We start from the raw sequence: 60,948 nt of genomic DNA, 5'->3' as shown, positions 1-60,948 counted from the left end.
TATTTTTTGCCCATTTTTTGTATATTTTGAAATATATTTAAAAATCGGCCTTCATTTGAAAATATATTTTTTTGCTGCATGGGTATGTGCACGGCCATCAGCCAACAAGGGGTACTCCACCGGGGACCACAAGCAACATAACTTATTACCGGTTTTTGTAGCATTGTTTTGAATTTATCTCATCCGTGTGTAAGACTGTGTTGTAGTGTGTGTGTTTTTGAGGGTTTGTGTGACATGTCTGAGAGCAAAGTTTGGTTTTTCAGCAAGAGTGAATTGTTTTGAGTGCAACGCTTCATTTTGACCTGAATATAGGACGTTTGGGAAATTGAGTTAGAAGTTATGGATTTGTCCAAAAAAAGAGGCATGATTTCAAGAAATGTGTTTAAGCAATCGAGAAAAAAAAAAAAGAAAAAAGAAAGTGATTTGATGTATTGAACACTAATTTAAATATATGACCAAGGCAACATTATCTAGCTGGCTATTTTATATTTTGTCAGAATTGCAAGAAGTTTAATGAAGACAGTTAAGACAGATTTAATAAGCATCAACAAACAAGTTGTACTTTTGACTGTATGCAACTGTTTAGCTACAAAATTATGAATTTATAGTTTAATGACAAATTATAGTATTTGGACTTATATTAAAACAGTAGAATTTATAATTACTATTACTATTATAATTACTATAGCAATTATTTTATAAATGTAATATAATTATATTATTTATTTATTTTATTATTATTATTTTATTTATTTTCTTTGCATTTTGGACAGAAACTATGTTGCTAAAAATAAAATGTATAATTTGAAAATAATAGATTTTTCAGTTGTAATTCACAGCCTGACACCGTCTAAAGAGGCTTTAGATGAACATGTAATAGCAAGATAGCAAAACAATGTGTTGCAAAGGTGTAGTCCTATCTGCAGAGACACCAAGAAAAAAATCAAGTTTTGGTGAGGAAATAAAACTACTGTTTTGTTTAAAGTACCAAACCATACAGGCCACACAAACATACACATTATGAAGAATGCATGGGCACAAAATGTACTGCAACTATAACTCTGAAACATAAAGTTGTCATATAATTAATCTCTGAATTCTGTACTGTTTTTTATACAAAACGAGTGCATAGTTTTTTAATGGCTTTTAGAATGTAATTTTAACAGCATTATTATTATGACTGATTTACAGCTTTAGCATGCTGAAATGCACGTTGATGATAATTCAGAATGCTTTTTTTTGTGAGATATTATGTTGCAAGAAATTGAAATAAACTTCAGGCTTAACAAAAAAATATCTAAAGTGAAAGGAGATAAATTAAAGGCATCACCCAACAATGAAAATTTGTCAACATTACTCATGATTATGTTGTTCCAAACCTTATTCTAAACCTAAGGAGATGCTAAGCAGAATATTCACACTAGAATAAAATGAGGACATGAATGGGGACAGAGTACTTCGAGTCAAAAAAGCACTATGAATATGTCATAAACTAAACCATATGACTTGTGTTCTGTAAGTCTTCAGAAGCAATACAATAGCTTTGTATAAGAAAACATACTGATGTTTAAGTTGTCATTTGCTGAAAATCTTCTCCACTGCAGCTCCCTATTTGCATTTATGTAATTATGAAGTGTGAAGACAAGTCACACCAACTTTGATATTAATGATGCCAAACTGCATAGGTTGTTGTGTATGTTATGATTGATCGTGATGAACCAGTTTTAATATGCAAAAGTGTGAATGACATTTGACAGCTACGGCAGCTATGACTTACATTCCAATGTGTTCCACACTATATTTGCCTTCAAATGAGTTAGAGTATAGCACAGTAAGTTGTATAAATGACTTTACTTTCTTGGTTTACTGTATTTTTTTAGGTTCAAAAGCATCCACCCCCACTTTCAGTGTAAGGGAAAGAGCAGTGTGAACATTTTGCATATGGCCTAACATTTTCTTTTGTGTGATACGTCAGAAAAGCATTATGGGTTTGGAACAACATAAAGGTAAGTATATGATTACAGAATTTGTCATTTTTGAGTACACTATTCATTTAAAGGAAAAACTGAAACAAATATATCTCGTGTTCTCCTTGCTTTGTCTTTCTTTGCCTGACAATAACCTCTCAAACATAAATAAACATACAAAAAAATCACATGATTGTTGACACACAACCGAACTTGTGCTCCAAACAAAATGTGAGCCCTCCAAAAACTGTGGCCAAATCATCTCCAGCTGTACAGTTTGATCCAAACGATCTCACACCTCAGGAATAGAATGGTCCATTAGTGACTTTACAATACTGCTGGACATCCTGCAGCGAGAAAAATAATGTTAAGAATACATTTGTGAGACACAACAAAAGAAGGAAAAATAGGATACTTTCAGTAAAGTTTCATGAATAGACTGCTGATTGGCATTGGGTTTTGTCCACCTGCGGTTTATTTTCCATACCTTTTCATCATGTGTTCAAAGATGACCACTGGCATCACAGTTACCGTGACAACTCCTCCACTGGAATTAAGGATGTCTGTGATTTGGGAGTCCTAATCAAAGAGATGAAAAGAGAAGAAAGTAGCTTAAATTGAAATCAAGTGCTTTAGAGGGCCATGTTGTTTTTTAAGAGAGACAGAGCAAAAGAGGAAGAAGGAAAACCACCAAATGCAAAACACTGATGTCATTTACCTTCAGTCCGATTATATTCTGACCATTGATCTCACAGATCTGATGATCAGTAAGGAGGCCGTTACGTGCAGCTGAGCTGTCTTTTACTATTGAGGTGATTCGACCCTTTTTAAAAAGAAAGCCGAGCTGCCCGTTCATGTCCTTGTGTAGAGTAACAGTTTGCTCCAATGGCCTGCAAACAGTAATAGTATTTTCAGTGCAGATTTATAATTGCATAATGGTCATACATGTGATTGTATAGAAGGCAACTTTTTTTGCTTTTTTTTGTTTTGTAAAATGAAAAAATAAATGTTGCTGGGGAGTCCTTTGCAGGCTTTCCTTTGTATTTTCTTGTATTGAATCTTTGCATCCTTTCCCATATATGCATTGATATTTCAAAAAAAACTGTCAAAGAGAGATGGACACAGACAGAATGAACTCAACAGGGTTTATTGGCAGATGACATTATACAAACACAAGTGTTGTAGGGAAGTCGTGGCCTAATGGTTAGAGAGTCGGACTCGTAATCCAAAGGTTGTGGGTTTGAGTCTTGGGCCGGCAGGGATTGTAGGTGGGGGGAGTGAATGTACAGCGCTTTCTCCACCCTCAATACCACGACTGAGGTGCCCTTGAGCAAGGCACCGAACCCCCAACTGCTCCCCGGGCGCCGCAGCATAAATGGCTGCCCACTGCTCCGGGTGTGTGTTCACGGTGTGTGTGTGTGCTCACTGCTGTGTGTGTGCACGTTGGATGGGTTAAATGCAGAGCACGAATTCCGAGTATGGGTCACTATACTTGGCAGTATGGCACTTCACTTGACTTGTAGCTCCTTGATAGAGGATGGAACTGGCCAGGACTGGTTGGTGGAGACCTTCCCCGGAACATCTGCACTCCAGTGATGGGTTTTTTATAAAACCTGGCCTGAAGACCTATGGAACTCACACTTCCTCAACCCTACGAACAGACGTGTTTGCAGAGTTTTTCCATTACAAGAGTTACATGGTAGCACTTTTCGAAGCCTCATTCTTGGAGTAGCAAAGATATCATCGATATAGATGATGATGCTGAAGTATCGAAGACACTCCTGGAATACCTCATTCATGAAGCCTTGGAACATGGAGATATAGTTGGCCAAGCCATACGTCATTATAGGTTACTGTAGGGCTGGCAAGTTGGTGACTGCCTTGCAATGGGAAGCACAGATGAAACAGTTAAAAGAATTTCCCCAGCCCATAATATCATTGTGGGTGGTGAGATAAAGCCAGAGAGAGGGCTCCAGGGCCAGTGGTAGGTGATTTGCTTGCTGCCACAAAGGTTCAGCAGTGCAGAGCATAGTCAGTTATAAAGGAATTTCCTTGACAGATGGTACAGTTATTCAGATTCCCTGGCTGGGTGTGTGATTGGGTGACCAGGTCGTTCTGGTTTTAGATGGTTCAACTTCAGTGCATTTCCAGAGAGCAGGGAGATGACAAACACATTTTTGGCTCAAACCGTGGGAAAGCACTGTGACTGCATCTCTAACTGGAGCAAACGGTGAAGGAGAAAGTTACTGCAATACTCTGTCACTCCTGAGTAGGGCACTGGAGTGACCTGACATAGAACTGTGGTTAAGGCAAGGGAGATGGAGGTGAGGTAGATGAGAAAGTGGTCACATTTTGGCTTTAGAATGCATTGGAGTGGCGAGAGTTTGACAAAGCTGCTGTAGTGAAAGACGTTGCATGCATAGTGATGTTTGTGTGGTCTTCTATCATGGAGAGAGGATACTTTCACAAGTTTTTGAAAAGGGGCTTTTCATGGTTTCTATAATTATTGCCAGAAGTACCAGCTTTTTGGCATGCTCCAATTTACAAAACAGCCTTTTTTCACTTTAGAAATGTTGCTAAATGTTGTATTTTTTGTGAAAGTGTCAAAGTTTTGGCTGCATGACCTTTGAATGGAGGGACAGAAATATCTCAAGTTTCATTAAAAATAACTTATTCTGTGTTTTGAAGATGAATGAAAGCCTTATGGTTTTGGAGAGACATGAGCGTGAGTACTGATAAGTGAATCTTCATTTTTGAGTATCCCTTTAACGAAAGAGGCTTGTTGCAACTGCCTGATAAGCCAAACAGTACTGTCACTGAAGTACAAATCTACTTCAGTGAAATACTAGCAATAAAAGTTCTATTTTGTCAGAATATGAAGTTAATTCTAAAACAAACAAACAAATAAAATCATACTGCATACAATATATCGGTGTATTTTCTATAATTTTCTATTTGGATAAAAAGCCAAATTTTATTTATGTTCGCCCGAATCATTCGTGATCCACCTTTATCTAATAATGTGCTAGTTAGCCAGTTTTGCGGCTTAAGTTTAGTATGCTGCAATGTATATACCTAGATGCCTCATTATCGACTGTTTCTATGGGCCACGATACATAAGCCATCCGCCATTTTTGGAACGGTCTGTGAATCTTTGAGCTCACTGACTGTGTGCGTCTACAACAGCAAGTTATACGCATGTATATCTTTGAATATTCATTGATTATTATGGTGAATGCGGGATGGCTGATGTGTCAACGTATCAGGAGAGGTTGAATAGGGAATCTACACATATCTATGATCTGCTCGTCACTCCACGGAAGAGAGGGGCGGAGTCAGCAGAGCTCACTAGCATTTAAAGCAGCATGGACTAGATCAGTGTGCTGAAAACAGAGCTGATTTTGACAGGGTAAAGAAGGTGTTTTTTACACTACCGTTGAGAAATTTTAATCAAAGTATGTTATTGATTTTTCGTTAAGACCCTAAAGAATCATATCAACTTGTGTAAAATGGGCATCCGATGACCCCTTTAAGTCAAAGTTAAAAATCACTAGATAAAAAATAAATAAATTAATTAAAAAAATTTGATTTTCAAAACACTTCCATTCTGTATGAATTATAAGCTTGTTTCCCTAATAAATGTCCCCACAAGGTCAAAATATACTGTTATTACTATACTTATGGAGGTATTTAGGCCCTATAATTTTGGGCACCGGTCCTTAATTCCGAGTATGGGTCACCATACTTGGCTGAATGTCACTTCACTTCACTTAATCCTGGTCCTAGTCACCCCCTGCTCTGCACATTTTGTATGTTTCTTTTACCGCTTCAGAGGTTTTTTGTTCAATTCGACTGTAAGTGCCATGTGAAGTGGACAGGTGTGAATTCACAGGATATTCCGCCATGATTCCAGTTCGAAAGGAGTGTATATGTTCCACTAAAGTGCACAAGATGTGTCTTACTATGCAAAACTCATGATTACGGTTAAATAACCCTTGAAAGTTCTGTAGTAAGTTTTGTCTCTGTATGAAGATGTTGCAGGCACTGATGTAGCACAAATTCGTGTTCTTAAGTAAAGTAAACTTCAGCCAATTTTCTGTGTGCAGGGAGTAGAGAGTAGTGAACACTGTGTAGGGACCATGTAAATCGGAACACAGTTCATTCATGGAGCTCTCTTTTCAAGAGCTGGTGATTTGGAATCAGGTGTGTTAAACATGAAAGAAAGGCAAAATTTGCAAAGCGGGGAGTAGCAAGGACAAGGATAAAGAACCACTGAAGTAGGGAATACCCGTCCACACACACACACACACACACACACACACACACAATGTTAACTGGTAAGAGGAACACACATTCACTCATCTGAGCATAGTAATTATAGCGTACATTCGATTTACCCCATTACCAGGGGCATAGCAGCTATTTTAAATGTGGGGAAGACACAACTGTCAGGGCAACATGACCCTCATGAGCCAAACAAATTCATTATGTATATTTATTTCCTGTGGTAAGGGACATTGAGGGCTTAATTTTCTCTCACTGAACATTTTAATGAAATGCAGTTTATCTAACAGTAGTATTTAGGTAAAAATGTAAAACAGAACACTATAGTCTTTACTGTATGAATTAAATATACATTAATCCTTATTAAAGCTAAAAAAGTCATTCAGTCAAGAGCAGTGATTGACTTTCTCTTTTTCTTTTTTATATGATTAACAAGTCAAGTCACCTTTATTTATATAGCGCTTTTAACAATGTAAATTGTGTCAAAGCAACTGCACAGTACCAAAAAAGGAAACTAGTGTGTCAATAATGTAAAATGAAAAGATAAAAAAAAAACATTTACATTAAGGACACAGGACATAAGGACATAATAAACCTGCTGCTGTCACTTTAAGACCTTTCAGTGCATGTACTGATCCAAGATATTGATACTGAATCACAACTGTTTACGTTTACTTAAGACATAACCGACTGAATACCTGAATACTCACCCAGACTGACATTTTTTAATTGATAGTGTGTTTGACCATTAAAGCACAATAAGCCATGAAAAATACAACTCAGATCGGCAATCCAAAGCTTTGGGAAGCTTTCAGTGCATATGCTTCGGGTGTGTGTGTGTGTGTGTGTCAGCCAGCAGAAGTACCATACTGAGTTTTTTTTTTTTTACATTTTTATTGCCTATCTTGCTTAATACCTTTTATTTTCTCATTCATGCGCTTTAAATGCTGCTCTGCCTGGATATAGTTTTACATATCTAAGCGACCAACACCAGAGAACATGGTGGTGACTGGCGAAAGTGCGGGGGACAGAATCACTTAAATCGGTCGCATCCTGGAGTGTTTCCATAGCATCAGCTTAGTGGTGTGCGATATAACGATTTTTGATCATGGATGATAAAAATGTCTCCACAATCTGCTTTTGAAGAAATATCATAGTATCACGCGACACACATTCTATCAGTTGCAGTTCTGGCATCTCTGTCTCAATAAGCTGTACAACGCCACATACATTCACATCAGTGTTAGCTCAGCATTAGAGTTACTCTCACAGGACAGTGCATGTATTCGCAGTCACAAAAGTATATTATTTGCTTCTGCTTTAAAGCCTTGCCGGTTAAGCATTTCATTCACGTGCTGTTCTGACGTGCACTTTTCTGAGCGTGTACACCCGAAGCGAGCACACTAAAAAGCCTGTCAAACAGCGCATAATTACTGAACTAAGTTATATTTTGCTCTAATACTGTCAAAACACAAAAGGTTTACATATAGACTCAGTTGGTTGTCTAAAATTAAAGTAAACAGTTGAGAGAAAAATTTATACTTTCCTGTATTATTAGATGAGTGCAGGACTGCAGGTCTTAAAGGAATGGTACTAAACATGCTAACGATAGTCATTAAAGAGATAGCTTGCCCTAAAATGTAATTTCTGTCATTATTTACTTACTCACATGTTGTACCAAACCTGTTTCTATCTTGTGCTGGACACAAAAGAAGATATTTTGAAAAATGTGGCTATCCAAACAGTTGCTGGCCCGCATTGACTTTGATACCAGGAAAATACTATGGAAGTCACTGAGGACCAGCAACTGTTTGATTACCCAGACAGCAAAATAGTGTTGGCCCAGATCCAGCCCACATCTAGCCCGCATGGATTTCACATGGGTACCCACGTTCTTCAAAATAACATTTATGCTCAGAAGAAGAAAGAAACACATTCAGGTTTAAAACAATTTTCGAGAGTTAATGGTATAACAATAAAAAAGCATTGACAGACAGATGAACTATTCTTTTAAAGGGGTCATCGGATGCCCATTTTCCACAAGTTGATATGATTCTTTAAGGCCCCAATATATTTCACACGAAATCGAAGAACAAACTAATATGACGTCATTTCGAAAAAAATCAGGCCGAAATTAAGTTCGTTTTGAGTTCGTTTCGGCAGTTTGAAACAGCTCACCAAAGCGAACTTTCTGGGGAGTTCGTTTTGGCTCCTAAACACCTTTGAGCTACCATTGATCCGTGGTGATTACACAGTCGGTGGGTGTGTTCTGTATCTCCGCCTTCGTTGACGTGCAATTTTTTTTTTCCCCCGGTTCGTTTCTCATTCAACACAGGTCAGGCAGGAGAACAACATCTCCAAGTCACTAGTAACATAAAGACACTGTGTCGAATAGCTGAGCTACCACTAAAATATCCGCACCTGTACAATCGCTCACAGGGAGACTTCAAAGAGTCAGAGAAAGCATTTAATTCCTAGAAAGAAATTACAACAAAGCTTGGTGTCGACGACCCAGAGTTATGCAAAAAGCAACGTAGAGAAACATCAGATGCAAGTTTTCCAAAGCCATGAAAAGAATGAAAGGAAATAGTAAAGATAAGGTAGCAAGTACCAAATACATGTGCTTCAAATAAATGTTACCCCATACCAAAGAGTAAAGACGACCAACAGGCGAAACTCTGTAGAACGTTACATTGCAACAGCGGGACCCAGCAGCAGCCCAGCGCTTCCGCCATTTTGGGGTAAAAGCCACTCAGTAGTCCACTAGATTCTAGCTGTCACTATGGCAAATATCAGCTGCTTTGTTTAAAAAGAAACGTGCCTGAACGATGACAACAATAATGTACAATCACTAGACTAGTGATCATCAAATCCTTTTAACAGTTTATTTTACAGACGTCATTTTAAAGTCTTCCCTCTTTTTTTTTTTTTTACAAAACCTTTTGCTCTCTAGAAACCATGTCAGTTTCGGTTGAAAATAGTTTAAGTTCAAGAGTTAGCTGTTATGGAAGGAGACTCACACAGAGGGTTAGAAACAATAATTGAAGTTTATTAACGGCAATAGAGGAAGAGTTCGTGGAGTAACTGGTGGCTGAACGGATGACTGCACACACCTCACCAGAGAACACCATGGAGCCAATCACTCGGAAACAATGGAGGGGAGTGGATCACAGGAGGTAAGCACATGAGGAAGGTAAGAATATCAATCTCTCGCTGGAGTAACATGAAGAGTCCACTTCGTGCAAACGAGACGAAGTGGAGAGTGAAGTGAGCTGTGTGCTTTTGAAGGAGTACTGATGAGAGTGCAAATTCCCAACAGGTGTGTGCAATCAGAATTCAGGTGACTATGTGCGCTGTGATTGGGTGGTGAACGAGTCTGGCCGATCCGTGACAGTACCCCCTCTTTCACGGCCCGCTCCTAAGGGCCGAGGACCCCGACGTCGTGGTGGTCTACCTCTTCCTCGGGCAGCTGGACGATCGGGATGAGTGGATTGGAAGTCTTCCAGCAGACAAGGGTCGAGAATGTCATCCCCGGGGACCCAAGACGTTCCTCCGGTCTATAGCCTTCAGGTATTCTAACTGACCACCATGACGCCGGGAGTCCAAGATCTCGTTGACCTTGTAGATGGCTCCATCCTCCAGGATCAAAGGAAGAGGGGGTTCCTCTGTCGGGCCAGACTCTGGAGAAACAGAAACAGAAGGATGGTAAGGTTTGAGCAAAGACACATGGAATGAAGGGTGAATCTTGTATTGAGGAGGAAGTTGCAGTTGGTAAGTAACCGGATTAATCTGCTTGGTGATGGTGAAGGGACCAACATATCTGGGACTTAGCTTCTTCCAGGGCAGGCGCATCCTGATGTCCCGTGTTGACAGCCAGACCTTCTGACCAGGTTGGTATGATGGAGCTTCAGATCTTCGAAGGTCTGCTGTCATCTTCTGTCTGCGCACTGCCCGCTGAAGCTGATGGTGAGCTGCGTCCCAGACCCTTTCGCTCTCCCGGAACCAGTAGTCGACTGACGAAACATCGGACGGTTCTCCAGACCAAGGGAACAGGGGCGGCTAGTAACAGAGTACACACTGGAAGGGAGTGAGTACAGTGGAAGGCTGTAGGCAGGCCTTTGAGGGGAAGAAGGTGAGAAGATTTAGAAAATCGATCGATTACTTCAAGCACACATGTGTTACCATCAGAGACTGGGTGGCCAGTGCCCAAAGATGTGTGAGTGGAGTGAATCAAGGGAGTGCGTTGTGCTCTGGGAACATACTGTAGTCCTGGTGGGCAGCCCAACGGAGTGGCTGTGGAGGCATTGGAGGAGGTTACTGGGGAGGAAGTCCACTAGATGGGACTGACAATGAGTTCTTTAGAGATGATGGATTCTGGTTCTTCACGGTTTTCTTCTGGAGCATGGAGACGTGAGAGAGCATCGGCTTTTATATTTCTTGGACCTGGACAATAAGAGGTGATAAAATCAAGTGTAGAATAGTGCCCACCAAGCCTGGCGGGGATTAAGTCTCTTGGCCTCTCGCAGATATTGGAGGTTTTTGTGATCTGTGAGAACGGTGAAAGAAATGTTGTGCTCCCTCCAGCCAATGCCTCCATTCCTCCAATGCTAGCTTGATAGCGAGGAGTTCCCTGTTGCCGATGTCGTAATTATTTTCTGCCGGGCTGAGCTTGCGGGAGAAGGTGCATAGATAGAGTCTGGCTGGAGTCCCCTGCTGCTGAGATAACACCGCTCCTACTCCGGTGGTGGAGGCATCAATGAAGGGCTTGTCAGGGTCTGGGTGAATGAGGATCGGTGCGCTGATAAAAGCCTTCTTTAAAGATGTAAAAGCTTTGTCCGCGGCTGGTGACCAGTAATTGTGTACTGTAATTGTGGATAAACCGTCTATAGAAATAGGAAAATCCTAGGAAGCGTTGGAGTTCTTGGATGGTGGTGGGTACTGGCCAGTTATTAATGGCTGCCACCTTCCCCTCGTCAATCTGGATGCCACCGTTGTCGATGATGTATCCCAAGGTTGGTTGGTGGAAGGAACATTTCTCTGCTTTGAGGAAGAGATTGAACTCCCTCAAGCGTTTCAGGACCTCCGCAACGTGGTGGTGATGTTTGGCTATACTCCGGGAGTAGATGAAGATATTATCAATATAGACGAGGACAAATTGATGGAGAAACTCCCAGAGTACCTCATGCATGAAATCCTTGAATGAGGAGGCGTTGACTAGTCCATATGGCATAACCAGATATTCATAATGGCCAGTAGAGGTCATGAAGGCAGTCTTCCACTCGTCCCCCTCACGTATCCGGATGAGGTTGTAGGCGCTGCGGAGGTCCAATCTGGTAAAGACGGTGGCTCCACGGAGATGTTCCAAATAGGGATGGGCGATATGGCCTAAAAACTTTATCACGATAATTTCAGGTATTTATTGCGATAACGATACAAATGACGATAATATAGATTAAGTTTTAAAGATTAAGTTTATTTCATATAGTATTATTAATGCAATTAACTTGAAACGTTCTGTACACAGCCAACTTATGGCCATGCTAATTATGATCAACAGCTCATCTCCATTAATTGCTCTTATCAACCATAATAATGCGTTACGGACGCTTCATATTAAATCATATGCATAGGCTACTGGCACACGTTTACCACGTTGCTGATGACTGAAAGCCTGTGTATGGCTATACTGCTGTGATCTGTTTCAGGCTTTCCATATCATAACATTTTAGAAATTAATTCATTGCAATATCTCAGAAATGGCATATTTAACGAGAACATTGTGGATATTTATACTGCTTTGCTGTTTGGGTCAGAAATGCACAGGCGGACTGAAGGAAAAATCGCCAAAACTATTTTAAATGTCATATAATGTTCATTGTTAATATTATTATCTTATCTAAACTTTTTATGTGTTTCAAACAAACTTATGTCGCTATCTGCGTTGCATTCATGCAGAGAGCAAGATTTTGCGTGTTCACGCGCATGCTGTGTGAGACGCTCAAGAGATGTGGGCTACATCATTATTATTTGTCTACATTTTTTTTCTTCATTACAAATCTTGTTTGGTTTTATTTTGTATCATTGCAGGTTAAAAGTAATTTACTATGTTATGCAGATGCAAAACGCTAGACTGCGAATAAGATTAGCTACAGTTTCACATTTTATAAATATTTGAACAATATATTCAGCATATTTAACAACCTGTTTTGTATCTTTATTTAATGCATAAGCGATTTATTAAAACAAAATTATGAGGCTATGCTCTAGAGTCTAGACTATTATTCATATGCAAGTGTTTGTGCGGAAAAGAATGCGCATGCATGACAGTGAGGTGCTCGCGCGGATCACTTGCATTTTTTCCTTATAATGAAACAACTTAATAATAATTTAAAAAAGAAAACTTAAAATTGGGGCTCGTCACATACATGAGAAATATTTCTCAGGGCTCTACGCTTTTCTTTTTAGGAGCGCTTGTGCTTCTAATTTAAAATATTTAGGAGCACGGTCAAAAATTTAGCAGCACCTTCAAATCAATAATCAAAAATTCTGATCAAAAATTAACCTTCCCATTACGAGGTGATATTTGACTCCTTAAAGTGATTTAGAGGGAATTTTGTTTTTACCTTTGTAATGGCATTTTTCTAACTTTATTAAAAGTTTGGCATCTTTTATGTCAAATTCAAATTGGACGTGTTTCCACTCTTTGTAACCACCATTTTTCTGTGCACTTTGCATATTATGGTAGTTTGCTCCACATCTGATTTTCTGTAACCAAACCAGTTGCAAATTGTGGAGGTAGCTCCTCGCTTAACAACAAGCTCCTCCTCATGGAGCGTTCCCACCAGACGCGAATGAAGCGTTAAGCGCGAGTGATTTACATGTTAAGTCAATGCAAAGACGCGAATAGACATGCTGCCACGCAATTCGCGCGAATGAGCGAAATTCTATACATATGCTCTCTGTGGCAGTCATACATGTGCGCCTGGCAGAAGCCCCGCCCATGACGCGAATTCGCGTCTGTTGTGCAGTGAATTTCACGCGCGAATGAAGCGAGTAAACCCAAAATGTTCACGCGTCCAACTACGCGCGAATAGTGCCATTTATTCGCACAAGTCGCGTCCGGTGTGAACGCGCTGTCAGCCTCACGTCCGCCTTCAGCCATGCTTGTTTTCACTCCGCACGTGAACAGTGAATCGGGCGCGCACAAAATTACGTCATCAACTAGACTTATTATTATCGTGTGGAGACAAATTTTTATCGTGAGGAGAATTTTCAACGGTATATCGCAAACGATAAGATATCGCCCATCCCTAGTTCCAAAGCCGCTGGGATGAGGGGAAGTGGATAACGAAATTTGACGGTAATTTTGTTAAGTGCCCGGTAGTCTATACAAGGCTGACAGAAAAAACTTGAAGCAGCAGGGGACGTATAAGGGTGGATGTAGCCTGGTTCTAAAGCCTCTTCTATGTACTCTTCCATGGCCTTCTGTTCAGGGAGTGATAATGGGTAAATGTTTCCACGGGGCACTGGCTCACCTGGAATCAGATCTATGGCACAATCCCATGGCCGATGTGATGGCAGCTGTGAGGCTTTCTTCAGGCAGAAGACGTCACTGAAAGGGGCATGGGGAAGGGATGGAAAAACTGTTTTTCCACTGGAGTTTCGATGGAGGTGAAGTTTATGGTTAGTGTCTCGGGAGGAAGTGTTGACGGTTGAGGAGTGTGAGGGAAACAGTCAGGGAAACACGTGCTGCCCCACTTCAGGATCTCGCCGGTTTTCCAAGAGATGGCAGGGTTGTGCTGCACAAACCACGGGCACCCAAGAATCACATCAGCGATGGATCTCTCCAGAACCAGGAGATGAATCATCTCTTCATGTAATTGACCAACTTGTAGATGGATGGGACCTGCACTGAAGCGAACGTGCTTACGGCTGAGGTTTTCCTGTTACCGACTGGACTTGGTAGATGGTCTTAGTTGCTGTGGTCGGGAGGCTGAGCTGGCGGCAGAGGCTTCATGAGATGAAATTACCGGCTGACCCAGAATCGAGGAGGGCACGTTCTAGAATGGAGACGTTGGAGACAGTAAGTATTACTACAGTGGTGAGTGGCTGCATATTTATAATAGTCGGCTTAATGACACACCATGGGTCGAGGAGGACGAATTTGGCATGAGGAGATTAAATGCCCACCAGCACCACAATACAGACACAGTCCCTGGGTTAACCGCCTCTGCTGCTCAGCAGATCAGAGTCGATTAGTATCAATTTGCATGGATTCATTGCCTGGTTCTGGAGTGCTGGTGATTTCTGGAGGAGTGGAGTGATTGAGGATGGAGGATGATCATCATAGCAGGACTGCATCCAATTAGCACATCTGATAGATAACTGATAGTATCATGAAGAGTCCACTTCGTGCAAACGAGACCGGACACTGAGTGAAGACTGAGTGAAGTGAGGTGTGTGCTTTTGAAGGAGTACTGATGAGAGTGCAAATTCCGAACAGGTGTGCGCAATTAGAATTCAGGTGACGGTGTGCGCTGTGATTGGGTGGTGAGCGAGTTTGGTCGATCCGTGACACTAGCATTATAAACACTGAATTAATACCAACATATGAAATTAAATTAATGACACAAAGAATGTTGGACAATAAATATATAACAGGAATAACATCTTGACAGTAAACTGATTTTGCAGTATTGTCTTATTAATATTTTGTCTTATCTTATTTGTAATATTAATGCCCGTTAAAGGAAGACTGTAAAAAAAAATTAAAACACATTAAAAAAAAAACCCACAAGTACAGCCACTTTCTCCAAAATTGTTTAATTATGACAGACACAGCAACGCATCATGTTCTAGAGATCATCATATTTGTACTGTGTTCCAGGGGATTAAAACGTACAATATATATTTCAGACCTATTGGGGTAATACTAAATAATAATATAGTAAGTTATTGTAAATGTGTGAAGTTGCATACGCTCATTATAACTAGTGTCATATCCTTATAATTCATCATTATGGTTTCTATGGCTATAGGACTTGCAGTTCCTAAAGGATTTAAGTTTACTACTAGACTAAAAACAGTTAAAGTTAGCAGGTGCATAAGACAGCGCTACGTCCCACTTAAAAACACAATATAAACTTTTGTGAATAATTACCTGGCAGGGTACTTGGAAAAACGATAAAAGGCAAGATTTTTACTGTCACGCTGCATATTTTCGCAGTGGATTACCCAACATTGCGTTCTTTAATTCCACTTTGACTTCTCTTTCATTGTTATTCTGTCTATTTCTGTATATCTGTAACATTGTCCATTTGGATTTTTCACCACAAAATGGCAGCCGCGCTACCGAAGCGCCACTTAGTGGCTGTTACCCAAAAAGCATCAGAGTTTCGCCTCTTGGTCTTCTATACTCTTTGACCATACTACTGCTGCTGCTGTTGTTCTTTCAATAAGCGAATTTAAATGGAGCCTATACAATAAATAAAATGCCAAGAGAGCATACAATAATAAACCTTTGTTTTTATCAAATCATGTCACAACATAAAATATAAAGACGTGTAATAATTTATCCAGTTTAATAAAAGACCTAGATACACTTTCATTGCATCATTGTTGTGTTTAGGGCAGACGCGCGAGCGTCGCGACACGTTTTACATTAATCTATTCCCCACCTCCAGTAATGCGGAGTTCGAAACAGTATACCGTCGCTCAGCCTTTTTGAAGTTCTTTTTGCCCCCAAACGAAGAATGAAAACGAACTTCGTTTGAAGTATATCGGGCCTTTAATGAAAAGACTATACTTTGGTTAAAATTTCTCAATGGTAGTGTAAAACAACACCCTTTTTACCTTGTCAAAATTTTTTCTCACTTTTCACAGCAAGCCGTTTCAGTGCATTTCCCTTTAAATGATAATGAGCTCTGCTATCCCTGCCCCTCTCCCTCCGTGGGGTGATGCGCAGTTCTCTGAGAGACTGTAAACTTTAGCCATATTCAACGTGAAACTTGCTAACTAGCACGTTATTAGGAAAGGCGATCTGCAAAATTCATAAAAAAACGTATACTCACTTCTTCTGGAGGTGAAGCTGAATCACAAATTATTTGCACGAACATAAACGCATACAGGCAGATCGGGGGACGCATTCTCTTCAAAAACAAACGTACTCCACTGTGTCTTCAGCGCTTCAGGAGTAAATGACAACTGCTATATTCATTATTACAACCAACAACAAAACACCTCAATTGCTTAGGAAACATTCTTGTCTACAACCGCTCCGGCATCGAAACAATGGCAGACTGATGACAGCTCACTCAGGGCGGGTGAGGGTAAAACACTAGTGTCAATCAACAATCATGGGAGGGGCCTGTGTGATGTGACACAGCCAAGAATCTGAGAACAGCTTGATTTGAAAAAGGGGATGTTATTTATCTGGATTTAAAAAAAAAAACACCGGGTGGATTTTTATCATTATAGGGTGGTTGTGTACACACACTGCCAACACACATTTAAGTTCAAACAACATGTAAAAGTGCATTTTGCATCCAATGACCCCTTTAATGTCAATAAAACAACAAAACACAAAGAGAAAAATCACTCACTAGTCTCGACTGAAAAACTTTAACACAGTTGCTTTAATAGGAATCAATAGTGTTTTATTTTTATATTTGTTCATTAAATTTCTTGAATGCTCTGGCTAAATACACCTATTGTACCTGAAAATAAAACACTGTTTGTTTTATTTGTATATTATGTGTATTTGTAATGTGTTTCTTTGTTCTTATTTTTTAATAACAAAGATAAAATAATGACAAAGATTTTTATCTTCACCCACTTTGACCTAAATATCTGCCATTCTTTTTTATATTTTGTTACCTTGCAAGGCTTTATCTTTATAACAGATAAATTAGTTTGGCTGTACTGCTTAGACAGCTTGCAAAATAGTAAAACCAACATGATAAAGAATTGTGATAAAATCGTGAATCGTGATATAAAAAATAAACAAAATTGTGACATATTTTTGCCATATTGCCCAACCCTACATCAGCGATGCAGTGAGTCGTTCCCTATTCGGGGATCAGGGTTACATAACCAAGATCTCTTTCAGAAAACTCAATAAACACAGACAGAAAATATAGACTGTTTACCTAAAAATAGCATATGGATGCCTTTTGGATGATTCTATTTCTGCAGTAAAAAGTAGTTAGACTGGGTGATGCCTTGTGCCCTGACACATAACATGGTTGTGCTCCTGACGACCTTCAAGTCTTGTCTTTTCTGATTCGTTTCCATCTTCCACATTATTTTCTATACAATTTATACTTCACTCTGCCAAAAATAAAGTAGTTGGGCTGTCAGAGCCATAGCCTGCAGTACTTTCACGTATCATATAGCAGTGCTTGGTGTATACTCAGTGACCTGAGCTTGAATTCTGACTCAAGGTCTTTTTTCATTCCCCTCTCTCCTGATATTACTGCTAAAATTCAGGCCTTGGCCAAATTCTTTTGACAACTCTTTTCATAAGTTTCTCTAACCTACATACTTTTTAGTATCAACAATGGTTTACAACAATAGTTGCTGTAAGATTGTGAGGCTAAAACTACATACACACACCCTCCTGTGTCTGATCTCTTCATGAATAATTCATGGGAACCTGATCCTCATAAATTAAACATCATAGTGCAGAGTATTTGAAGCCTGCAAAAATGCTCTATATATGATGTCTCTGTGTGCGTGTGTGTACCTGTCTCGCACAGCCAAAGTGATCTTCTCTGGGTTGGCATTCTTAAGCTCCTTATGTGCATTATCACTACTCCAGCCAGCACATGATTTGCCACTGATCTGCAGAATCTGATCACCAAAGCGCAGTCCTGCCAGTGCTGCAGGAGTGTTAGCCTGCACTAATTGCACAAACACACCCTGAAACACACATTTGGAAATGTTAATCAGAGATTACCATTAAACTTTTGGGGTGTAATGCTATGATGTGAATGTGAATGTCATTAATTAAAACATAGAACACTTAGAAATTATTCACATATATAAACGTTTGACATATTTTTCAGCTAAAAGGTTCAGACTATTGACATGTTGCAATAGATTCTCTCGTTGGATTATTATATTAATAAATTATTATTAATTAAAGTGTAAAAGTTAAAGTATTTATAACATTAAATAAATACATTATCTATGACTTTGAGGCGGAGGCCAATCTTCCCATCCATGTCTTTGCACAGCACCACCTCCCGCACACCCTGTCGAATCTCTGCCCTCTTCACCCCCAGGTCACTTCCTGTTATGGGGGCTGCCGCCCAGCTCATTCCATGTGTGCAGACACTAAGAACCTAAAAAGCATTGGGGAATATATTATATTGCAAAAAATTATTTACCCAAATTAACCAAAATATACTTAATGCGGTAAAATCGCAATTATTTTTCAATAATTGAGAAAAACAATTAGTTTTATTCAAGTTAAATATATTACTTAAAGTGACTGTAATCAATATGACATTAAGTTATATCAATGAAAGTAATTTACAAAGATAAAGTAAGGTAAAAAATACAGTCCAAATTCTAAATATCAGAGATAGTCGTTTGTCCCACTTCCTCCTCTTCAGACTCAATGCTCACATGGGTTGGCAGATTAGGACATACAAATGGAATGAGCGCAACTGACAATGGAAGGCAACAAGTCTTCCATTGACCATCTGCTAGCCTCCTCACGTCACAGAAGTCAGTTAATTCTTAGCACATAGGAGAATCTTTCACCTAGATATCACACTATAGAGACTGTGACTGTTCCCCGAACTAGAAAATACAGAAAACATCCAAACCAAAGTAACAGTAACAATCTAATTGATGTTCAACAAATAAAAAATATTTACAATACAGAGAAACAATTGATAAAACTTGGCTTACTGAATATCAGGTCCCTTTCTTTCTACAAAAACACTTTTTGTAAATGATTTGATCAATGATCATAAACTAGTACTCTGTTTGACAGAAACCTGGCTAAAACCAGATGAATACATTACTTTAAATGAGTCTACCCCCCAAGATTACTACTATAAAAATGAGCCACGTCCAAAAGGTAAAGGGGGAGGTGTTGCTACAATTTATAGCAATATTCTCAGTATTTCTCAGAGGGCAGGCTTTAAGTATAACTCGTTTGAAGTTATGGTGCTGTGTATAACATTATCTAGAGAAACACGTGTTACTGATAAATCCCCTGTGATGTTTGTACTGGCTACTGTATACAGGCCACCAGGGCACCACACAGACTTTATTAAAGAATTTGAGCTAGTACTGGCTGCAGATAAAGTCTTAATTGATGGCGATTTTAATATCCATGTCGATAATGAAAAAAATGCATTAGGATCAGCATTCATAGACATTCTGAATGCTATTGGGGTTAGACAACACGTTTCAGGACCTACTCATTGTCGAAATCATACTCTAGATTTAATACTGTCACATGGAATTAATGTTAATTGTGTTGAAATTCTGCAGCAAAGCGATGATATCTCAGATCATTATCTAGTCTTGTGTAAACTCCATATAGCTAAAACTGTAAATTCTACTCCTTGTTACAAGTATGGTAGAACCATCACTTCTACCACAAAAGACTGCTTTTTAAGTAATCTTCCTGATTTATCTCAATTCCTCATCATATCCAACAGCGCAGAAAAACTTGATGATGTAACAAAAACTATGGACTCTCTCTTTTCTAGCACTTTAGATACAGTTGCTCCTTTACGCTTAAGCAAGATCCAAGAAAACAGTCCAACACCGTGGTATAATGAGCACACTCACACCCTAAAGAGAGCAGCCCGGAAAATGGAGCGCAGCTGGAGGAAAACAAAACTAGAGGTATTTCAAATAGCTTGGCAGGAAAATACCCGATCCTACAGAAAAGCATTAAAAACTGCTAGATCTGATTACTTTTCGTGTCTTCTAGAAGAAAACAAACATAACCCCCAGTATTTATTCATTATAGTGGCTAAATTAATGAAAAATAAAGCATCAACAGGTGTTGGCATTCCCAAAGAGCACAGCAGTAATGACTTTATGAACTACTTTACTTCCAAGATCGATACTATCAGAGACAAAATTGTAATCATGCAGCCGTCAGCTACAGTATCACATCAGATAGTGCACTATAGATCCCCTGAGGAACAATTCCACTCATTCTCTACTATAGGAGAGGAAGAATTGTATAAACTTGTTAAATCATCTAAACCAACAACATGTATGTTAGACCCTATTCCTCTGGAGCAACTAGGGGTTAAGTGTCTTGCTCAGGGACACATTGGTGTCTCACAGTGGATTCGAACCCGGGTCTCTCACACCAAAGACATGTGTCTTATCCACTGCGCCATCATCACCCTATACCATTTATCACATTATAGTCCTTCACGTCTGCTGCGTTCTCAAAACTCTGGCCATTTGATAATACCTTGAATATCAAAATCGACTGCGGGCGGCAGATCCTTTTCCTATTTAGCACCCAAACTCTGGAACAATCTACCTAAAACTGTTCGGGAGGCAGACACACTCTGTCAGTTTAAATCTAGATTAAAGACACATTTCTTTAACCTGGCTTACAGATAACACACTAATACACTTCTATTATTCAAATCCGTTAAAGGATTGTTAGGCTGCATTAATTAGATTAACCGGAACCCTCTGGAACACTCCCCATAACACACAATTTATTTTTGTAAATATTTGTCTGTTTCTTTCTTATTCTGTTTTTTAGTCCGTGTCCAGATCAGATGGTGGACCGGCGCCGGGAGATAATGTCTCCCTGATTGTCGGCGGAGGCCGGGACACCTGGATAAGCCCCGGGGACATATCCCCAGTGAAGAAAATAACTAAAAATGATGATAAAATACCTAACTACACAATACTATTATTTTTAGAAATTACAACAATATAAAATAGAAATATAATACATTTATACATTTAAAATTTGAATTAAAACAATAAGTAAACAATAAATAAACAATAATCTCCTGGCCAGAGGAGAACTGGCCCCCAACTGAGCCTGGTTTCGCCCAAGGTTTTTTTCTCCATTCTGTCACAGAGGGAGTTTTGTTTTGCCGCTGTCGCCTCTGGCTTGCTCAGTTGGGGACACTTAATTTCTAGTGATTATCGTCAATTTGATTTCGCAGATACTATTTGAACTAAACTGAGCTAGACAATGACATCTCTGAATTCAATAATGAAATGAATGTTTAATCTTATTTCTAAACATTACTGACACTCTATCCTCCTATTTGATACTGTTAAGTGCTTTGACACAATCTGTATTGTTAAAAGCACTATATAAATAAAGGTGACTTGACTTGACAATGTACGTTGTTGAGTTGATTTATTTGTGTTTTAATATTCCCCTGGTTATAGAGCTTTTTAGATGGAGGCCGAGGCTTTTTAGGTTGGTTAGAATCAGTAATCTCTGAGCCTGTAGCATTGTTTTCAGAGAAACAAGCATGTGAACTTTTTCTATGTTGTGCTATGCTTTTAAAACTGGATATAAGATTGTGTATTATACTGCCAATTTGGTGTGCTCCTCTCTTTCCATGGTCCTTTTGGTTTGTTACAGTATATTAGTTTACCATAAATGCTTGTCAGTACTTTCGGCAATAAGCATTAACATTTTTCACAGACCACGGAATTAATTATGAAATGACATATAAAATTGTACTTAAGTCCGAAGTGTGATGTGTCTTCTGTTTTCTAGGACTCTTAGTTTTTTTTTTTTTTTCCATTGTGGTACATTTACATTTTCTGTTGCTTTTTTCCTGTTTCCTTGATTACAGAATCATGTTCACCTGAATATAGTTTTGTTCCTTATTTTCTTTTGTGAATGGACACCCTCTGTCAATTCAGATTTTTGTCATTTCTTATCTTTACACTGCCTATAATTTATTAGTAAGTTAAGCTGTGACATTTTTTGTATTTTCCTGTGGATTTATGCCGCCTTCTTTTTGTTCATCTTTTAGTCATGGATTGTTTTCACTTGTAAATAAAAAGCAAAAAGTAAATCATCTCTGTAGTAAGTACTCTTTTTTTTTAAATACATGCAAAGTATACTTCTTTTTCACAAGAGAATGTCTTGTTTTGTGTGTTATTTTGAAAAAGGGAATAAGCTGATGAGCAGTTCTCAGACACAAACACACTCACCCCAATGGTCTGGTCAGGAACTGAAGAGGAAAGAGTTGGTTGAGCTTCTGCACTGAGATTCAGACCCATAAACTCATTCAGCTCAGGGTACAACCTGCTAGAAGTAGCTAAAGACAGACAGACAACATAAAAAAAATAAAAATGGGCTAAGCTAAGTGAGAAAAATCTGATAACTCAAATTTACGATTCTATGAGTTTTCCAGGCCTGAAAATATCCGTTTTTAAATTTCCATAATATTTCCTGATTGTTTAAGACTGTTAAAACTCTATATATTCAGTTTAGTTTAGAGACAGTTTTAACTATTTACTTATTAGCATGCATATTACTAGTATATTGGCTGTTTACTAGTACTTATACAGCACATATTAATGCCTTATTATGCATGACCATATTTAGATCCATTAATCCTACCCCATACTGATCTTAACAACAACCTTACTGTTCATAAGCAGCAAATTAGGCGTTTATTGAGGCAAAAGTCATAGTTAATAGCGAGAATTGGTTCCCAAACTAAAGTGTGATTGTATCGATTCTAAAGCCTCTTGTGAGGTACCCATGGCATTCTTATTTGAAGCTCAGCTTCAGAGTCTAAGCCCCTTTTCTGTCATAAATTATGTAATCATATAGGTACAGCACAGTATCTGATTCTTACCTATCTCTTCAGATTTTGAATCATAGTCAGGCTCAGGTTCTGGAAGAGGTAAAGCCTTTAATGGGCTCGCAGTAGGGGTGTTCTGTGCCTACATAAAATGGGGGTTAGCATTTTGGATAGGCAGATATATAATTTTAAATACACACATAAATAAATCAATGTCCAACCTTCATGAACTTATCCACCTTCATGTCTTCTAGAGATGGATACAGTGACATGGTTATTCTGTTTCAAGCACACTGGATGAATTTCCTGAAGAAATGTTAATGTTTAGTTATTGTAACAATAGAAATACAATTTACTATTTAAAAACATAAAACACGTCATAGAAACGTAGCCCAGACAATTATTATTATTCTTTATTTTTTTTAAACATCTCCTTATTTCCATGTGTTTGGGTGTATCGCAGACGCATTTTACTTCACAGTTTTGTCGAGGTCAAGCAGTAATTTTCGCTTTGTAAAGATAGGCTACTAAATTACAACAAATATAGGCTACTGGTCGTTCGCACAAGGAAGGTTTGTTTCTTGAATGTACAGGTTGCGCGTTGTTGGAATATGTAATAAAAGACAGCACAATTTCAGAGATTATCCTGCGATAATCCATATTTATACATAATAGCTGTGACTGTGCCAAGTCAACGTTAGCTCGTTTTCTGACGCTTTGTAAGAATGCAGCCAGGATGCTGCGCACTCACCTTGACGCTGCAGAAGTCTAGGCGCAACAATGAAGTATTATATGGCTTCAGTGCTCGTCGGTCCAGTTTATTCGATAGTAAACCTATGACAGCTGATTTAGTTCACTGGATCTCAGAGGTAATGAATGTAATGTCCTCGGGTGTGCTGGATGAGGGAAATACAGCCTATACTCGAGCGCAAGTCAGCACATCTCCCACGAGTGAGCGCCCTCGTTCGACTAAAATAGCTGCGCTTGCTCGCAGTACATGAAAACGCGAGGGGGAAAAAGCGTTGGACTGTTGGACTGTGCTTTTCTTCTGGACTGCAACAGTTTTAAATAATACAATTTTTGATGATGATGATGATGATGATAATGATAATAATAATAATAATAATAGGCAACGAGAAAGTGCTGCACACTACATCAAAACAGACAATACCAAATAAACAACATATACAGGATCTTATGAGCATGTTTCATGAGTCTTCCAAAGTACTGTTTTTTCTGGTTTTGAGAAGAAGAATTTACCTTTGTGACATAGGCTACTATGTAAAAGACATGCATAATACATAGCAACCTGATATATCACACACACACACACACACACACACACACACACACACACACACACACACACACACACACCTAAATGGGCACAGGTTACTCCAATAACCCTCTTAAAGCATTGGCTGTTAGTGGTCATTCATATAGTCATTTACCGTTTTATTTAAGCCTAAATATTACCAACATTTGATGATGGCACACTGTTAAAAATTTATTTAGTGTGAAATTACAGTATATTCCGAGTTACACTTTTCACAGTGGAATTTCTCTTGTATCTCACTGCACTCAGAAATTTCTTGTAAACAAACAGCATCATACTGTGTTTCTAGCTTGTCATTATTTTGACAAATGTTTTCATTTATCATACTTCTGACACGACTAGATCAGAGATTTGAATATGAATGTGCAGTGTCAAAGAGCCCAAACAAATGGGAGCATCAATCACCATTACAGTGACTTCAAAACAATTACAGTAATAAAGAAATCAATTTATCACAGTGGCACAGTTAAAGACAACTTTATAATATGAATTTACAGTAAAACAAGAACAGTAAATTACTGTGATGTTATCATCATCCTGCTGTCCATTCACAGTCATTTGATTTCACAGTAAATATCTGACTGCAGTAATTTATTTTAAAATAATTATCTTTTTGATCCTGTAATTTCCTGGCAATTTTTAGATTTTTTTTATTTTTGGCTTTATTTGACTTTATTATTATAGGCCAGTGTAGGGGAGACAGGAAGCAAAGTGGGAGAGTGGGAGAGATCGAGGGGGTGAGATCGGGAAAGGTCCTCGAGCCGGGATTTGAATTTGGGACGCCTGTAGCACAATGACACGATATGTCGGCACGTTGCCAACAAGTCTATTGGAGCCATCCTGGCTATTTTTTTTACAGTGCAGACAAACCAGGAAAAGTGACACTATGTTATAAATAATAGTAAGAGGTTCACTTACTTTTCTTACACTTTTTGTCTACAATCATGTCCACCTGATCTATCAAAGAATGCATTTTAATGTACGCTAATTAGAATCAAATATACAAATATTCATCATTGGCAGTTTACTATTGTGTCGCTGATTTATTAAGCCCATTTGTGCGAAATGTTACATTATCATTGATTTCAATCCATCTTACAAAGTCCAATAAGAACAAATCAAATCATCATTTAACATATAGAAACTAGAAAAACTGCCATTTCACTTGTCCTATGGCAAAGATCTGCATGTTCTTTCTTGCATCTTATACTTTCCATCTCCATTTCCTATCTCAATTGTTCTGCGGTGGTGTTGGTTTTCCTTCTGTATCTGAGAAGGACATCTCGTGATGGTGGCAGTATACCGAGGCCTGCACGAGTACTGTCTGGAACCAGAGTGGCATCAGGGTCACTGAGCTGTAGGTCATAATACCACAGTGTCAGTGCGAGGAACTGTTTAACCTCATGTACTGCAAAAAATCGGCCAGGGCACTCGCTAGCACCAGAACCAAACGGCAACAAGAAATGCTTTAGTCGTCGCTCATTTTTGAAGAAATTACTCTTTCGTTGACCGTTTTCATCCAGGAAGCGGTTATATTTAAACTCCTGGGAAACAGAGGAACATTTTATTTACTGTACATAGCTGTCTGTGTTTAAAAAGTCAATTTGATGCCTAAAATATTGCAGTATCAAAGTTACTACTGTATAATGTGCCTTTATAAGTACATTAAATGCATTGAGTGACATTTTATAACAATTACATGCTGTATCGGAACTGTGCAATAGGAACATTGCATTAGGAAAATCTGCAATCTTTGTAATCTTGTATACATTTAAGGTAAGTGCAAGCTACATACATGCTGCTTCCATACTTCTATACAATAACAATAAATAACATAATTCAATTCTAAATATTATAAATATCCTACAGATGGAAATGATCTAAAACCTGTCTAATTTGTATAAGCTTGTAGTTTAAGAGAGCTCATTGGTTAATAAAAAAATGATTGACATAATAAGTTTGAGCACATACTGTAGGGTTGGGGTAGATTTCAGGATCCAAGTGAATAAGTTGGGGGTAAAGAGCAATGTAATCTCCTTTTCTCACATCAGCTGTCTGACCTGAATCCAGTGTCAGTGTAAAGTCATCACTGGCAACACGTATCATCATGGAGGCACTAGACAGGCGAAGCGCTTCTTCAATAATACTTCCTGAAAACAAACAAACAAAAATAAGTATTTAACTTAGATACCACTTTAACATTTAATAAAAAATTATAAAAATATCACCTAAGCAGTCTCATACAAGAAAGAATGTTGTTGTTCCTTGTCATATGGAAAAATACAAACAAATACAAAATTCTTGATGCTGTTGGTCTGAATATCTGCATGGCTGGAGTCTTGCAATGTATCAGAAGTTGATTACTTCACCATTTTAATTGTACTATTTGAATTGAGTGATTACCTGTGTGTATTGGTATTGAAAAAAAAACACCATTTTTATTTTTATTTTAGCGTACTTGTTTATTTTAAATTTGTTTATTTATATATTTTGTATTTTTAATGGGGGCTAAAATGAGTGAGAAAGTGAAATTTTGTAAAATCCCTCTCTCTTTCAGGTAATAATCTTGTGGGGGACCAGATAGGAGCCTGAAATTTTCACAAATATAAGTCCTTTATGGTATCTACTGTAAAAATAAATAAATAAATACATGTATTAAAGCTGGTTACTGAGCTAGTAGAATTCTGGGAATAAGCCTACTGTATTCTTGGATTTGAGGAATTGCCATGAATGAACAATAATTATGTTTACAGTTGACATACAATAACTTATGCTTGCCAATGTTGTCTAAAACAGTGGTTCTGAACTGGTGCCATTTTGTAGGCCCTAGCAAACTTCCAAGGGGGAAGGGGGAACTTTTCCTTCTTTCTCTTGCAGAGATCAATCAATCAATAAATAAATAAATATGTTCACATGTGTTACAGTGCAATAATCCACCGAGCGGTACAGTTCAGTACAGTACAGTACGCAATTATTTCCGTTTCCATTGTCAGAAGTTGTGAATGGTACCAAAAAAGCAAACCGCACCGTACCACTTTTTTGGTACCCTTCCGTTGGTGTACCAAGCACAGCAAAATGTACCAAAAGGGTGGAGCTAGACGCACCGCAAAATGTTGATTGGTTGACTAGAATCGTCACTTGTGTGTGCTTAAGCATCTCCTTCACTCGTTCCACCATACTGTTCATGGGTGTTGGGCTTATTTACATCAAAGTGCGCAAACACACACACAAAAAAATGTAAGTGTATTTTAGAATTTTATATTTTTACACAGACAATAGCCATTTCTCAATATGCGTTCTTGTCTGTACTTGTGTTTTTGTGAAAAGTCATCAGTCATTGCATAAAACCTGCATAATTTTCAAAATATTACTGTTATTGTGTTATGAAATGTAGTTTTATGAGTTTTTCAGGTGATAATGTAGTTGTTTAAAATAACAATTTGTGGTTTATTTATAAAGAAAGCGCCTATTTGAAAATTTGCTATGTCGATTTCGGAGATGTGAGCTCCAGGTGATCACCGGGTGCTCAGTGCTCATGTATCCGGTTGAGAGCAGCCTTAACTCAGCTAGTCCTTCTGACATTTGCCGCTGGCTCTGATTTCTCTGTAGCGGTTAAACATGAGATATAATTTGTTTTGGTTATATAACAGGCAATCGTTGGTCTCAAGAATCTATTATTTGTTCCGGGTCATATCGTTTTGGCTGAGCACAAAGTTTCATAACTTTATATATTTATTTCATTTTACCATAGTACAGCACTGACTTTTTAGTGTACATTTGACTGAATTGTTTGCTTTTGTCTTTATTTCCTACTATATAAGCTTTTTATACTTTGTACTTATACTTTTATAATGGCTATTATTAGTGAAGCTGACATTTAACAAAAAGAGGCAGAGTTGTGCTTTACTGTATGTCATATTGAGAAACAGTTATTGTCACGCTTTCTTCTTCAAGCGAGAATGGCATCGATCGCTACTTTCTAGCATACACGACACTTAACAAGTAAGGTGTACTATTGGCAGCGGAAACGCAAGACGGATCAGGGTGTTCCATCCCGAATCGTACCGTACTGTACTGTACTGACCTGTACCGCTCAGTGGAAACGAACCATAAGAAATCACCTACCTAATACAGCCATAGAGTCCAGCTGCTCTCTAGAAAGGCAGATCGTTTGGTCCTGGTTGTTTATTTGACCTGACAAAACCCTATTGACCTCTGTGCAAGCAGCGGTGAAAGCATCAACAGACCTGAGGGTCAGAACACACAAACATACATGTACACACATTCACATGCCTCAATTTAAATAGGTGCTTACTTCATTCACTTTTACTGTGAATGTATTATCAAACAGGCCTATAGAAAGGTTAAAAAGTAAGAGACCACAATAAAAATCTAGTATTCTAATTTAATACATGTTTTCATTTCACATTATATCCTCCTGTGACCCAGGCATATATTTTGTCATCTGTAGAGGACATTATATTTTAGTTAATTTCTCAGAGACTCTAAATCTGGATGTCCTGTACAGAGCAGATTTAGGATTTTTCAGAGATACCAAATATTTGGAGGTTTGATCATGATAGCTCCTCTGGCTTGGTCTTTAAATATGACAGACATATGACTAAATTCAGCACTCTTATGGAAATATAATAATATTTTGTAATTATCATTATCAGTCTAATTTTCAAATTGTTTATCATAAATGAATATATCAGAACAACTTTGGTTGCCCTGGAGTTTCAAAGCAGAATATGTCTTTCTGTTGTGAGAAAGACATATTCAATATCATATATGTCCACTGTAGTGGGCACCAGGACATACTGCATGCTTATTAGGCATTTTAGGGAGACATAATAAGTGAATAGGGAAAGAAATTGCATATATGCCATGTGTTTCTTATGCTCCAAACAATGTAATGATGTTAAAAATGAAAATTTACAAAACCTTTTTTTTTTTCTATGGCTCTCAGGAGAATATATAAATAATTTGAATGCACAACATAATTTTACAATGTGTTAATATTTGGAATGGCCTGCTTTCGTTAGGAACTGGCATGAGCGTCACACATGCAGAACCTGATGATCCATGTTATATGGTATAACTTGAGAAGTTTTCAGAAGTACAAGTACAAAAGTTTGTACAAAGTCAGTGTCACTAGTTACTTATAAATATTGTGGAATTCTAGAAAATATTCCCCATTTAATATAATCACATTTCATATAATTTTTAATTATTCAAAATATTTTTTTTTGTTTATTTCCAAGTTTAAATTAGAAAATAGAAACACTGATCTCACACGGTTGAACTCTTCAGTATGACAACATCCCATAATGCTTAATTAAAGTTTAATCTGACAAACCATATGTTCCCTTTTACTTATTTAACACTACCAACATGGAATTAATGTTAACTTTTTTTTTTTTTGCTTACAGTCGTTGTCAGTTAGTGTTGTTGCATACTTGACCTATACATTTTAACATTGATTTTATCAGTGTCTACATTACCTATGTAATGTTCCAACTTACCTTAATGTGTAGTACAGGCTCCAGAAAGCTGCTGGCAAAGTATTAGCCTGTGATGCCCAAAGCATGCACACGTGTGTCCTTGCTTTTCCAGTTTCATCCAAATGCATGCGGTCAAATGCGTCCATTCTGCGCTGAATCAGATCTGAGATGCATTTCCGGTCATGAAGCTTATCATGTAACAGTTCCTCTGCTAAAGCTTCCCTTGCTCGCCATGCTTCTGCACACAGACCAATGGGAACCCCTGTAGCCAGTACAGGGAAAGCACGATCAAATATCAAAAAGTCTTGCATCGATTTCTGCATGCATATTCGGGTGTCTGATATGCCATCGGCCTGCAGAAACCCTGCATCCTTTCCAAACAGAGTGAGAAACCCTGCCTCAAACATGATGCGGTTTGTGAAGCTCTTAAGACCCTCTTCAAGCCAGTCATGCTCATATGGTAGACCACGTTCCAATACCATCTGCAGATTGCCTAGCATGGTCTCTGTTAGCTGCTGCAGGGACAGGCCTTGAAGTGTCTGTCGAAAAATGCAGTGAACTTCCCTATAACTCTCACTGAACAGTGAAGAGCTAAAGTCAGCATGACCAAAGACCTGTGTGTGTGAAAGAGAAAGATAAACAGACATATAAGAAACAGAGGCAGAGAATCAGGATCAAACCCAGTTATTAGCCAATGTTTTAGATTTACATTTATTCCATTATATTCAAAGTGATTGAAATGAGGAACATCACAACACTTTGTCATAAGATCCAACAATTTGTGAGTTCTCTTTCAAATATTCACTCATTATCCTCACTCCAAAGAGGTCTGTCATTGTTGGGAAATAATTACAGAGGTTGAGTCTCCTGACGACCAGAACCACCAGTTCAGCAGAAACACCTTGTGTTTTTATCGGAATGCTTTGAGAGAGTGTTCTGAGGAGCCTTGGATTTTCTAAAATATAACTTAGGGTTGCAAGCTTCAGGTTCCAGTGAAACCTGCGGTTTGAAACCTAGCTGCAAAGTGCCTGTTTTTGCCAACATATTGCATGCAAAGGGAGAAAATCACCGCATTTGAATGCACTTGGGCCCTCCAAATATTTTTTAAATATTATCCAGAGTCCATTAACATGCTCCTTATGTGATTTTAAGTGGCATGTTTGAGAACTCAGTCATCTCTACAGTGCTTCACACATCTGCCCTTCCCCACCAAACAGTGCATGATAAGGGAGACATCCAAAAGTGGTGGGGGGCCTCCAGTACTGGTTTGGGAAGCACTGTTCTAGAGAGCATTCATAAAGTATAAAAGCTCTTTCCTTGAAAACACTCTTACTCCTCGTTTTAGTACAGGCTAAGAGTGTGGGTAAGTTACATGACTTGTTCAGACATGCAGCTTCATCATGGATGTCTAAACTTTATCTTAGATGGTAACAAGTTTGCTGCATAACTTGGCTTTTGTTCTTGAGGGCCTTGATTTGTCTAATTCCTGTACTGACTTGAAATGACATGCATTTCAGTTGGAGGAGGAGAGGAAATTGCTATCTGTGTCCATGCTTAATGCACTTGTAGTGTATTAAAAACTTTAAAGTAAATTTAAAAAGAAGACAATAAGAAAAACTAAAAAGCAAATAATATAATGTTAATTAAGTAAAAGGCATTAAAAATACTTTTTAATGGCTATGTTTCTTAAGTACAAATTTGAAAAAATGACCTTTGTAGTACTGTCAAATTAAAAGTTTTAAGTATAAGTACATTATAAATCAATATATTTGAATAATCTTTAATTGTTCTCTCAAGAAGCACACTTACAGTATTTTGATGTGCTGACTAACATACTAAAGCACATGCAAATAACTTGGTTATAGTTTTAACTGTTGTCAGATATTACATTTAAACTTAATATATTTTTAATGTACTAAATTGCAACTTTTGCAACATTACTTTTTTTTGCTACATTACAAATATGTAATTGCAAATATTTTTAAACACATGACATACAAATTTCAATAAAAAATTATGTTAAAGTATTTTAGTGTACCACATGCATCACATCACCTGAGTTCTGATCACACACACCTGCATGTCGTTGAACCACTCATCACCCAAGCCATAAATACACATACCTCACAGTCCGGTCTCGTTTATACGAAGAGGACTGCTTATGATACCACAGCGAATTACCTGCTACTTACCTCCTTGTATACTTACATCCAGTGTTCTCTCCAGTGTGTGTTCTTCAGTGTTCCCCAGTCAGTCTGCTCCAGCATCCTGTCCCGGAAACCGCCTGTGTGAGGTCTGTGTTCAGCTCCTTGCTCCTAGAATTCCTGTCAAGACAAAGATACCCGTCTCATTGCTCTCTATCTGGTCAATTTAATTACTCACTCACTCACCTGATCCTGAATCCATAGCTCTGCTGTTCATCAATAAATACCTGTTTATTCACTAAATTCTCTGTTTGAGTCCTGCTTCCGTAACAGAAGACCGAACCAACACCGACGGATCAACAGCATGAGCACTCCTGATCCCTTCCAAGCACTCGTATAATGCACTCCATAGAGCTCTAAGACCAGCTCCACCACCTTCACCTCCCATCACTTCCGTCACCAGTTCCACCATAATTTCCAGTCCCATGGCCAAACCAGCGCCCTTCTCTGGCATGGCGGAGGAGTGCAATGGATTTTTGCTTCAGTGTTCCCTCGCTATTGAAATGCAACCGCAGCTGTATCCCAATGAAAAAGCCAAGATAGCCTTCATCATTTCGCTGCTGCAGGGATGAGCTTTACAATGGGCTGAGACTATCTGGGCTCAAGACAGTACTGTCACACAAACATTGAGTAGTTTTCTGAATCACTTCAGAGAAGTTTTTGGCAAACCTGCCTATGATATTTCAATCAGTGATAAATTATATCATTTGCGCCAGGGCACGATGTAATGAATATGCTCTCCAGTTCCGTACCCTTGCAGCAGCCAGCGGATGGAATGAAAGATCACTCTTAACGGCATATCGTCAAGGGTTGGAACCCAGACTGCGCTTGCAACTTGCTACTTATGACGACTCTCACGGTTTGGAAAATCTCATTCAGCTCTCCATAAGATGTGCCACTCGGATGTTGTCTTGTTTTGAGAAACAAGATCATCTCTCTCGTTGTCCTGCATTCCTCAGCCACCCAGAAAATAATAACCCTCCAGAACCAGTTAATGAACCCATGCAAATGGATAACGCTCGCCTCTCTTACAATGAGCGACAGCGAAGGTTTAACCTTGGCTTATGCATGTATTGTGGAGCTAAAGGACATCTACGAGCGCCCTGCCCAGTCCGCCCACCTCGACTCCTAGTGAGTGTGATTCAGCCGACAATTCAGAACCTGAAACCACTGTCAATTGTTGCTATGCTTACTGCTCCTAAATTCTCTCTTCCAATCTATGTCCTCTTCGACTCCGGTTCTGCCGGGAACTTTATTTCAGGAGGCCTCTGTTGCCAGCTCAACCTCCAGACAACCGCCACCAAAACCAGTTACCAGGTCCAGTCGGTAACCAGCAAAACTCTAAGCCGCAAGGATGTCTGATTCAGTGCCGGCCCTGTCCATCTAAAGATTGGACTTTTGCATGAGGAGGAGATACACCTACTGGTTCTGGAGGGATCCATGGCAGATATCATTCTCGGTCGACCCTGGTTTGCACAACATGAGCCACATATTTCCTGGCAAACTGGTGAGGTCCTGAAGTGGGGTAACCAATGTTTTCCTGGCTGCTTCCCTCATGTTCCTCAGCCCACCTCTCTCTGTGTCAAGACAGTAGCCCTTAATTCCACGTCCCTAGAAAGCCCTCTGGAGAAACAATCAGTGTCCATTCCCACCTGTTACTCCCACTTCAGTGACGTGTTTTGCCCGAAGAGGGCCTCCCAGTTACCTCCACACCGGCCATGGGACTGCGCAATAGATCTTGTACCGGGTGAGCCAGTGCCCCGTGGAAAGATTTATCCATTTATCCACAATATAACGGTAAAGTTCTGTTATCCCCTTCCTCTCGTCCCAGCGGCACTTGAACATCTTCGCGGAGCCACCGTGTTCACCAAGTTGGACCTCCGCAGCGCTTACAACCTCATCCAAATACATGAGGGGGACGAGTGGAAGACAGCCTTCTTGACCCCTACTGGCCACTATGAATATGTTGACATGCCATATGGCCTTGTCAACGCCCCCTCCGTATTTCATGCATGAGGTTCTCCGGGAGTATCTCCATAGATTCGTGCTGGTCTATATTGACGACATCCTCATCTACTCCCGGAGCATGGCCGAACATCGCCAACACATTGCGGAGGTCCTGAAATGCCTGAGAGACTACCAATGCAGTGGCATCCAGATGGACGAGGGGAAGGGAGAGACTACCAATTATTCCTCAAGGCAGAAAAATGCTCCTTCCACCAGTTCTCAGTGCAGTTCCTTGGATATTACATCGACAGCAGTGGCATCCAGATGGACGAGGGGAAGGTGGACGCCATCAGAAACTGGCCCACTCCTGCTACTATAAAAGAACTCCAACATTTCCTGGAATTCTCGATCTTTTATCGCAGGTTTATCCACAATTACAGCACCATCTCCAACCCTCTTACCAACCTGCTATGTAACAAACCCAAGTCCCTAGCCTGGACACCAGCCGCCTCTGAAGCCTTTGAGAAACTCAAGAAAGCATTCACTAACGCCCCAGTCGTTGTCCATCCAGATCCCAGCAAGCCGTTCATCGTTGAAGTTGATGCTTCCACCTCAGGAGTGGGTGCAGTATTGTCTCAGCAGCAGGGGACACCAGCAAAACTCCATCCATGTGCCTTTTCCCGTAAGCTCAGCCCGGCGGAGAAGAACTACGATATTGGTAACCGAGAACTCCTTGCCATCAAACTGGCCCTTGAAGAGTGGAGGCACTGTTTGGAGGGAGCGCATCATCAGTTTACAGTTCTCACTGATCACAAAAACGTGCAATATCTAAGAGAGGCCAAGAGACTCAATCCTCGCCAGGCCCGGTGGGCTCTCTTCTTCACGTGCTTTAATTTGACTATTTCCTATCGTCCAGGTGCCAAGAATGTGAAGGCCGACACCCTGTCTCGTCTCCATGCCTCTGAAGAAGTCAATGAGGAACCAGAATCCATCATCCCCGAAAAGCTCATCGTAAGCCTCATTCAATGGGATTCCAGTCCATTCACCTCCTCCAATGCTTCCACGGCCACTCCGCCGGGCTGTCCACCCGGCTTACAGTATGTCTCCAGGGCTCAACGCACATCTCTCATCCAATTAGCTCATTCATCTCTGGGCACTGGCCATCCAGGGGCCAACAACACCCTATCGCTGCTAAAAGACTGCTTCTGGTGGCCTAACATGGCTCAAGATAGTAGAAGGTTCGTCCAGGGTTGTGCCAACTGTGCCACGTCCAAGAGTCCACGCCACTTACCATCAGGCAAGCTTCTTCCACTGCCCGTTCCCAATCGTCCCGGGTCACACCTAGGAGTGGACTTCATTACTGACCACCCAGCCTCAGATGGTGACACTTGCATACTTGTGGTCATTGATCGATTTTCTAAGTCATGTCGCCTTCTCCCCCTCAAGGGTCTTCCCACGGCAATCCCTGAGGACATTGTTTCAGACTGAGGACCACAATTTGTATCCAGGGTTTCAAAATCCTTTTTCAAACTCCTAGGTGTGACCATCAGCCTGTCATCGGGATACCACCCCCAAACGAACGGGCAGACTGAAAGGAAGATCCAAGAGATTGGATGATTCCTGCAAACCTTCTGCCATGGCCACCAGGACTCTTGGAACCAGTTCATTGGCTGGGCCGAGTATGCCCAGAATTCTTTGCGCCAGCCCTCCACCGGAATGACTCCTTTCCAGTGTGAGCTCGGCTACCAGCCACCCCTGTTCCCCTGGTTAGGGGAAACCTCGGAAGTACCATCAGTGGACTACTAGTTCCGAGAGAGCGAGAGGGTCTGGGACGCTGCTCACCACCAACTTCAGCGTGCAGTGCGTAGGCTCAAGATGACAGCCGACCTTTGTAGATCCGAAGCCCCCAAGTACCAACCCGGACAGAAGGTCTGGCTGTCAACCAGGGACATCAGGATGCGCCTACCCTGTAGAAAGCTCAGTCCCAGATTTGTTGGCCCCTTCACCATCTCCAGACAAGTCAACCCGGTTACCTACCAGCTCCAGCTCCCTCCTCAGTACAAAATTCACCCCACATTACATATTTCCCTACTAAAACCTTACCTCTCACCTGTTTCTCCTTCCACAGAGCCTGGCCCGCAGGAAGAACCCCCTCTCCAACTGATTCTAGAAGACGGCGCCATCTATGAAGTCAAGGAGATCTTGGACTCCCGGCGCCGAGGTGGTCAGCTGGAGTACCTAGTCGACTGGGAGGGGTAAGGCCCAGAAGAAAGATCCTGGGTTCCCAGAGATGATGTCCTAGATCCCACACTGCTCGAAAATTCACCTGGATCGTCCAGCACCCAGGGGAAGAGGTAGACCACCACGACGTCAGGGTCCTCGGCCCTCTGGAGCGGGCCGTGGAGAGGGGGGTAATGTTACAGATCGACCAGGCTCTATCACCAGCCAATCACAGGGCACTCCCTCACCTGAGTTCTGATCACACACACTTGTACGTCGTTGAACCACTCATCACCCAAGCCATAAATACACACCTCACAGCACCTCACTGTCCGGTCTCGTTTATACAAAGAGGACTGCTTATGATACCACAGCGAATTACCTGCTACTTACCTCCTTGTATACTTACCTCCAGTGTTCTCTCCAGTGTGTGTTCTCTAGTGTGCCCCAGTCAGTCTGCTCCAGCGTCCTGTCCCAGAAACCGCCTGTGTGAGGTGTGTGTTCAGCTCCTTGCTCCTAGAATACCTGTCAAGACAAAGATACCAGTTACCGTCTCAACGCTCTCTATCTGGTCAGTTGAATTACTCACTCACCTGATCCTGAATCCATAGCTCTGCTGTTCATCAATAAATACCTGTTTATTCACTAACTTCTCTGTTTGAGTCCTACTTCCGTAACAATGCATGTCAGTACATTCGGCAGTACACTTTAATCATATCTCAAAGTCAATATAAGTAATTATTTAATAATGAAGTCATTTTGAAATAATGGAATTACATATAAAGAAGCACTTCCTTAGTGGCCCAAAATTCTCAACTAATTGACTTCAGTATACATTTTAACTATAATACATTTGAATTTAAATGCAATTAACATACATCTAAACATTACATTTATTTTTCATACAAGTATATTCTTTTTAAGTATATTATGTTTGTAATAAGTAGTCTTATAGTATAGTTTTATAAGGGTTGTGCTTATATGTGAACAGGACATTATCTTTTTGGAAGAATAATTATTCATTTGATGGGTTACTTAGTGTAAAGGTACAGTAGGCCGACCTCCTCTCAATGCTTTCCCATTGGATGGTGGAGGCTTTTGGGTAGCCTTTTGGGCTACCTATTGTCAGTAAGGGAGATATTTTTGCAGGAGCAAACTGGGCATCTCCACATACATTTATACATTCTACAGATTATATGTCACTGTGCCTCATAGCTTACATTGTTAATGAATCTGGTTCTTTGGAGAATTGAGAGGCTATTGATCATTCTTTTTAAAGAGATAAAAATTAACATTCAAAGAAAAGCCTCTGGAGATCAGAACACAACACTCTCTTGATCCAGGCTTGTTTCATAATACCCCACCCCCTCGTATTGAGTCACTTACCCGGTGTGAAAAACCAACAGCAAACTTCTGAAAGTCAAGATGTTTGCTTTGCCGCATCACAATGGAGAAAGAAAAAGGGTCTGTTACAAAAGTGAAGTACTTCCCAGCAATCTTACATGTGAAAACATTCCCATATTTTTTCTGTGTCTCTCTTAAGAAGCCTAAAGGGTTTGAAACATAATCCAACGTGACACCAACGAATGGCAGCCAACCAGTAATCAATGGAGGCTCCCCTTTTCGCCTGTAAATAGACACACACAGTAACAGAGAGCATAGTTAGCAATTAAAAATTAATAATATAATCATATAGGACATATGTTTTTTTTTTAGTTTTGTTTTAATAATAAACTTGTCACATTTCCTGTAGGCTATAAAGTAGAGCAGTGGTTTTCAAACCTGTCCTATAAGCACCCCTGCCCTGCACATTTTGTATGTCTCCCTTATCAGACACACCTGATTCATCTCATCAGCTCATTAGTAGAGACTGCAAGACCTGAATTGGCTGTGTCTGATAAGGGAGACATACAAAATGTGCAGGGCAGGGGTGCTTGTATGACAGGATTGAAAACCACTGAAGTAGAGAAATGTTCTCAGTTAGCCACATGCATCATGTCTGATATGTATATTTGTAAGATCTCTACATCATTAACATAGCCTATAGGCCTATATATAATGGGGCTAAAGGCCCACCTTAAGAAAAAAGGTGCTATTCATTGGGCGTAAAATGCGTATAATTGCAGAAAAAATATATATGTTGTATTGAACATTAATGGAGCAACAGATTTTGTGTGAAAATAAATAATTCAAGTTGTTTATTTTGTTTAAAAATCTTATAAATGTATGAGGTGGCAACAGGGGCCTTTTACCCCACACACAGGGTAAAAGGCCCACCGGCATGGGGTAAAAGGCACACAGTATTGATACAAATACTTAAGCTAAAATAATGTTTTGTTTAATAATGTCTAAAATAAAGTCAATACTTGTTCAAAACAATCACTTTAGCAAAGTTTGTACTGTTTTCTGCTTAATTTGAAAATAATAATAATAATAACATTTTTTGTTCAATAAATACACTGTCATTAAAATATGTTAATATAAAAAAATATATTTTTAAATACAGAAACAAAATTTTAATAATTAACGATTCTAAAAGTATTGAAGGAGATCCAATAATAATTGAAAATCTATTTACAGTAGTAACAGCAAAATATATTTTATTATATGATATGATTAATATCATGTTTTTAAATATGATGGTTTCATTCTAAACATGGTGATTATCTCTAATATGGACACATACATAATATATGATATTTATAACAAAATAATATATCAATATATTTACCATCTGAACCATGCCATGTCAACAATGGAAAAGTCAGCGATCTATTAATTATCATGTTAATTACTGTGTGCGTTTAGCCCCAACAGCAGAGGCGCTTTTTACCCCAAAAACCATACTTTTACATAATCTATCGTTATTTAAAAAATTGTTGCTTTAATTATCTTAAACAAAACTGAAAATTGTTAAGAAGACCTTTGTCTCAAAATATATGCATTAATTTTAGCGATTCTCATTTGCTACTTAACGTTAAATATATATATATATATATATATATATATATATATATATATATATATATATATATATATATATATATATATTAGATCAAGTAGCTAAGCACAGAATCAACTTTGCACTGCTGCGCGCGATCGCGTCAAAGATCAGACAAATAAACACGTGCATCTTGAAAAGCAAATGCTTTGCAAAGTGCTATGTTTTTGTTATGTGTGTGTGTGGCAAGGATAACTTTTTTTATTGTAAATGATATTTCAAAATTAATAGTAAGCAGATTTAACCAACATATTACTTGATATACTAACACAGACTTAACATATTATTTATTGAAGAATGTGTTAAAAAATTTGTTCTATGTTTGTTTCGTATAGTTGTGTTGTAATCCGTCTGTTGCGCTAATAATTAACAATTTACCATAGCTCGTAGTATGATAATTCTACCATACGTGACCTCAAACTTCAGTTCCTCCTGTAGTAACATAACGCACAGCTATAACCATAGCATATACCTTACTTTTTTCGCTTGTTATACTGTATGTGCACTAACCTACGACCGTTAAGCGTGAAGATCTGAGTTATTCAAAAGAGACTTCTGTTAATGAAGTTCATCTCACCTTTTCCGTGAGTAACCGCATATCCACACTATCCCAAATGTAAGAAGAATCGTCGTAATAACGACAAGAAAGGTAGCCATTTCGGGTAACCTGCGTTTTGCTCTCCCCCCTAACTACATTTTTATAGCTTCCCTGACCTCCCCTTTAGACGCGCCCCGCAGCAGACTTGACGCAACTCACACACACACACACACACACACACACGTTTGTTTTTGTGAAAAGTGGGGACATCCCATAGGCGTAATGGTTTTTATACTATACAAACCGATATGTGCTATTGCCCTATACCTAACCAAACTTAGCCCTCACAGCAGACTGTGCATTTCTACTTTCCTCCCAAAAAACTCACTCTGTATGATTTATAAGCGTTTTGAAAAGTGGGGACATGGGGCAATGTCCTCATAAGTCAACTTCACCTTGTAATAGGTCATACCTGTGTCATTATGCAAATTTATGTCCTCATTTGTCACAACAATGCTCACGCCCCCCCCCCCCCCCCCCCCCCCCACACACAAGTTTCCACAGTGGTATTTTATACTATACAAACTGTATTTTCTATCCCCTTATCCTATCCCTACATGTAAAACTACCCCTCAAAAACTATGCACTTTTAGATTTTAAAAATTCTGTGTTTTATAAGATTGTTTCTTCATGGGGACCTAAAAAATGTCCCCAAAAGGTCCAAATTTACAGGTATTACTATACTTGTGGGCAGGGATGGATTCTATTGATTTCCACGACAAATACCATTACAAACATTACAAACTATCAACTTTTACTAATGGTTTCCTGTAGTGTGTTTTGGGACATATTACATTAGGATGTAGAGTTTTTTTTATTTATTTTTTTTAAACGGCCAATTACCAGTAGAGACCAACAGACACCATTACAGTTTCCATTAAAACCAATACAATTCTCATTATAAATTAGTAAAACCATTACAAATTATGTGCTGGTTTTTATTTTTTATTTTTCAGCATGGGAGTGAAATAAATATATATTATTGAATGGACTAAAATACTTCAAAACTACATAAAAAGAGCAGAACGCAAAATGTATAATATGACAATGATAAACATAAACCTAGAATCAAGAAACCTGAAACAACATGATTCTCAAATTTGAGTATATGTCTCTTTGTATATGTGTGTCATGTTAATCAGACTAATCACCTTATAGGCGACTTCATTTACTGTATTTTCTAACTCAATATCTCTCAAATGTAACCCGTTGTAGAATCACTCAAGGCAGCGGCTATTTGCACTAAGTGAAAATAGCATATTTTCTTAGCGATAGATGCTATTTACACTAAGTGCAAAATGCAAATAGCTATAGATCTATTTACACTGTGTTAAAATAGCAGGATTTATTTATACTACTTATTGCAAATAGTAGCAATTATCTGCACCTCAGTATTGCAATACATTATAAAACAGTATGCAATAACTTGTTGAGTGAGTGTAAATTTTAATTTTAAGTCAAATTATTAAATGGATGCCACCTTATTGGAACAATAAAGCCCTCCCTAACCCTACCTGATACTTTATTTTCAACTTTTTGATTATTTCCTTCATTTTTATTAAAAAAATAAATGCTTTTCTGACGTGATTAGAAATCTGAAAAAAGTTCTCCAAAAGACAGATTCGAACCCGGGTCGATCGCGTCAAAAAAGAAAATGACACACGCTTTACCATTTCTGAAGCTAACTGCTATTAGCTGTCCTGTGTAATGTTGACTAGCCCAATCATTGAGTAAGTTCAGAGGCAGTTAGTGGTCAGGATTTAGACATTTCCTGAGAACCATGAACACTTTGTAACAGCAGTCTTATGTGGTAACTGCAACATATGTCAAAAAAAAAAAATCTATAGTTTACAGAAAATACAACATGAAACAGTCCGGGAATGTTTTTAATGCTTTTTGCTTTAATAATCCAAAACTTAAGAATAAGAAATGTTTTCAGACAAACATTTTCTTTATTTGCCCAAAATGACTGCAGGAACACAAAAACAATCCAAGCATCCATTTACACTTCAACAACATTATATTTCAAATTAGCAGGACAGACCTGTGGGCAGATAATAACTCTTTTATTTGCAGACCAGCAAACTCACCCAAACTACACTTCTCAACTGAACTCACACTGTCAACAGTTGCATAATTGCTTTAATACATTGTCTATGTGTGTGTCAGCCACAGATCTAGCATGTCTGTGTCGCCATCGATCATCACAGAAAGATAGCAAATTTCTTCCACAATGTCAGATTTTATTTCATTGGCTATGGTTGAAATCAGATGTGGTTATCATAAGATGAAGTTATATCCACTCTGTTCTTTTTGCAGAGCAAAATCAATTGCTTAAACTTTGTAAAAGAAAGTTCTTCCCATTGTGTAAGGATCTTTTCTGGAGCCTCTATGCACTAGCAACAGAATTGTAACAGCACGACCAGGCTCTCTACCCAGTCAGCTACCACGATCCGCTTCACCTGACTATTAATCATGCACACCTGCACCTTGTCACCACAAGCACTATAAAGGCACTCACCCCAGTCACTGAAGTTGTCCGATCTCGTTGATCAAACGTGGACTCCACTCCAACTGACAAGTGCTCGATGAATAAAACATCTGATAGATTTCCTAGCATTACTTCCTGTTCTCCGTCCTGTTATTTCTTCTGTGTGCAGATCCGTCCTCGCTGTGGCCAGTTTCTCCTGTGTCTGGATCTTCATCGTCTGCTCTACTCCTCGCTCCTGAAAACCACAGGACAACATTCAGTTCCTCCGCTGTGGATGTTACACGCTACTCCAAGAAGAGTACTCACCTCACAACGCCAGCCGCACCATTCCTCTGCACCATATCAGCAAATAAAGTCACTGTGTTTAACACTTACCTTTGTGTCCGGCTCCGTACCGTAACAAGAATAAGAGCCATAGTTTTAGTATCGAAAGTTAATCAAGGAAAATCCTTTTAGCACTCGGTGTTGTAGATTTTCCTTTTCGTTTCTCCCTTATTTTATTTGGCAATGTTGCTTCTTTCATTTCTTCCTTGCAGGCTCGTTTGGGGTTTTGGTTGAGCGCTCGACACTGCTTAATTTTCCTGTCATTATCTAACTCACTAAACTAGTTGATGAGATGTTCCTCTCAGCTGAAATTGCATTCGGATTTGAGGGGCAGAAAGGGCACTTCACCATTAGTGATTAAAGGGGCAGTGGTGGATCAATAATCAGGGATTCCTTGTTGGTGTTCTCACCTCATTAAAGTTTTGCATTGACCAAGTCTGAACAGCTGTTTGTCACTGAAACGATGTTGCACTGGGTATCTTCGCCTCTCGGCATTTGTGCATACTCTACATGAGGTTTTTACAGTTTTGACGTTGGTTTGACCCCTGGTTCCGAGGTTTTTTTCTGCTTGATTTAGTTTGTAGTAAATTGCCATGATTTATATTTATATTGTTTATTTATATTAAGCAACCCTCACACCTGGAGGATTTTCCCACTGACATAACATCTTATTCCTTACACTGGGAACCAATGCTACATATGTAACTGTGACGTTATCAAGTAAAAGGCACAAGACACTCACTGTCCAGAATGACAAGAAATTGGATCGAGGAGTAGGAAAGTCTTTAATAAAAGTCAAAAAGTGATTGCAGGTGGTATGGAAACATTTTATGGTATCCTCAAAGCATAAACCTTAACCCCCACCCCCCCACCCCAAAAACAATGTGTTCGCCGGAATAATCCTGTAAAAAAATACAGTAAAATAAAAACATATTCACAGAACAACCTGTAAAATGTACAGTATGTAATTTTAAACCAATAAATTTAACAACACACAATGCTACTACAATCTGTTTCCTAATTTTAACATATACTGACAGACACCACAATAATGCAGGTGGTAAAAGAGGAAGCCAAATGAAGAATAATGAAGAAGGTCATCATAGCTTTTCCACAAGCTGAAGCATACACTAGTATAAAGATGGTACACAGAGGTATTTATGCAAAACAAAATATCATCATAGTAACACACTTGACACTTAAACTGTTCAATTTACATAATTTTACTGTAAAATTACATAAAATGTTTGGTTAGATATTTTGCCGTTTTCTTTGCCTATAGTACAGGAACTTACTATTAATAGGTTCTGTTTTTTTCCATAGCATTTTTACAGTATTTAACCTCTTAACTGTCGCCCCATCTAATCATGACAAACTATATATCATTGGAAAAGTCTAAGACTCTTACAGTAAAATATATTTTACCACTGTTGTTTGTTACAAATTAAGTAATAGATTAATTTATGATGAGTGCACCTACATCATAACAGGAGTTCTGACGATGTCACTAAAAGTCTTTCTTCGTTGCCTTTTTTCCCTATCACACTTTACAAATCATCATAAATTATATATTCAATTCAATTCAAGTTTATTTGTATAGCGCTTATGATACAATGATACAAATCGTTGCAAAGCAGCTTTACAGGAAATTAAGTTTCTACAATATATTTATATATTGTAGAAACTTAATATATTTAACTTATGGCAAAATTTGGTAATTCTGTATGTTGTCTAAGGGTTGGCATCCTCTGAGGGGTTGGCATCATCTCTTCTCAGGTGTTTGGTCATCTCAGATCATTTAAGGGTTGGATCCAGCGTCTGTAATTCCTAGTTACCACGGGATGTTAATTAGCATAGCTGTTGTTCCATCCAAGCAAAAATGATTTGTTCAACCCAAGCTAAAAAATAATATTGTACGATTGATCAGATATAACTGCAGTACAAGATTATAAGATGCATTATGTGAATGCTTGACTAAAGAGATGTGTCTTTAATCTAGATTTAAACAGAGAGAATGTGTCTGAACCCCAAATGTTATCTGGAAGGCTATTCCAGAGTTTGGGAGCCAAATGTGAAAAAGCTCTACCTCCTTTCATGGACTTTGCTATCCTAGGTACTACCAAAAGCCCAGAGTTTCGCGACCTTGGATTGTAGCGTGGTAGAAGACTAGTTAGGTACGCAGGAGCTAAACCATTTAGGGCCTTATAGGCAAGTAATAATATTTTGTAACTGATACAGAACTTAATAGGTAGGCAGTGCAGAGACTGTAAAATTGGGGTAATATGATCATATTTTTTTGGTAAGGATTCTAGCCACTGCATTGTGGACTACCTGGAGCTTGTTTATTGAAGATGCAGGACTTCCAGCTAGCAGTGCATTACAATAGTCCAGTCTAGAGGTCACGAATGCATGAATTAGCTTTTCTACATTGGAAACAGGTAACATGTTTCGTAGTTTGGCAATGTTTCTAAGATGGAAGAATGCTGTTTTTGTAACACTGGAAATATGATTTTCAAAAGAAAAGTTGCTGTCTAATATAACACCCAGATTTTTGACTGTATTAGAAGTTACAGTATATCCATCTAGTTGCAAATTATAATCCAAGAGATTCTGTGTACTGTTTTTGGGTCCAATAAGTAATATCTCAGTCTTATCCGAATTTAATAGGAGAAAATTATTGGTCATCCAATCTTTTACATTTTTAAAACACTCTGTTAGCTTAGATAATTTAGACGTTTCATCTGATCTTGTTGAGATATATAGTTGAGTATCATCAGCATAACAATGAAAACTAATCCCGTATTTTCTAATAATATTACCAAGGGGCAACATGTATATTTAAAATAGCAGAGGACCTAGGACAGATCCTTGTGGTACTCCATACTTTACTGGTGATAATTGAGATGTCTCCCTGTTTAAATAAACAAAGTGATAGCGATCTGACAGGTAGGATCTAAACCATCTTAATGTCACACTTCTCAGGAAGCACGGAACAAGGAGACGAGGAATTCACAAACGAGTCTTTTAATCATCAACTGGGAGCATGGGAGGCACAGTGAACGGGACTAATAGATCGGTAGGGGTATTGATACTAATCCACCACGGGACTCGTGTAAAAAGTGCGACAGGAGACAGGGCACTCTTCAACTGTTTATCTGAATTTAACTGCTCACAGCAGATGGTACAACATTGCTGCAACTGGATCGGATATTGTACAAATGTTCACAAAGTGTTAAATGTGGTCTCTCTGAAATAAACAGAATAAAGTAAACATCAGTTTGCATCTGCTGAATGTAAATTACAAACATGTGAATAACAACCTGCTACTGATACATTATACATGAATCAACATGACGAGGAGAGGATTAACAGTAGCGAGCATACGCATTTGAATCACCATTTATCTTAAATATAACAACAACAGAAACGATATAATGTTCGATTGCACAAGATTAATATTTCAACACAACAATGAAATAAACATCATTGGCTTATAATCAGGAATGATTAAGTAAACTTACATTCAATCACGCACAATAACACCTAAAGAAATAACGGAGCACACGACTGGGAAAGTGAAAGTAAAGCGGATTAGCGGAAACCAACGTCAACTAGCGGCATGCATTCATAATAAAAGTCCTTAATAAAGGTCCTTCCCTATAAAGATACATAGGGAATTTAGAACAGCCGCCCCCAGATTAGCATAGCTAATATGTCTAAAAGGAAATTCCCTAGTCGTTGGGGTCAGTGTCACCTCCATCCGGAAGTGCTGGAAGTCTGACAAGTTTGGCCACAGGTCGTAAGTATAGGCGATCATTGATCTGTACTTGAGCTGACCTAATGTGTCCGTCAGCGCTGGGGACCAGTTTGATAACTCGACCAACTGGCCATTGGGCTCTGGGAAGCTGCGGGTCGATTATCATGACCACTGTGTTTTCAGTTAGATCTGGCGTTACCCGCTGCCACTTCTGGCGAGTCTGAAGATCTGGGAGGTAATGTCTTGTGAAGTAAGACCAGAAGTGATCGACGATAGTCTGGGAATGACGCCAACGACGCCTGGACAAGGGCTCAGGGGTGTATATCACCTGGGGAAGTGAGGCGTCTCGCCGCCCCATGAGAAGCATATTGGGGGTAACCGGATCTAAGTCCGCCACGTCGGATGAAACGTATCCTAAGGGCTTGCTGTTCAGGATACCTTCTACTTCGATCAGTACAGTCTGCAGGACATCCTCAGGCACAGACTGGCTCCCGATTACTACTCGCAGTGCAGACTTTACTGATCGGATCTCCCTTTCCCATGCGCCTCCGAAGTGGGGTGCGGCGGGAGGATTCATCTTAAAGGTGATCTGGTAGCTAGCCAGCTGCTCCTGCAGTCTGGGCTCCATCTCCTTGAAAGCTTCTCTCAGTTCGGTTTCGGCTCCCCGAAAGTTAGTCCCCTGATCTGAAAAGATCTCAGACGGGGTTCCTCTACGTGCTATGAAGCGTCTTAATGCCAGTAAGAATGCATCGGTGTCGATGCTGTTGAGCAAGTCGAGGTGAACGCATCTGGTCGTCAGGCACTTGAAGATGACACCCCATCGTTTCTCCTGGCGACGGCCAATCTTGACCATGAAGGGCCCGAAGCAATCAACTCCGGTGGAGAAGAAGGGGGGTTTATATATTCGCAGACGAGCTGAGGGTAAGTCAGCCATAATAGGTAGAGTCGGCTTAGCTCTCCACTTTTGGCACTCTACGCACTCTCTCTGGTGTCGTTTGATGGCCTGCCTGCCCTTTAGAACCCAGAAATGGCGACGTAGCTCTGCAAAGACCCTATCAGGTCCTGGATGGAGTAGACGCTCGTCAAAGTGCTTTATAATGAGTCTGGTCACCTGATGGTGGGAATCTAGAACCACTGGATGTATCTCGGCTTCGCTGAAGCTATCCAATTGTCGTAGCCTACCTCCCACACGAATCAGGCTAAACTCGGGGTCGAACTCAGGCGCAAGCGTGTTTAGACGGCTGGCTGTGGGCATCTGGTTCCCTGACTTTAAAGCCTTGAACTCCTCTGGGAAGGAATCCTTTTGACATTGGCTCAAGATGAGCGCTTCTGCATGCTTGTAATCTAAGGATTCTTTATTCAGATCTTGGGCGGCCACCCCATAGAGAGACTGGTGGGTCGCGTCGACCAAGGCACTCCAAGAAGCGTACTGAGCTGAATCAAGCATGTCTAGATTGTGATGATCTGCAACTAATCCACAGAAGACAGCTTTCCTTGTCTCTGAGGTATCCTCTTGGGCCTCTCCAAGGGGCTTGGCTGGCCATCGGTCTGGTGGTTCGCGGAGGAATCCTGGGCCTCGAATCCACATGTCAGAGTTCGCCAGCTCCATGAGCGTCCTCCCTCTGGTAATGTCGTCCGCCGGGTTATTCGAAGAATCAACATACCGCCAAGAGTGGAGCTCGGTCAACTCTTGTATTTCCGCCACCCTCGTCCCGACGAACACCTTGTACCTACAGGACTCGGACTGGATCCAGGTGAGTACTGTAGTCGAGTCGGTCCATAACGTCACTGTCTCTATGGCAATGGTCAATTCCTGTTTGAGGAACTGTGCAAGCTGGGCGCTGGTCAGTGCTGCACACAGCTCGAGGCGTGGCATCGACAGCTGCCGCTTGGGGGCCACCCTAGAGCGAGCCATAACGAAGGCAGTGTGGATCTTACCCTGCTTCTCGGCACGGAGGTAAGCCACTGATCCATAAGCAACCTCCGAAGCATCACCGAAAACATGTAGGCTGAATCTTGATTCCTCCACATCAAAGTCGACAGGAAGATAGCACCTAGGAAGTCGGAGCTTACAGAGACCAGGTAACTCCTTCTCCCACGTATTCCATTTCTCCAGCAGGTCTGCAGGAAGATTCGGATCGTCCCAATCCCTCGGTCTGGTCCAGAGCCTCTGGACAAGAACCTTGGCTCGGGTGGTGAAGGGAATGGAGAATCCTAAGGGATCATATTGCGTTGCTAAGACCTTGTAGATATACCTCATGGTCGGATGATGCTCTGCTAATGCACGATGCCTGTAGCCCAGGCTGTCTTCTAGGCAGTGCCACATTAAGCCAAGAGCCGGCTCCAGCGGGTCCGAATGGTTTTGCTGTAACCATAGTTCGATATTCTCTGAACGGGCCTTAATTGGTAGGTGCTGGACAACGGAGGGGACATTCGTGGCCCACTGCCTGATCTCGAAGCCCCCAGAGGCTAAGAGATGCCTTATCTTGTTGATTAGTTGCTTGGCCTCCTCAACAGTGGGTAGGCTCTGTAGGCAGTTGTCCACGTAGAAGCTTCGCTCTATGGACTGCAACACATCCTCATTCCCGACCTGCTGGCAGCGAACGTGCATCTGCAGCGCAAAGGTAGCGCAGCAGGGGCTGCAGGTCGTGCCGAAAGGCAAGACTTGCCATTCGTAGATGTCCGGTGGGTCCTGGCGGCGCATGTTCCTCCAAATGAACCTCAGAAGGGGTCTGTCCTCTGGTAGGAGTCTCACTTGGTGGAACATACCACGGATATCCCCACTAATGGCGACTGCATACTGCCGGAACCGGAGGAGGACTCCTAGCAGTGAGGCACCGAGGGTAGGACCTGGTAGCAACTGCTGGTTAAGGGAGACACCTTGGTATGCGAAGGAACAATTGAAAACAAGCCTGTATTTGCCGTTATGCTGCACGAGATGGTGTGGTATGAACCACGACTCCTCGTCTACGTGTTGGCCTTCTGGTAGTACCTTGACAACATACCCTGAATCAAGGAGCTTCTGTATTTCAGCGTCGTACACCTTAGCTCTCTCAGGGTCTCTGCTCAGGCGCTTCTCAGTATTCCTGAGGCTGGACAGAACGGATTCCATCGTCCCCTTCAGCGGTGGAGCGTCTGGAGCACGAAGGAGTGGAGTAGCATAGCGCCAGACTCCGTCAACGTCTACTCGTCGCGTCCTGGTCTCCAACATGTCTGCAGCCATCTGATCCTGTTTAGACCGAATTATCACTTTCTCGCTGCGAAATGGAAGGACATCAAGCTGCCAGAGTCGCTCGACATGTTGATAAATGGGGTCTCGTAGTGGTGTAAGAGAAGTGAACAAACACTGTGGGGAGGATACCTGATGTGGGAGCAATCCATCTGGTCCCTGGAGGACCCAACCAAGCTGCGTGCGTACAGCGACGGGTCCGCCCGCTGGTCCCAATCTGATGGGCTCCTTAGGGGTAATCAGAGTCGGATAATCGGACCCGATTAAAATTAGGGGTTGGACCCTATCGAAAGATGGAATGGGGATCCCTCTGAGATGGTGATAACATCGCTGGAGCCTCTTGACGGGGTAGGTTTGCTCGGTTAACGTGAGGAGAGGAGCGGTGAAAACACCCGTAAGACTGTGCTTCTCCTCTGGCCTTGACTGCGGGGAAAGCAGCAGGTCAATTGACTGCCCCTTCAGCTCTGTGATGTCATGTCGGATGGTGCGAAGGGCCATAATCTCCTCCCTTCCCTGAATTCCTAGCTGCTGGACTGCTGCAGGAAGGATGATACTCCGCTGAGCTCCATCGTCCAGGATAGCATAGGTCGAAACCGACCTCTTGCCTCTCCATAGCAGCACTGGAACTACTTTCAGGTACACACGTCCCGTCAAACTAGGAGAAGTAAAATATGCTCGCTCATGAGATGTTGTCAGCAGCACACTGTTAGGACCATCCTGGGCAATGGAATGCAGGACTCCGAGATGTATGTTACCACAGTCCTTGCAGGGCTTCCTCAACGTACATTCCTCCCATTTATGACTTGTGCGCCCACATTTCCAGCATCTTTTGCCATCCTTTACCCACTTTAGAATCTGATCAGGTGAGCACTCAGTGATTTTGTTACACTGTGACAGGTAATGCTCCTGACTCTTACAGAACAGACACAAACGTTTCAGTCTCCCAGCTGATGACTGAGCATGAGTTGCACTGATACGGACAGACTGCCCTGTGCTAGCTTCTGTGTGCTGATCACTGCCATGATAGACGGCAGTGGATCGAATCTGCGGCTTAGGAACAGGTTGGCGATCCTTCCGTGAGATCTGTACTCTCTCAGTCTGATAGCGCTGCACCATCTTGGTCGATAAACGCTGCGCTTCCGCCTTAAACTTCAACCAGTCAGCAAGATCATGCAGGTTATATGGGTTAAGGCTGTCAGTGTGCAATCGGCCTCGCAACTGTAAGTGCTCTATAAAGCTGTCTCGGTAGTGTTTGGGCAATTTACTGAGTAATCTGTCAACATGCCCCGTACAGGAGAGCTCTCGCCCCTGTGGACCCTCGAGTGACATCAGCATACCGACTAGCAAGTCAACATTGAGTGCAAAACTCTGAAAGGCCTTCGCATCCCCAACTCTGATATCAGGTGAATTCAGCAGGGCTGCGATCTCGCTTTGTGCCAGTTGATGCGGCTGGCCATACTGACGTTGCAACGCTATCATCGCTGTCATATAGGGCGCAGGATGATGCCGGCAGGCTTGGGCAATCAATCTAGCTTCCTCCAGAACCAACTGCTCCATCAGTACTCTGTACTTATAGTGCTCAGTGAGCTCTGTGTGAGGATTGAGAAGATTATCCAGGGCCATCTTCAGGTCTGTAAACTCCCTCTCGCTGTCGTTCACGAGCTTAGGCAAGGCTGGCATAGGAACTGGTTGTAGTGGGGGTGTAGCAGGCCTAGGCTGGTAAACTGGAAGAGGAGGGGGTGGCTGGTGAACCACTAAAGGGTGATACCAAGGCTGCACAGGAGTGTGAACGGGAGGCCGAACCGGATAATGCCCATCATTCAATAGTGGAGGGCGATACGGGTCAGACGCAGCAAACGACTGCTGTGTAGATTGGCTTAGTGCGTGAGCCTGTAACTGATATACAGGGGGCACTAGGGGCCTGTATGTCGTAGTGGTCAAAGGCAGCTGCACTGATGTAACAGTATGTGGCAGTGATGAGGTCACCTGACATGCAGGATCTGCTGTGCTAAACAGAGCTGCCTGTTGTCACGTTACCTGTGGAACAGATAAGGGGGGAACACCATGGTATGGCGAAATAGAACAATGTGCAGCAGGGGTGGTAGCTCGTGTCCCGTGCCACAAAGCTGACTGCTGAGAAACATCAATGTGGGTCGTCTGAGCGAGAAATGACTGGCCTAAAGGCGGAAGCGCTACAGATGAAACTGCAGTAGCCTTCGGTCTGACCACAGGTGGTGAAATAGCTCTGGCTAGTACATCTACCTGGAACGTGGGCGATGCAGCACCACTGCTGAATGAATCACACTCTGATGGGCTGTGATACCCTGGAGGAGCTACTGAAAATCTAGGAAGACTGGCAGATCTCTCAATATCCACCTGATGACTCACAGCGTAAACTTCTCCATACTGCACCAGCGATAGATCATCCATGGGCAGCTGCTCCACAGTCGAGACTGGCTCGGCCTGTCCACTGAGGTTCAACGGTGCTGCTGGAGAATCCATCCTTGATAGGTGGTACGAACTGTCGTGAGGCACAGGGTCTGGTATAAGAGACTTCGGCAAGGCTACATCATAAGCTTGCAGACGTGTGGAAAGCTGGCGTGCTCTCGTCTGTGTGCGAACAGCGTGCGTAGTATCCGGGGAATGAAGCTGGCTCTGTTGCTCCATATCACCGCAGTGAATATAGTATCCGGCTCGAAGGACCAATGAACGGGACTAATAGATCGGTAGGGGTATTGATACTAATCCACCACGGGACTCGTGTAAAAAGTGCGACAGGAGACAGGGCACTCTTCAACTGTTTATCTGAATTTAACTGCTCACAGCAGATGGTACAACATTGCTGCAACTGGATCGGATATTGTACAAATGTTCACAAAGTGTTAAATGTGGTCTCTCTGAAATAAACAGAATAAAGTAAACATCAGTTTGCATCTGCTGAATGTAAATTACAAACATGTGAATAACAACCTGCTACTGATACATTATACATGAATCAACATGACGAGGAGAGGATTAACAGTAGCGAGCATACGCATTTGAATCACCATTTATCTTAAATATAACAACAACAGAAACGATATAATGTTCGATTGCACAAGATTAATATTTCAACACAACAATGAAATAAACATCATTGGCTTATAATCAGGAATGATTAAGTAAACTTACATTCAATCACGCACAATAACACCTAAAGAAATAACGGAGCACACGACTGGGAAAGTGAAAGTAAAGCGGATTAGCGGAAACCAACGGCAACTAGCGGCATGCATTCATAATAAAAGTCCTTAATAAAGGTCCTTCCCTATAAAGATACATAGGGAATTTAGAACACACAGGAAACACGAGGAATGACGTTCAAGATCCGATAAACACTAAATGAAAGGACGATGAGACACACCTGGAGCAAATTAAAAAACAATCAGACTGGGGAGAAACTGGGTCACAGGGAACACATGAGGAGCAAAAACACAACAAAACAGTCCAGGATCCTGACACTTAAAGCCTGCCCTTGAATACCCGTTTAGTTTTGTAATCGATCTTTGAGTATGTCATGATCTATAGTGTCGAACGCAGCACTAAGATCAAGTAAAACTAGCAATGAGATGCAGCCTTGGTCTGACGTAAGAAGCAAGTCATTTCTAATTTTAACAAGTGCAGTTTCTGTGCTGTGATGGGGCCTGAAACCTGACTGAAATTCTTCATAGAGATAATTTTTTGCAAGAAGGAGCACAATTGAGCAGACAACTTTTTCTAAAATTTTAGACATAAACGGAAGATTTGAAATGGGTCTGTAGTTTGCCAGTTCATTAGAATCTAGTTGTGGTTTCTTAATAAGAGGCTTTATAACCTTGAATGGTTTTGGGACGTGACCTAAAGATAATGATGAGTTAATAATATTGAGAAGCGGTTCTTCCGCTACAGGTAACAACTCTTTCAGTAATTTAGTGGGTACAGGATCTAATAAACATGTTGTTGGTTTAGATGCAGTGATAAGTTTATTTAGCTCTTCCTGTCCTATAGTTGTAAAGCACTGCAGTTTTTCTTTGGGTGTGATGAATGAAGCTGAAATACTAGACGCAGTAGAATCTACATTTGTTATTGTATTTCTGATGTTATCTATTTTATCAGTGAAGAAATTCATGAAGTCACTACTATTAAACTGTGTGGTAATATTTAGATAGGGTGGTGTCTGATTATTTGTTAATCTAGTCAATGTGCTAAATAAAAACCTTGGATTGTTTTGGTTATTTTCTATGAGTTTGCAGATATGCTCAGCCCTGGCAGCTTTTAAAGCCTGTCTAGCTGGACATACTGTTTTTCCACACAATTCTAAAAACTTCCAAGTTAGTTTTTTTCCATTTGCGCTCAAGATTACGAGTTTCTTTTTTGAGAAGAATATATATATATTCTATGTATATATGTATAATTGTTGTACCATGGCACAGTACGTTTTTCTCAAACTTTTTTTCAATTTGATGGGGGCAACTGTCATGAAACACAAGGTGGAAGCAAAGATGCAAGTAAAGGTTTATTACGGGTCAGAAGACAACACAGTAACAAAGTCTCTCGGGTGGGCTGGTGACGCAGGGACTAGATGGACAGCGTGCTGGTGACGAGTGGTGATGGTGAATCCAGTGCAGGTGAACATCCAGACGATACGAAAACCATGAAGACTCCAAACAGACGAGGACCAGGAACAAGGCAGCAGACGGCACACGATGAACAACACAGAGGACATCAACCAACGATCTGACAAAGACAGGAGAGTGCGGTGAGACTTTATAGGTGAGTAGATTGGCAGCAGCTGGTGCGGGTAATGAGATCAGCTGGCGCGCTGATGAGCACTGAGCGGCGACGCCCACTCACACACACACACACAGAGAACAACAATGCACGAGACATGAAGAAACCAGTGAATTCATGAACCGTGACAGCAACAGCTTCTAATGTATTAAAGAAAATAGGTCCATGTTGCTAGTCATTTCATCTAGTTCATGTGTATTTATGGATACACAGAGCAGTTGAGATAAATCAGGCCGGTTATTTGTGAATCTGTCTTTAGTGGCTGGAACAATAGTTCTGCCCGGACGATAACGCGGAGCCATATAGTTAATATCAGTAATACGCATCATGCACGATACAAGGAAATCGTCAGTAACATCTTCACTTTGAGGTACGATATCTATATCTATATATACCTCATATTTCAATTTGAAAGCATAAAATGTCAAAATTCATCATTTGAAAACCATTTTAAAATCAGACATTGCCTGACCATGGAAATTGTACATCAAAATCATATTACAAAATGTTTTCATTTATGAATTCTAAAAAGTTTGGATAGTGCACTTTCATGTCTATGTTCAAAAATGGGTGTGACAGTTAAAGGGTTAAAAAATAACATACCCGGTAAAAAAAAAAATAATAATTATTATATATATATATATATATATATATATATACATACATACACACATACATACATTTGAAATGGCTATACCAAGGTGTTCCTCTCATGCTTCCTTAGGATCTGACAAATCAGGATTTAAAGTAGGGATGCCCTGCCACCAATGTTAATCGGCTGATTTTCATTCTATTCCTAAGATCAGAGATTGGACAATCCTGGCTACTTTCTGAGTCTATTTTATTTAAACTGCAAAACACATGCTGAGCAGTGCTACTATACTGAATGAACACTTGATTAGCCTTTGAAGCATGATATTACGGCCACTAAAAATTATTGGTATTTATTGGTAACCGAAAAAATTATGATTTCAAAAATTCATGAGACTTTGGAAATTAAAGCGTCCAAATACTTTGCATGGCCACTGCATAAAGAAATACCTAATACAAGACTAAGTGATTAAGAATTACTTAAAATTTCAGATTGAAGGAAAAATATCAATGCAATATGCTGCAGCAATATCACTGAGTAAGTTCAGAGGCAGTTAGTGGTCAGGATTTAGACATTTCCTGAGAACTATTAGGAACTAACAGCTTAAATCAACACTCTTTGTAACATAGCACTGTAATGTAATATGTAATGTAAAAGGAAACAGGTCAGTTTAGCTCAAAGGGAATCATTTATGATTTTATAGGGAATTTGACCAGAATCACTGTTTCACGGCTGATCACTGAGTCGGCAGCGATTCACTGAACGAGCCGTATAACATCAACTCGGAACTGGATATTAAAATCCAAAATATAGTGAAAACTATATTTAATATATTAAATAGCACAGTAACAAGATCGGCAGGTTAAGACATTAACTTGTAAGCACAAAACACAAGATACTTCTCTTTTCAATATAAATAAGACTTTATTTATAAATCTAAGACATGTAAACAAGTTTACAAGAAAGTTTACAAGAAAGAGAGAAAGTGAGGAAAGGATGAGTTTAGATAATGAAAATGTGAAATCCCAAGTTTACAGCAATATGTGCAATTGCATAGACCAGAACAACCATCAATCACTTAATTAACCCTCGCATTGAGTTCTCAACAAGGCTAAAATTTATATTAAATGCACCAGCTCAGCAAAAATCTGGAGTTTGTACTTGCTTGCGTTGCCTTTGTGTTTAGGGATTCCCTTATGTCGTCATTGCAGGAATGGTTTCAGAGTCAGTTGCTAGTTGAAGTGGGATTCAGTCGAACTGGATTTTGCGGCAAACTTAACTTTTGAACACGAAACTCAACCGAAAGAAAATAAACTAATGTAAAAGAATAAAATAAATGTAACAAGACTAGGTGGTTTTACTTCTCATCGTGGTGTTAAGTAGCAGCTGGCATGTAGGCCAGAGAACGCTCAAAGAGCGCTAAAAAGCAGCGTCAAAACACGGTGGCAAAAGAAGAATCAAAAAAAGAAGAGAGGGATTTGATGGTGTCCTGAGTTTTTAAACTCGGCTTTTGGACACCTCCCAACTGGTGTGTTGACCCATTAGATATTATCTTAGCTAGTTTCTCCTCCCAATACATAAATCATGTATCAGTCACATGGTCCAAATTTTCCCACTCCTGCAAAGTATACTTTTGGATGTGATTTCTGTAACCAGAATATGATACATTTGACAAAGAATTAATTGAAAGAAACATTTTAAGCAAGAAGATTCAAACACACACATACTAAACATGAATATGAACTCTTAAGCCATTCAATAGTTATTAAAAAGACATATGTAGCGTGTCCCGGCTAGGTCTCCGCTGGCAGATATATACAGTGGGTACGAAAAGTATTCAGACCCCCTTAAATTTTTCACTCTTTGTTATATTGCAGCCATTTGCTAAAATCATTTAAGTTTATTTTTTTTTTCCTCAATGTACACACAGCACCCCATATTGACAGAAAAACACAGAATTGTTGACATTTTTGGAGATTAAAAAAGAAAAGCTGAAATATCACATGGTCCTAAGTATTCAGACCCTTTGGTCAGTATTTAGTAGAAGCACCCTTTTGATCTAATACAGCCATGAGTCTTTTTGGGAAAGATGCAACAAGTTTTTCACACCTGGATTTGGGGATCCTCTGCCATTCCTCCTTGCAGATCCTCTCCAGTTCTGTCAGGTTGGATGGTAAACGTTGGTGGACAGCCATTTTTAGGTCTCTCCGGAGATGCTCAATTGGGTTTAAGTCGGGGCTCTGGCTGGGCCATTCAAGAACAGTCACGGGGTTGTGAAGCCACTCCTTCGTTATTTTATAGCTGTGTGCTTAGGGTCATTGTCTTGTTGGAAGGTAAACCTTCGGCCCAGTCTGAGGTCCTGAGCACTCTGGAGAAAGTTTTCGTCCAGGATATCCCTGTACTTGGCCGCATTCATCTTTCCTTCGATTGCAACAGTCGTCCTGTCCCTGCAGCTGAAAAACACCCCCACAGCATGATGCTGCCACCACCATGCTTCACTGTTGGGACTGTATTGGACAGGTGATGAGCAGTGTCTGGTTTTCTCCACACATACCGCTTAGAATTAAGGCCAAAAAGTTCTATCTTGGTCTCATCAGACCAGAGAATCTTATTTCTCGCCATCTTGTGGTCCTTCGGGTGTTTTTTTGTCTTGCACTGAGGAGAGGCTTCCGTCAGGCCACTCTGCCATAAAGCCCCGATTGGTGGAGGGCTGCAGTGATGGTTGACTTTCTACAACTTTCTCCCATCTCCCGACTGCATCTCTGGAGGTCAGCCACAGTGATCTTTGGGTTCTTCTTTACCTCTCACCAAGGCTCTTCTCCCCCAATAGCTCAGTTTGGCCAGACGGCCAGCTCTAAGAAGGGTTCTGGTCGTCCCAAACGTCTTCCATTTAAGGATTATGGAGGCCACTGTGCTCTTAGGAACCTTAAGTACAGCAGAAATTTTTTTGTAACCTTGGCCAGATCTGTGCCTTGCCACAATTCTGTCTCTGAGCTCTTCAGGCAGTTCCTTTGACCTCATGATTCTCATTTGCTCTGACATGCACTGTGAGCTGTAAGGTCTTATATAGACAGGTGTGTGGCTTTCCTAATCAAGTCCAGTCAGTATAATCAAACACAGCTGAACTCAAATGAAGGTGTAGAACCATCTCAAGGATGATCCGAAGAAAAGGACAGCACCTGAGTTAAATATATGAGTGTCACAGCAAAGGGTCTGAATACGTAGGACCATGTGATATTTCAGTTTTTCTTTTTTAATAAATCTTCAAAAATGTCAACAATTCTGTGTTTTTCTGTCAATATGCGGTGCTGTGTGTACATTAATGAGGAAAACAAATGAACTTAAATGATTTTAGCAAATGGCTGCAATATAACCAAGAGTGAAAAATTTAAGGGGTCTGAATACTTTCCGTACCCACTGTATATGTAATCCTCTGATAGGAGTGGTGGAAATATTGGAAATATTAAACAGAAATCAGCGACGCAGAACAACAGTTGCTCATTCTCCATTCATTCGGATTATCTTTATTTTTTAACTTCATTTTAACTTTGAATCTGCAATCATGAACTTTATTTTCTGTTATTTTGTCTGCTTTACATTGAAGCACAGGTTATACCCACATTTGGATAATATGAAGCCATATATTCTTCAAAGGTCTGTTTTCACATAAATGTATCCTCACATATTTTCCAAACATTAATTTATCTAAATTTGTATAAAACAAACATTTTCCCTTTAAATCACATCTTCTGTCTATCATCAGTCATGTCTGCACTTCTCCCTTTATTCAATTCTATAAATCGGAATAAAATAAAATATGATTGCAATAGAAAGAAAAGAAACAAAAAGTAATAATCTCAACAAAAACTTATTTTGTGAGTGTCAAACATTAAAACAGTCCTTTTAAAATGATTTTAGGTGCATATGGAAAAGACAGTCTCTGTGAAGTTCTGTGTAGGACATAAGGACATGTTCTGTGAACAAAGGAATTTCAGTCTGGTTCTTTGTCTTGGGTGGGGGGACCCACCCAAGAAAGTCTGTAGCTTGTGATTTCTATCACAGATTTAGTGAAGTGAAGTGAATTGACATTCAGCCAAGTATGGTGACCCATACTCAGAATTCGTGCTCTGCATTTAACCCATCCAACGTGCACACACACAGCAGTGAACACACACACACCGTGAACACACACCCGGAGCAGTGGGCAGCCATTTTATGCTGCAGCGCCCGGGGAGCAGTTGGGGGTTCGGTGCCTTGCTCAAGGGCACCTCAGTCGTGGTATTGAGGGTGGAGAGAGCGCTGGACATTCACTCCCCCCACCTACAATTCCTGCCGGCCGGAGACTCGAACCCGCAACCTTCGCATTACAAGTCCGACTCTCTAACCATTAGGCCACGACTTCCCCCTTAACATGTGACGGTCACGCGGTGCATCTCTTTGACCATTAATCTTGATTACTTGCCCCCAAATTTGACAATCTCCTTCCTGGTTGGACTTATCAATAAGTATTCTTTTGTCTTAACGTTGCAAGCTGTTTTTTGAAAGAGGCTTGCTGGTTAGGCTTTCTTCAGACGGGCTGAAGCTAGGGATCTGATTTATGACGTTGTCCTGTTGCCTTGGGGCCTCTGGAATTTCGGCTCTTCATGTTTCAATGTTCTGATCGAATCTTAATTTCTCTGACTCGTTATGATCCTACAGCACTCTTATGTGCAACAAATTAATTTCAAACACAATCACACAAATACATTATCAATGACATAAAGAAAGGACAGCATAAAATGGGAAAGTCTAGGAATGGTTGTAATAGGCTGCTTTTTGCTTGGATGTGTCAGGGTTTTGGACATGTTTTTCCGTGTTTTACCCATGTCCTTGTTCCTGAGTTTCCTTATATTGTTATTTTCCTGTTCTTGTTGAGTTGATTGATTATTTTATGCACCTGTTTGGTTACTTATCCTTTGCGTATTAGTTCCTGTTTGTTCCTTCATTCCTGGGTTCCGTTCTTCGTACGTCGCTTATTACATCCGAGATCAAAGACACATACGAGATGATATTATCCAGCTACTCATTATCTGGCTAATTAGGTTTTTCGAACGCACCTGTTGTTGATGATTAGTATGGCTGGATTGAGTTATCTGAGATCATTGCGCGTTCATGCGCTGGTTTAAAAGGGGATATGTATCGATAGTAGAAACACTGATCAGCAAAGCTGTTATTGGTTGCCCACATGGCCAAAGAGCGCGCCCACTTTTTCTCTGCGGCAGAACAAGAACTCTTGATGGAGGGCTATGGGGAGTTCCAAAATTTAATAAAAACGACAGGGAACACCTCAAAGGCTGCAAAAGCCAGGAGAGAGGGCTGGCAAAAAGTTGCAGACAAATTAAATGCGTAAGTAGTGATTGTGTTAGATGTTTTCAATCAGTTATTACAGTATATGTACATTAAACATTTTCATACTTTAATCTTTCATATTAGAGCCTCCACAGGACCCACTAGAAATTGGGAACAAGTAAAGGTGAAATACAAGAATATTCTACAAAATGGTAATAATGAACTACATATGTTGTTCTTAGTCTTTTTTAATTTTTGTTTTAAATGACTGCGAAATGTGCTTGTTTATATCAGCAACTAGGAAAAAGGCAGAGCAAAAAAAAACAGGCGGTGGTCCTGCACCCCCACGTCACACCCCGGCAGAAGAGCTGGCCCTTGAGTTAAATGTGAACCGACCCAATGTTCAGGGCATCCCTGGGAGCAGCTCTTCCTTAGACCCACAGCCAGGAAGCAGTAGCAGCAGCACCTTCATTACTGGTAAAGAGGTTTTTAATTCACTTTGTATAGGCTACTGTAAAATAATTGGTAGCTACCTTGCATTCGGTGTAATCCAAATGTCAGCTACACTCTTCA

At 40.3% G+C, this 60,948-nt stretch overlaps 2 protein-coding genes across 4 annotated transcripts; both read right to left on the bottom strand.

Annotated features, from left to right (window-relative positions):
* Window positions 1–952: 952 nt before the first annotated feature.
* LOC306876624 (syntenin-1-like) lies at window positions 953–24,006 on the bottom strand. The gene is made up of 9 exons (XM_079427937.1): window positions 23,787–24,006; window positions 23,257–23,341; window positions 23,090–23,177; window positions 22,437–22,543; window positions 18,434–18,595; window positions 17,995–18,170; window positions 2,686–2,857; window positions 2,455–2,546; window positions 953–2,314 (listed from the first exon to the last, which is right to left on the bottom strand). Exons 2-9 carry the CDS (start codon window positions 23,305–23,307, stop codon window positions 2,260–2,262), a joined length of 903 nt encoding a protein of 300 aa, XP_079284063.1. The 5' UTR covers window positions 23,308–23,341; window positions 23,787–24,006; the 3' UTR covers window positions 953–2,259.
* An 826-nt stretch (window positions 24,007–24,832) lies between these two features.
* On the bottom strand, window positions 24,833–39,968 carry LOC306880842 (cytochrome P450 7A1-like). 3 transcript variants are annotated; one of them, XM_079434627.1, is made up of 6 exons: window positions 32,218–33,620; window positions 30,694–31,541; window positions 29,897–30,632; window positions 28,497–28,618; window positions 26,343–26,521; window positions 24,833–25,915 (listed from the first exon to the last, which is right to left on the bottom strand). In XM_079434627.1, the coding sequence occupies exons 3-6, from the start codon at window positions 30,520–30,522 to the stop codon at window positions 25,598–25,600; spliced, it is 1,245 nt and encodes a 414-aa protein (XP_079290753.1). In that variant the 5' UTR covers window positions 30,523–30,632; window positions 30,694–31,541; window positions 32,218–33,620; the 3' UTR covers window positions 24,833–25,597. The 3 variants fall into 3 exon arrangements, with proteins under 3 accessions (XP_079290753.1, XP_079290751.1, XP_079290752.1); XM_079434625.1 differs by lacking the exons at window positions 30,694–31,541; window positions 32,218–33,620 and adding exons at window positions 37,633–37,873; window positions 39,825–39,968 and having other exon boundaries at window positions 25,030–25,915; window positions 29,897–30,489; XM_079434626.1 differs by lacking the exons at window positions 30,694–31,541; window positions 32,218–33,620 and adding exons at window positions 37,633–37,873; window positions 39,825–39,966 and having other exon boundaries at window positions 25,390–25,726; window positions 29,897–30,489.
* Window positions 39,969–60,948: the final 20,980 nt, after the last annotated feature.

Source organism: Barbus barbus (assembly GCF_936440315.1).
Source record: "Barbus barbus genome assembly, chromosome: 1".
Classification (NCBI taxonomy): Eukaryota; Metazoa; Chordata; class Actinopteri; order Cypriniformes; family Cyprinidae; genus Barbus; species Barbus barbus.
This window is presented reverse-complemented; position numbering and strand designations above follow the sequence as displayed.

Bases quoted from the DNA above. Each gene is read 5' to 3' on its own strand.
- LOC306876624 (XM_079427937.1), bottom strand. From the start codon at position 23,307: ATGTCACTGTATCCATCTCTAGAAGACATGAAGGTGGATAAGTTCATG. The intron at 22,544-23,089 runs GTAAGAATCAGA...GTCTGTCTTTAG, and splicing joins TTCAAAATCTGAAGAGATAG to CTACTTCTAGCAGGTTGTAC. The intron at 2,315-2,454 runs GTATGGAAAATA...TTCTCGCTGCAG, and splicing joins TTTGAACACATGATGAAAAG to GATGTCCAGCAGTATTGTAA.
- LOC306880842 (XM_079434625.1), bottom strand. From the start codon at position 39,904: ATGGCTACCTTTCTTGTCGTTATTACGACGATTCTTCTTACATTTGGG. The intron at 37,874-39,824 runs GTGAGATGAACT...GTCTATTTACAG, and splicing joins TGCGGTTACTCACGGAAAAG to GCGAAAAGGGGAGCCTCCAT. The intron at 26,522-28,496 runs GTAGGTGATTTC...GTTTGTTTTCAG, and splicing joins GGACTCTATGGCTGTATTAG to GAAGTATTATTGAAGAAGCG.